General features: G+C 47.4%; 5 protein-coding genes across 14 annotated transcripts; 1 reads left to right on the top strand and 4 right to left on the bottom strand.

The window, feature by feature from the left end:
* Positions 1–10766: 10766 nt before the first annotated feature.
* Positions 10767–11702, bottom strand: AHSP (alpha hemoglobin stabilizing protein). Of its 2 annotated transcripts, none has more exons than XM_047087374.1 (3): positions 11606–11702; positions 11358–11436; positions 10767–11135 (listed from the first exon to the last, which is right to left on the bottom strand). In XM_047087374.1, exons 2-3 carry the CDS (start codon positions 11430–11432, stop codon positions 10932–10934), a joined length of 279 nt encoding a protein of 92 aa, XP_046943330.1. In that variant the 5' UTR covers positions 11433–11436; positions 11606–11702; the 3' UTR covers positions 10767–10931. The 2 variants fall into 2 exon arrangements, with proteins under 2 accessions (XP_046943330.1, XP_046943331.1); XM_047087375.1 differs by having other exon boundaries at positions 11358–11432; positions 11606–11678.
* Positions 11703–19571: 7869 nt separating this feature from the next.
* Positions 19572–34618, top strand: RUSF1 (RUS family member 1). 4 transcript variants are annotated; one of them, XM_047087521.1, is made up of 13 exons: positions 19579–19981; positions 20200–20314; positions 24384–24429; positions 26054–26086; positions 26177–26282; positions 28741–28842; positions 30800–30870; positions 30950–31134; positions 31220–31277; positions 31644–31714; positions 32349–32492; positions 32600–32677; positions 33172–34618. In XM_047087521.1, the coding sequence occupies exons 1-13, from the start codon at positions 19682–19684 to the stop codon at positions 33267–33269; spliced, it is 1407 nt and encodes a 468-aa protein (XP_046943477.1). In that variant the 5' UTR covers positions 19579–19681; the 3' UTR covers positions 33270–34618. The 4 variants fall into 4 exon arrangements, with proteins under 4 accessions (XP_046943480.1, XP_046943479.1, XP_046943477.1 ...); XM_047087525.1 differs by having other exon boundaries at positions 19875–19981; positions 26001–26086; XM_047087524.1 differs by lacking the exon at positions 32349–32492 and having other exon boundaries at positions 19572–19981.
* SLC5A2 (solute carrier family 5 member 2) lies at positions 33578–39509 on the bottom strand. Its single transcript, XM_047087520.1, has 14 exons — positions 39384–39509; positions 38768–38839; positions 38587–38691; positions 37576–37740; positions 37169–37274; positions 36847–36927; positions 36465–36694; positions 36011–36146; positions 35659–35766; positions 35393–35543; positions 35099–35267; positions 34805–35020; positions 33890–34019; positions 33578–33804 (listed from the first exon to the last, which is right to left on the bottom strand). The coding sequence occupies exons 1-14, from the start codon at positions 39507–39509 to the stop codon at positions 33578–33580; spliced, it is 2022 nt and encodes a 673-aa protein (XP_046943476.1).
* A 3285-nt stretch (positions 39510–42794) lies between these two features.
* TGFB1I1 (transforming growth factor beta 1 induced transcript 1) lies at positions 42795–48338 on the bottom strand. Of its 6 annotated transcripts, none has more exons than XM_047087341.1 (11): positions 48229–48338; positions 46812–46927; positions 46634–46686; positions 46389–46531; positions 46137–46224; positions 45915–46020; positions 45609–45803; positions 44512–44685; positions 44157–44238; positions 43728–43876; positions 42795–43497 (listed from the first exon to the last, which is right to left on the bottom strand). In XM_047087341.1, exons 1-11 carry the CDS (start codon positions 48239–48241, stop codon positions 43231–43233), a joined length of 1386 nt encoding a protein of 461 aa, XP_046943297.1. In that variant the 5' UTR covers positions 48242–48338; the 3' UTR covers positions 42795–43230. The 6 variants fall into 6 exon arrangements, with proteins under 6 accessions (XP_046943297.1, XP_046943296.1, XP_046943294.1 ...); XM_047087340.1 differs by having other exon boundaries at positions 45906–46020; positions 48229–48330; XM_047087338.1 differs by lacking the exon at positions 48229–48338 and adding an exon at positions 47759–47960.
* Positions 48339–50078: 1740 nt separating this feature from the next.
* ARMC5 (armadillo repeat containing 5) lies at positions 50079–56596 on the bottom strand. Its single transcript, XM_047087753.1, has 6 exons — positions 56099–56596; positions 54118–54225; positions 53232–54018; positions 51985–52490; positions 51247–51379; positions 50079–51144 (listed from the first exon to the last, which is right to left on the bottom strand). Exons 1-6 carry the CDS (start codon positions 56574–56576, stop codon positions 50325–50327), a joined length of 2832 nt encoding a protein of 943 aa, XP_046943709.1. The 5' UTR covers positions 56577–56596; the 3' UTR covers positions 50079–50324.
* Between the last annotated feature and the right edge of the window lie 12061 nt (positions 56597–68657).

Below are 68657 nucleotides of genomic sequence, written 5' to 3' on the forward strand. Positions count from 1 at the left end.
TGTCCTCTCAATTCCCACCCCAACACTGAGAAACCAAATTCCAACCATCTGTTCACTTCATTGTTTAATTACAGTGTGCATGTATAACAGTATCAGAATTATTAACTTGCACTTCTGTGGGAAATAATTTTATCAATTAGAGTACAGTGTGTATGTGCAATTACTTCTGCCTTAGTCTTTTAGACTCCATCATTTCCAAAGTCACTTAGGTTAACACATTTCATTCTTCTATCCCCTTCAGAGAGGCTATTTTGTACATTTATAATACAATTGGATTATCTTATCACATTCTGCATTCTTTCCTGAAACCTTTAGACTTAACTAAATAATTTTTCTTTAACTTTTCATACATTAAAGTTCACTCGTGTTGTAAAGTTCTATGGATTTTGAAAAATGAATAATGCCACATATCCATCACAACAGTATCATACAGAATAGTTTCACCACCCAAAGAAATCTTTTATGCTTCATCTAGTTAACTTCTCTGCCTCCTGCTTCCTCCCTGACACCCACTGGGTTTTTTTTTTTAACTGTCTCTATCGTTTTACCATTTCCAGAATGTCACGTAAGTAAAATCATGCAGTATGTAGCATTTTCATATTGGCCTTGTTCACTTAGCCATATATTTGAGGTTCTGCCATGTATTTTTACAGCTTAACAGCTCATTTCTTTTCATTGCCAGATTATATTCCATTGTAAAGGTGTAAATGAGTTTATCCAGTCACCTATTGAAAGACATCATGGTTGCTTCCAGTTTTGGGTGATTATAAATGGTATGCATGTGCCTATTGTTTTTACTTTTTGGTCCTCTCAGCTGACAGAACAAGGAAATCTATGTTTGTATACAACCTATGTATATACACATATCTATAAATCTTTCTTTTTTAATTTTTAATGTTTATTTATTATTGACAGAGAGACAGAGCATGAGCAGGGGAGGGGCAGAGAGAGAGGGAGACACAGAATCCAAAGCAGGCTCCAGGCTCTGAGCTGTCACAGAGATCATGACCTGACCAGTTGGACACTTAACCAACTGAGCCACCCAGGTGTCCCTGAATATTTCTATATGTATCCATTTGTATGCAATGCTGAGAATTTCTGTTGTTCCACTTCCTCATCAGCATTTGGTCTAGTCACTGTTTTGTATTTTAGCCATTCTAATAGGTGTATAGTGGTATTACATTGTTGTTTTAATTTGCACTTGCCTAATGATAGATAATGGGGAGCATCTTTTTATATCCTTGCTTGCCATATGTATATCTTCCTCATGAATGGTCTTTTCATGTCTCTGCCCATTTTTAAAAATTGAGTTGGCTTCTGGGGTGCCTGGGTGGCTCAGTTGGTCAAAAGACCAACTTCAGCTCAGGTCATGATCTTACAGTTCGTGAGTTTGAGCCCCACATGTGGCTGTCTGCTGTCGGTGCAGAGCCCACTTCGGATCCTCTGTCCTCCTTTCTCTCTACCCCTCCCTGGCTCTCACACTCTCTCTGTCTTTCAAAAATAAATAAATATTCTTCTAAAAATAAAATAAAAATAAAATTGAGTTGTTTTCTTGTTGAATTCTAAGAATTATTTGTATATTTTGGGTACACTTCATTTATCAGATATGTGTTTTACAAATATTTTATCCCATTAATTATAATAAAATCCAACTTCTCATATTTTTCTTTTGTGGATTCTTCTTTTTGTGTTATATCTAGAAATTCACCACCAAACCTGAGGTCACCCAGATTTTCTCCTATATTTGCTCATAAAGTTTTATACTTTTGTGCTTTACATTTAATTTTTTTTTCAACGTTTATTTATTTTGGGGACAGAGAGAGACAGAGCATGAACGGGGGAGGAGCAGAGAGAGAGGGAGACACAGAATCGGAAACAGGCTCCAGGCTCTGAGCCATCAGCCCAGAGCCCGACGCGGGGCTCGAACTCCTGGACCGCGAGATCGTGACCTGGCTGAAGTCGGACGCTTAACCGACTGCGCCACCCAGGCGCCCCTGTGCTTTACATTTAGGTATATGATACATTTTGAATTAGCTTTTGTTAGAAGTATAAGATCTTCAAGAGAATGCAAACACAACTGACAGACTCAGAGAAAGTATTTGTATGAACCTTTCATGAACTATTCATAAAGAGATATGGATCAAGTCTAAGATATGTATAGGTTTAATATTCAGTGAATGGTTTGGGTAAAAGTGTCAAGGAGAGGATCAGGGTCATGGTCAAGTTAAGGGTCATAGTCAGTAGCATAGTGAATATGAGAGTCAGGGTCAGAGTTGTATGAGCAAGAGAAGTAAGGGTCAGGGTGAGAATGAGTTTCAGTGTCTGTTTCAGGGTCACAATGACGATCAGGGTCAAGAAGAGTGGGTACATGAAGTTTCAGCAAGGTTCAGGGAAAGGCTGGGGCAAGTATCAGGGTCTTGATGAGGATCAGGATCTGAGTAATGTTAGGTTAATGGTGAGCGTAAGGTTGACAGTTGAGTTTAGGGTGATTTTGAGTGTCAGGGTCAGAGTAAGCATTAAGTAAAGGTCAAGATAAAGATTCATCTTCAGAGTAAGGGTTTGGGTCAGAGTCAGGGTGATCATCACAGTCAGGATCAGGTTGATTAGCTTCATAGAGGGGACGAGGAATAGTGTGATGGTCACAGACAGAGTCAGGGATCAGCTCAGGGTCATGTTGAGGGTGAGAATCAGAGTCAGTGTTTGTACAAAAATCGGGGTCAGAGTCAGGTTAAATATCAGGAACATAGTCATAGTCAGTGTTGGGTGTGGTTCAGGGTCATATCCTGTGTAAAGGTCAGGGTCAGTTTTTAGGCCAGAGTCAGGATAGGAGTTAAAGTGAGAGTCATTTGACAGAATTAGGTCTGTATCATGTTTGGTGGCAGAGTGAAGGTCAGTCAAAAGTAATCCTAACGAGACAGGAAAGCTAAAGGGACCCCATGAAAAACTGAATTTTTTTGCTCCTATTTTTGCTTCTATTCTTGCTAGGACCTACACTCCCACCTTATGCATGCTTTATAGAACAGATAATGTGTGCCCTCCTTGTAAAGATCAAGGATTTAATGATTTCTTTGGAGTCTTCCAGCACAATAGATGACATCTAAGGAGTGACCTGTGGGATCATCATGAATGTTTTCCAAGACCACTGCCTCATCAGGACCCCTAGCTCTAGGGCATAAGTGACTTATGGAGAACACCTAAACACTCATCTTTGTTCCTAGGTTGCTAAAAAGACACAGGCACCAAATAACCATCCTCAATAAAAACCTCAGAAACCAAGCAAAGAGACTCACTCTTTCTAAGTCTCCCAGATGCTCTGTCCATATCTACACCCCCTTTATAATAAACTCTACTCTCACTTCCTCTCAGCTCACATTAAATTTCTATCATGTATGAAGCCAAGGACCCTTTTGACTAGTCCTATGGGCTCCTCCCTGGGTCCTTGGACCCAGCCAGCCTGCATCACTAGGGTCAGTTTCAACATGATGGTAACCAAGTCAAATTTAATGTCAGAGTGAGTGTCAAGATGAGGGTTAGGGTTAGGGTCAATGTAAAGTTCAAGGTCAGGATAATTGTCAAGTTCAGAGTCCACCTCAGAGTGAGGGTCGTATCAAGGATTAGGTAAGACTGAGGACAGGGTGAGGACCACAGTCAGGTAAGTGTGAGAGTATCAAGCTCATGGTAAAAGTAATGGCTAGCTTTGGATTCAGGTCAGGGTGAGGGTCAGTAAAGATTCAGTTAATACTGATTCTAGGTCAGTGTTAGCTTCAGAATCAGAGTTAAGGTCAGGGTTTTTTTTTAATGTTTATTTTTGAGAGAGAGAGAGAGACAGAGCATGAGCAGGGGAGAGGTGGAGAGAAAAGGAGACACAGAATCCAAAGCAGGCTCCAGGCTCCGAGCTGTCAGCACAGAGCCTGATGCAAGGCTTGAACCCATGAACCATGAGATCATGACCTAAGCCAAAGTTGGAAGCTCAACTGACTGAGCCATCCAGGCTCCCCAAGGTCAGATTGTTTTTAATGTAGGGTGATTATCAGAGTCAGGTTCAGGGTAAAGTTCAGGGTCAGGGTCAAGTTGGTCAGGTTCAGTATGAGGTTCAGAATAATGATCAGCTTGAGGATCAGTATTAGGGTGAATGTGAAAGTCTCAGAGTAAATTTGAGTATTGGTATTATTTTAGATTTAGGTTGAAGGTCAAATAAAAATAGGGTGTATGGTGAAATTGAGTAATATGGGTCAGATGTATAGTGAAGTTGAAGATGAGGGTCTGGGATAGGTAGGCTTTAGGCTTGAAGTCAGGGTTTGGGTGAAGGTCAGTATAAACATCAGATTCTTGGTGATAGGATCAGGCTGAGAATGAAAGTTATGGTCAGGATTAGTCATAATGCGGAATATATTGGGGTTCAGAGTCTGTTTCATGTTCATAGTGTTGCATCCACACGACTCCTGAAACAGAATGCTATGGACACCAGTGACAGTCATGACAAAGTTTATTGCAATGAGAGGCAAGGCCAACCGATCAGGACCAACACTCTTGATCAGAGTGCAGCCCTGAACAGCCGGGGTATAGAGTTTTTAAAGCCGATCACATAGTTTTATCATTACCTGGGAACAGAACAGAGAAAGAGTTCCCAGATGAGTTAGAAACAGTTGCTGAGGGGCGCCTGGGTGGCGCAGTCGGTTAAGCGTCCGACTTCAGCCAGGTCACGATCTCGCGGTCCGGGAGTTCGAGCCCCGCGTCAGGCTCTGGGCTGATGGCTCAGAGCCTGGAGCCTGTTTCCGATTCTGTGTCTCCCTCTCTCTCTGCCCCTCCCCCGTTCATGCTCTGTCTCTCTCTGTCCCAAAAATAAATAAACATTGAAAAAAAATTAAAAAAAAAAAAAAAAAAGAAACAGTTGCTGAATGAGGTGATTATTTTACACTTTCTGCCGCTAAGTTGCAACCAGTGGATCTCCTTGACCTTGCCTCTGATGCTCTTTTCTTTGAGCTTTTGTTTCCTTCATTGGTAAAGCCTGATTTACAAGAGTATGAAGCGTAATTTACAAGAGTAAAGCAAAGCTGTTATCTCTTGACCTTCAGTGTCAGAACAAAGCTGTTATTTTTCAAGCTACCCATTAGCCCTACACTACAATTTTACTCTGAAAATAGTCAGGGTCTTGGTGAGAGGAAGGTTCAGGTAAGAATAAGGATCAAGTTGAGGGACAGGGTCAGTGTCAGGATGAAAGTCATCATCAGGAAAGCTTGCTAGCTTAGGTCAGTATCAGGGTCTTGGTAGTAGTAGTGTCAGGATCAGCTTCAGGATCAAAGTCAGGGTGTTAGTGTCAGGTTGGTGATCAAGGTCAGTGTGAGGGGTCAGGTGAAGTGTTAGGTTCAGAATCAGAGTCAGCCTGAATGCCAGGGCTTTAGTAAGTTTCTTGGCCAGGGTTCATATGAAGGTGAAGGTAAAGGTCATGATCACAGGGTGAGCCACATGCTGAGAGTTAGAGTCCCTGTCACGGTTATAGTAAGGTCATAGTGAGGGTCAATTTCAGGGTAAAGATCAAAACAAGTTTCGGGTTGAGAGTCAGGGTCAGAATCAGGGTGAAAGTTAGAGTCAGGTAAGGTTCAGGGTCTAGTTCAGCATCAGGATCAGTATGTGGGTGAAAATGAGAGATATTAGCATGAGGGTCAGGGACATTTGGGAGAGTAAAAGTGTCTGTAGGGGCGCCTCTGTGGCTCAGTCGGTTAAGCGTCCAACTGCGGCTCAGGTCATGATCTCACAGTTTGTGAGTTCCAGCCCTGCATCAGGCTCTGTGCTGACAGCTCAGAGCCTGGAGCCTGCTTCGAGTTCTGTGTCTCCCTCTCTCTCCCCCTCCCCACCCCTGCTCACACTCTGCTTTCTCTCTCTCTCTCTCTCTCAAAAATAAACATTAAAAAAAAAAAGAGTGTCTGTAATTGTCAGGATCAAGGTCAAGTGGGACTTGGTAAGTGTCAGTGATGAAGTTTTGGGGTAATGGGGGGTTTGTGGGGTCCAGAGCTGATGGCCAAGAAATAATTCTTAAAGACATCTTTGGTGCAAAAAGGTGATTTTATTAAAGCATAGGGAGAGGACCCAGGGGCAGGAAGACCTGCACTGTATGTGTGGGGGGTGACCATTTTATGCAGATGGGGGAGAGAGAGTCTCCAAAGAGACTGTCACATGCTAAAGACTTACTGGAGGTCTAGATATTGTCAAGCTAAGGTTGGTTTCCCCTTTAGCAAAGCATTAACATTAAGATAGTAGGGAGTTCCTGGACTTTAGACTATAATGGGATTGCCTTTTCCTGGTAGACTGGTGGAGACTCTTATCAGTTTAACCATTTGTTTTTTTTTTTTTTTTCTGTTCTTCCCTGGTTTTGCCAGGAGTGTCCAAGGAATATCATACATGTCCCACAGTGGTGGGGGTGGGAGGAGGGGGTGCTGTTAGCCTGCACTTTGCCCTCAGCTTGCCCCATGCTCCCTCTTCATCAGGGTCAGGGTAAGGTTAAATGCGAAGTTAAAATTCAAAGTCAGCCCATGGGTCCAGGTGAGATTAAAAGTGAGGTTAAAGTTCAGAGTCAGCCCAAGTGTTGCAGGATTTTTTTTTACCTCAATACAGGGGTTCATTGTCTTTCTGCTTTGAAGAATGAAGAGGTGGACACAATAAAATAAGCAGCAGGCAAAAGCTTATTAGAGTATGAGAAAGTAAGAATAGTTTGAAAGCTCTCTTTACAGAGAGGGGGCATTTGAAGGTGAATAACTATGACTATAAGCAAGGGTCCTTGTTTTATAAGGTTTTGGTACCCACCTCCTAACTGCCTACTTCCTTGTTTCTTCTCAGGTCCTACCGTTATTGGCTAGGTAACTCGAAATGCCTAGTCATTCTGGGGCACCTGGGTGGCTCAGTCGGTTGAGCGTCTGACTTTGACTCAGGTCATGATCTCACGATTTGTGAGTTCGAGCCCCGCGTCAGTCTCTGTGCTGACAGCTCAAGCCTGGAGCCTGCTTCGGATTCTGCGTCTCCTCTCTCTGCCCCTCCCCAACTTGTGCTCTGTCTCTCTTGTCTCTCAAAAAAATAAATAAATGTAAAAAAAATTAAATGCCTAGTCATTCCGATAAGGGACAAAAAGGCAAGCTAAGGGCCAAGCACAAGCTAGCACAACCCTTCACCCCAGGGTGGGATATGTGTGATATTCCCTAGGCACTCCTGGCTGCCCAAGAACAAAGGGAAGGACAGAAAACAAATGGTTAAACTGATAGTCTCCATCAGCTTACAAGTATCTCATCAATAGCCTAATCAGTAGCTCCCTACTATCTTAATGATAATGCTTTGCTAGAGGGGAAAACAACCTTACCCTGACAAGAGCTAGGTCTCCAGTAATCTATAAATCCTCTTTAGCATATGGAAATCCCTTTAAGAAACTTCCTCTTGAATTTACATCCCCCAAAATTCCACAGTGTATAAGCAGTCACTCTGTACAACCCCAGTGCAGCTCTTCCCGCCCCTGGGTCCTATCCCCATGCTTTGATAAAATCACCTTTTTGCACCAAAGATGTCTTCAAGAATTCTTTCTTGGCCATCAGCTCTGAACCCCACCATCATCCCAAGACTCCATCAATTCCTTTTTGATTGGCTCGTTTCTATTGTATGAGAGATGGTCTGTGACCATACTGTTCCTTGTGGGTCATACATTTTATGGTCTACTACTTATTTTTAGTTACCTCTTTTGTGAAATTCCTAAGGGAAACCTGAGGGACAGTAGGTGGTGTCCATTACTTTCTTAAGAGGAAACTGAAGCCCTGGGGGCTTTGCTGTGGTCAGCCACTCCCAGCATTGTTCCAAAATATGTGTTTTTTCCCCACCCAGGGACCTCAAGTCCTGATCTTTCCCTCTGTGCCTGTTTTATCCTATCTTTCCTATCATACTGGGATCAAGGTCAATGTTAGGGTCAGGATCAGAGCAGGGTTATTGCTGTAATATTTCATTCTTTTGTTTATAATCTTGCTTCTAGCATTAATTCAGGTACTGCTATCAAAACAAAAGAAACATTATTCTTTCTGCTAATTTTGGTTTTATTTTTCTGCAGGAATGGTAATGGATTTGGAGTACTCATTGTGTTACAGAACCAGGCTGGAACGGTGGCGGAAAAAACAAGCAGCACTCAGAGATCTTGGAGGATTGGAGACTTATTTATTTAACACCAGCGGGCTCAGAGGAGACCGTTTCTCCAAAGATCTGAGCCCCGAATGCAAGTGGAGAGGGTAATTTATAGTTGTCAGATTCCATATCTGTGGGGATTTTCACGCGGCAGCAAACAGGGCAAGAAGAAACCTCCCCCCACCCCCCCAAGAGGGGTCTCTAAGCTAGAGACCAGAGCTGGTTTTAGTCCCATCAGCCATCTTTGGCGCAGTACTTTATTCATTTCTCCAACAATTGGCCCAGTAATTTTAATTGTATTATTAGGGACCATCAGATCCTGATAATTCATACCTCTGAAAAATCAAAATATTCTAAGTTTTACTCCTTTGTAGATTTATAGCCAGATGCCTGGGTGATAGAAGTGCAAGAACATGCAGTATAGTTTTAATAGATTTCTGTCCTTAAAAAAAATGTTTTGCAAATTCTAAATTTCATAGTTTACAGAATAATTGAAATAAAATTTAGATGTTGAATTTCCCACTACAATTTACCTGATAATTGGTCATCTTCCTTTCAGCATTTGAGAAATGGTTAGGCGCTCCCAAGGCTAGATAGTTCCAAATTTATGGAAAGTTTGTCTTCATTAATTGAGCCAAAATAGCTTTTGACCATTCTTTTCAGCTTCATACAGCAACAGAGTAAATCTAGTCTTTCTTTCATATGGCTTTTCAGTCTCTCTCTTCCTCCTATGCACAGTAGTGCAAGTCTTTTTGCAAAGGTGAGGCAATTAACAACTATCCTGTAAGGGTTAAATTGTAGTGTAGGGCTAACCTGTAGCCTTAAGAAATAACAGCTTTGTTTTCACCCTATAGGTTAGGAGATAACAGTCTTATCCTATCAATCAAGGGATGGATTGTGTTTGATTGGATTGGGGCAAGGGTATGTCTAAACTGTTTCAACCCCCATCTGGGAACTATTCCTTTGTTCTGTTCCTAGGTGATGATAAGACGATGTGGTCCGCTATAAAAACTCTGTACCCTGGCTGTTCGAGACCGCACTCTGCTCAAGAGTGTTGGTCCTGATCGGTTGGCCTTGCCTCTCATTGCAATCAACTTTGTTGTGACTGTCACTGGTGCCCATAGCATTCTGTTTCAGGAGTCGTGTGGATGCAACAATCCCATCTGAGCAGGCCCTAGGTTCCCATTAATGGGCTGAAATTTCCTGAGGGGCACAGTAGGAAGACAGTGGCCTCCACCTGGGCCATGATCCACACTTGAAAGTATTCACTGCCTGATTCTCTGGGAGGCTGTCACTCTCTTGATGAGTCCTGACATCCTCACACCCTAAGTTTGGAAGGATGGCTGGGGGTTCTGAGTGCCTTCCCTTTGGACCCTGAACTAGACTACCAAGGCTCCAAAACCAAAAGCCAGAGGTTTGAGTGCATAGAACCAAAGCTAAGACTTGCTGAAGGCCGGAATGAGATAACAATCTCACCCCCAAACCTTCCTGGCTGAAGAGAAAACAGCCCCCCCACCCCCCCGTGTCCACCTCTGATTGGTGTGTCCTGCCCCTTAGGCCTGTGCTTCCTGCCCCTCCCCCACCTACATCCTCCATCCTGGGATCACTCCTGTTGAGCCCATCAGAGATTTTCCTGGTTATTGGGTACTGAAAGTTTTGCAGAACACTCCTTGCTAACATTTTCATTTCGATTTTTAAACCCAGTGAACCTGGCCCTGCCATGATTCCACCCTAGAACCCTAAAATGATGATGCTTATAGGGTTTAAAGGCTGAAGAGAAAGGAGACTAGTCCGGGGAATGACAGGAGAAGGTTGGCACAGCAGAGGCAGGCAAGATCTCTGCTTCCCAATCCTGGGATTTGAGTCTGAGGAATTATGGAGCCAACGGTTTTCCTATCTGAAAAATAAGGGATGTGTTGAATGTTTCCCATGATCCCCTTGAACTCTAAATACTACAGGGAGGTATTCTGTGGTATTAGAGTCATGAGATCCTAGAACTTTTTCAAGCTAAGGCGCTATGGGCAAGGAATTGGAAAATTAAGATGGGTGGCCTCTTGATTCCACTGAGCCTGAGATGAATAAGTCATGGAGCACCTGGGTGGCTCAGTTAGTTAAGCTTCCCACTTCAGGTCATGATCTTGCTGTTTGTGAGTTTGAGCCCTGTTTCAGGCTCTGTGCTGATAGCTCAGAGCCTGGAGCCTGCTTTGGATTCTGTCTCCCTCTCTCTCTGCCCCTCCCCCTGCTCATGCTCTCTCTCTCTCACAAAAATAAATATTTAAAACAATTTTTTAAATGAATAAATTGTCTTCCAACAACGTGTCTTTCAACAAGAATGCCACAGGACCACATTTCTGGAGAGCTTTTTCTTTACTTTTTCTTTTCTTTTTTTTTTTTTTGACGACCCTTTCCCCCTGCAACTTTTTCTTTAGTCTCTGCCTGCCTGGCCTTTCTTCAGGCTATTTTAGTACTACCCAGTGGTTACTTAAGGCTACTATCCTCTGCTCTAAGGAATTAAGTATCCAGGATCATATCTAGAAAGCAGAGCTAAAGGAAAAGGAACCAACTGCTTACACAAATCAGGGACGGACAACTGAAAAGAACAGAATAGCCAGGAAGACCAGCAAACCAATTTAGTCTTTATTAAAGTGTCAGGGTAGGGTAACACCATGAAATGTCAGAGCCTGAGCACTTGAAGAACACAGAGGAAGGATTTAAGGGCTTCTTATGGATGTAGGCCTGGGTTTCCAGGCTAGAGAGAAGGCAGTGGGTGATTCAGATGTTCACAAGGACTTCAGGAAGGCCCTATATTTGGCCAGGAAAGGGGCAGACAGAGTATTTAGCTCTTGCCGAAGTTCCTGTAGAGCCCTTTCCTGCTCTTGCTGCTCCCCCACCACCTGTGTTCTGTAATAGTTGATGTAGAAGTTCACCCAGTCATCCACTATAGTCACCATGGCTTCTTCAGGGATAGAAGGATTAGGAAAGATCTGCAGGATGAGGGGGTGGCAAGGGAGACTGTGTTCAGCAGTGCAATTCAGGAATAACTCACAAACTCTGACATCTTCCTGTCTCTGAATTGCATCCCCTGTTTCTAATTGTTCCCATTAACTGCACCATTACTCTCCCAGCTCCAAATTATCCTCCTTTGTCTGCCCACACCCACCCACAAAGAGTCAGGCCTGTTCTTTTGAAACAGTACCTGGGCTTACCTGCTGATCCAGCAGAATATTAAATTCCTTCATTCCTTTGGAAATGAGATCCTTATTGGCTTGAAGAAGGGCCATCTGCCTGGGTTAGAGAAAGAGACTGAATTCAAGTATGCTTTTTCCTCATTCCTGGGTATTTCCCCGAATTCTCTCATCCCCCTTAAAGATATCTGGTGCCTTGCAGGACCACTTCTCCAACACTTTTCAAGTCTGCCCTGCTCTGAGATCACATTTGTCCCAGGTTGGCTCACCTTCAGGTCCAACAGTGCTATGTACGTCTCACCCACACTTTCCAGGGTATGTATGTCCCTCTCTAAGCTAAATGTAGACAAGGAGTCAAGTGTCAGCCTAAGAGGGAAACGCCCTGCATCTAGGTTCTGAAGGAGGGTGATAGGTCAATCAGGAGATGGGAAGGTGGGGAGAGGTTTCCCTGAAGTTAAAAGATAGCAAGGCCAAGAAAAGCAGATAAGTGAAGAGACCTAGAAAACCAAATGAGGACAGGTCCTTGTCATCTGCCCCACATCTTGGTATGCATGCTCCAAAATTAAAATTTAGGCCAACAAAACTAATATTAATTGACTCCCTGTTAACATGACAGACACCTTTTTTTCATTTTATTTTAATTCCAGTATAGTTAACATACAGTGTTATATTGGTTTCAGACCTATGATACAGTGATTCAACAATTCCATACATCACCCTGTGCTCATCATGACAAATGCATTCCTTAATCCCTATCACCCATTTTACCCATGTCCCCATCCACTTCCCCTCTGGTAACTTTTCTCTCTGTCTCTCTCTCTCTCTCTTCCTTGCTTGTTTGTTTTGTTTCTTAAATTCCTCTTATAAGCAAAATCATGCAGTGTTTGTCTTTCTCTGCCTGACTTACTTTGCTTAGTTCCACTTATATTCTCAAGCTCCATCCATGTTGTCACAAATGGGAAGATTGTATTCTTTTCTATAGCTGAATAAGATTCTAATATTTATATACTGTGTATATATATATATATATATATATACATATACATAGGTATATACATATATATACATAAGCATATACATATATGTGTGTGTGTGTGTGTGTGTGTATATATATATATATATATGCCACATCCATCTATCGATGGACACTTGGGCTGCTTCCATAATTTGGCAATTATAAATAATGCTGCTATAAAAATAGGGGTGCATGTATCCCTTTGAATTAGTGTTTTTCTATTTTGGGGATAATGAGATACTTTTAAATCATCACAACAATGTGATGGTAATTATTCTCCAATTCATTGATGATATATTAATAGCAGCTACATTAATCATTTGTGTCAGAAATGGTTTCAAGCATGTATTGAGGTATTTCTCCTTATAAAACATCCTATTAGACAGGGACTAATAGTAGTCACATTTTGCAGATGAACCACCTGTAAGATGTGGGGAATTGTACTCTACAGGGCCGTGCTCCATAAGAATGGAGACACATCTGTCTTGTTCTCAACCATATCATCAAGTATTCAACAAAGCAGAAATGCTTTTCTTCTTTTTTAAATATTTTCCTGGGGCGCCTGGGTGGCGCAGTCGGTTAAGCGTCCGACTTCAGCCAGGTCACGATCTCGCGGTCCGTGAGTTCGAGCCCCGCGTCGGGCTCTGGGCTGATGGCTCGGAGCCTGGAGCCTGTTTCCGATTCTGTGTCTCCCTCTCTCTCTGCCCCTCCCCCGTTCATGCTCTGTCTCTCTCTGTCCCAAAAATAAATAAACGTTGAAAAAAAAAATTTAAAAAAAAAAAAAATAAATAAATAAATATTTTCCTAATGTTTTCCATTTTCAGTAGATGTTTTTCAAATTTCAAAATCAGCACATGCTAATTGAAGTATTTTGAAACAATACAAAAATGTACACTGAAAAAGTTGGTAGTTTTGTTTCCTCCCCCCAACAAAGTAACCAGCATTAAAGATGTATTTATTTCCTGTCACATCTTTCTTCATTCAAAAACCAACATTTATAGGTACATATATATTCATAAAGGCTTTGTTGATTTACTTTTTTGTTTATAGTATGTTCTTAATTAACAGACAGCAAAATTGATTTCCCTTTGGTGTACAATTTATGACTTTTATTACATAGATTCATACTCTCACAATCAGGACACAGAACATTTCCATCACCACATAAAGCTCCTTCATGCTACCCCTTTGTAGTCACCCCCACTCCCCTCCCTAAACCTTGCTGACCACCGATCTGTTCTCCATCCCAACAATTTGGTGTTTGTGAGGATGTCTTATAATGGAATTCCACAGTATGTAACCTTTGAGTGTGGCTTCTTTCACCCAGAATAATGCCTTTAGCATTCAGGCAAATTGTTGCAAGTAGCAATAAGTTGTTCCTACTCATTGCTGGGTATGCATCACATGGATGCACTATAGTTTGTTTATTCATTTACCCACTGAAGGACATGTGGATTATTTGCATTTGGGGCAAGTATGAATAGAGCTGCTATAAATATTTTTATACGGATTTTTGTGTGAACATGTTTTCATTTATCTAGGGTAAAAAAATATTTGTTACCACTGAGGGAAATGATTGCAATACAACCTGGCAAGGAACACGTATACAGAATTTATGACAAACTCTTATAGTTTGATAATGAACCAGTCTGGTTTTTTAAGTTGCCAAAATACTAGAACAGATATTTCACAAAGAAGATACACAAATAGCCAATAAGCACATGAAAGGACATTCAACATTATTACTCAGCAGGGAAATACAAATTAGTGCTACAAAGTGATACCACTGCATGCCCACTACAATGACTAAAAATTTAAAAGCCAGATTAAGTGTTGGTGAGGATATGGGATGACTAGAATTGTCATACATTGCTAGTGGGAGTATAAATGTTACAACCACTTTGGAAAACAATTTGGCAATTTCTTATAAAGTTCAACATACACTTACCACATGACCCAGCAATTTCACTCCTAGGTGGAGTTCATGAGAAATGAACATACATGTCTACAAAAACACTTCCATGCAAATGCAAATGTTCACAGCAGCTTTAGTCATGAAAAAAAAAAAAAGGAAACAACCCATAAGTCCAATAACCACTGAACAGATATACAAATTGTGGTATATTCACACAATTAAATACTACTCAGCAATGAAAAGTAACAGATTAATGGTACTCATGACAACATGGATGAATCTGAGAATAATTCTGCTGAGCTAAAGAAGCCAGACATAAAAGATTATATACAGTATAATTCCATATCTATGAAATTCTCGAATAGGTAAAAATGATCTATAGTGAAAAAAGCAGATCAGAACACAAGAGTAGAGGGGCACCTGGGTGGCTCAACTGCTTAAGTGTCCAACTTCATTCAGCTCAGGTCATGGTCTTGCGGTTTGTGAGTTTGAACCCCACATTGGACTCTCTGCTGTGAGCACAGAGCCTGCTTCAGAGCCTCTGTTCCCCTCTCTTTTCCCCTTTCCTGCTCACTCTCTCTCTCTCTGTCTCTCTCTCTCAAAATAAATAAATAAATATATTTTTTTAATTAAAAAAAGAACACAAGAGTGGAGATTAAAATGCAAAGCTGCCCAAGGGAAATTTTTTGGACAATAGAAATATATATAGATTGATTATGACAAGCATTTTCATGCACTGTTAGTAGGAATATAAATTGATAAAGCTTTTTAAAGGGATAACTTGACAAAACTTGTTTCAGTTAAAATACACATACTATTCAACCCAATGATTCTGCCTTGAACTCTATTTTAAAGAAAAGAATGAAATTATTTGTAATAATGAAAAGGTAGACAAACCCAAATGCCCATTACTATGAGGAATTATTAAAGAAATTATGGCACATTCATAGTATGGAATGACATGCAGCTATTAAAATAAATGAAGTAGATATATATGTGCTGATATGAAAAGATCTCTATTATAATGTTAAATGAATCATAATTAGAGCAGGCTACCCCAGGCTGCAAGTATGGGAGTATGGGAGTAAGGATTAAATGTAAAACTATATATTTCTGTGTGTGTGTGTGTGTGTGGTGTGTGTGTGTGTGTGTGGTAAACATTGTGTACTATTCTACACAAATGCGTGCATTCATGCGTGTTTGTGTAGAATAGTACACAATGTTTACTTCTGGGGATTGACTAATATTTGTTGGGAAATGGGAAAAGAGATAAATGTCGAGGGAGAACTGGATCTTATCTATTTATATTATTGTTTGAATTATTTCACAGAAAGAATGCATCCTTCTATTATTTTTTTAATTCTCACAAAAAATACAAAATTAAAAAGATGGTGTATTTCTAAAATCATTAGCCTCAAATATGAGTCCTGCCTCAGTGCCTAGAAGAGTAGCAGCTGCTCACTAAATATTTGTTAAATGAATAAATGAATGATTTTGTCACTTTTCAGCTCTGTAACCTCAGTGAAGTCACTCCACATATATCTTAGTTTCCTTGTTTGTGAAGAAGGAATAAAATAATAACTACTTTACAAGGGCTACTGAGAGAATAAATTTATTCATTCTACTATTTGGTATTTGGCACCCACCCACCTTGTGCCAGGCACTGGATATATATCAGTGCCAAAGACAAAGTTCCTGTCCTCCTGGAGTTTATGTTCTAGTGGCATGAATAGAGGATGAATTAATTATAAGGAAAACATTTGAGAAATAGGGCAGGACCCAATCTACAGAGCTTTGTGGGTCAAGACAAGAAGTTTGTGTTTTTATTTCCAAGTGTGAAGAAAAACCACTGAAAGATTTGAAGGAGAGTGTTTCTTCCATAAAAGTAATTGGAAGTCACTAAGGTTTTAAGCAGAGGAACTTTAAACTTCGTGGACAGTGGACTGTAAGGAGGCAGCAGTGGAAGTGTGGGGATCAATGAGGGTAAAGTCAAGGAGATAAGCAGTTTGTAATATTCTGCTCAGTGTTTGGTATACTGTTGAATGCAGGCTGCCAAGAGGTTTCATGGGGTAGGAAAAGGGGAACAATCACTCATCTCTTTGTTAAGTCACTGATCGGGACACTTCTCAAAGAAGTGTATGATGAGTCCTTGTCTTCAGACACTTACAGTCCATTTGGAAAGACAAGACATAGATACCTAACAAATGCAAACACAAACTGGCTCCAGAAAGCACATGCTGAGAGTTAAATAAGTGCTACAGTTAAATAAGGGCTGCCATGGTATCTGAGCAGGGGGAGGTTAATGTGGACAATAGTGGTCAGTAAAGCTGAGAGGCCCATAATTACTGTGATACTATATAGCAATTTGCCCAGAACAACTCTGGTCTGTTTTCCCAATTAATAAATGCAATTATTAATAGTGCCTCCTTTAATGACACTCTCAAAAATTCTGATTTGGATAATGAATTATATGGTGATGCTAATCATGAGGGCCATTTGAACTGCCTCATATGGAGGAAAAAGCCCTACATTTGAATAGTTGACATTAACTCCAAATAATGGTCAACATGTAAATAGCATATTCTGTGTGCCAAACGTAGTTTGAAAAGCTTTACATATATAACGCATTTGATATTCATCCCAACCCTATTGTCTTATTAGTAGTATTCCCATTTTACAGATGAAGAAACTGAAAAACAGTAAGTTAAGAAACTTGCCCAAGATCTCATAGATACTAAGTTACAGAACCTAGACTCAAACTAAGGCCCTCTGAGGGAATTCACTCATAGCAGTTGGCTTCAGAGTTCAGTGCACTGACAGAGGCTAACACTTAAAATATTACACATTTGTCAGTGTGGAGGTTCCTCAAAAAGTTAAAAATAGAACTACCCTATGATCCAGCAATTGCACTACTAGGTATTTACCCAAAGAATACAAAAATACTAATTCAAAGGGATGCGTGCACCCCAATGTTTATAGCAGCAATATATATAGTAGTTTATAACATCCACACTGTGGAAACAGCCCAAGTGTCCATTGACTGATGAATGGATAAAGACGATATTACACACACACACACACACACACACACACACACACACACACACTGGAATATTACTCAACCATTAAAAGGAATGAAATTTTGCCATCTGCAATGACACGAATGGAGCTAGAGAGGATTAGGCTAAGCAAAATAAATCAGTCAGAGAAAGACAAATACCATACGATGTCACTCGTGGAATTTCAGAAACAAAACAAATGAGCATAGAGGAAAAAAGAGAGAGAAAGGCAAACCAACAAAATGGACCCAACTATAGAGAACAAACTGATGGTTACCAGAGTGGAGGTGGGTGGAGAGATGGGTTAAATAGGTGATGGGCATTAAGCAGAACACTTGTGATGAGCACCGGGTATTGTATGGAAATGTTGAATCACCAAATTGTACACCTGAAACCAATATGACACTTTGTTAACTAACTGGAATTAAAATAAAAACATAAATACATACATACATACATACATATGTAAAATATTATATGTTTGTAACCCTTCAATTTTTCACTCTACCAAGAAACTAAAATTTAAAAAAAATAATGATAATAATGAAGTGCCCCAGGTCTATCTTAGCAGCAAGGAGACTCTGTGTAGGTCTCAGATAAGGTGAAGCAGGGTAGAAGGGCTTCCAGGTTGAGGTCCAAGAGGATAGTCTGATGTGGTTTTGGAGTGGTGGTGGGTCCAAACTAATGGCCAAGAAAGAATTCTTGAGACATCTTTGGTGCAAAAAGGTGATTTTATTAAAGCACAGGGACAGGACCTGTGAGCAGAAAGAGCTGCACTAGGGCTGTGATGAGTGACCAATTATATACTATGGATTTGGGGGAGGTAAAGGCAAAAGGGAGACCTCCAAAAGACTTTCATATGCTAAAGAGGACTCCTACCATACTGGAGGCATTGCTATTGTCAAGTTAAAGTTGTTTTCCCTCTAGTAAGATATTAACATTATGACAAGACAGTTGGGAGTTTATTGGAGGAATGTTTTACTCTGCCTATCTCAAATATTTGTCAATGGGCTGCAGGTTATAAATTTAATTTTATTTGTATTTTCATCTTGCCTTTATTCTCCACATCACCATGGAGGGGAGGGTAGTGTTAGGGCTCCAGGAAATTGAGTCTATGGGTTTCTGGAGGTTAGGCTATTGATAAGATGGCCTTTTTCTTATAATTTACTAAGACATTTATAAACTTATGGAGACTCATGTCCTGAATGACTGTGCTCTGTATCAATTATCCATTGGTTTTCCCCTTTTCTTTGTTCTTGGGCAACTGTGAGTGCCTGAGGAAGGTCACATATATCCCACCTGGGGTGAGGTAGGGGGTTGCTGGCTTGTGCTTTGCCCTCACTTGCCTTATGCTTCCTTATCAGTTCGGAAAAATCAGAAGTTTCAGCCAGGGAGTCAGACTATGGGAGTCCAAGAATGCCAGACTAAGAAACCCAGATGTTTTATTTTCTGCTTTCAAAAAAAAAAGAGACAGAGGGGGCACTTTTAGCAAATTTCAACTTTGGAATCAGTACATTGCACTAGATGGAAGGAGAAAGGGAGAGAGGGAAAGAGAAAAAGGGGTGAGTTGGGAGACAGAAACACTGTCTTTAGACTCTCCCCTCAATTTCATGGATAAGCACAATAAACACACAATAAACACCCCAGTAAACACACAAGAACTTCTTGCCTATTTCTCATTTTCTGAGACTATTAATTAGAACCCCTTGATTTTCTCATTCCTCGGATGTCCTAAAGATCCTTTCAGAAATAATACTCTTCCAGTCATGAGTAAGGCCCAGGATCTCAGGGATCATTTGCTCCAACTTCTCATGCATTAGTTCATTCTTTCATCCATGCATGCATTCATAGTATCTTTTAAGCACCTACTGTGTGTTAGGTTCTGGGGATAAAATAAGGAGTAATATATAGTCCCTGCCTTCACAACAACAAAAACAACAAAAGTACCTGAAGCCCAGAGAGGGACACTGACTTTCCCCAAATCACACAACTAAAAATTCTGTGGCCGCACTGGTTCTCAAACACAACGGTTCCCCAGGGATGCCCTCTTTCCTTCTCCCCAAAACTGAGAGTTGGGGGTTACAGGAAAGCAGGTATCTCCAGGACTTGGCAGGCTAAACCGTTCCCACTGTTCGGGCGGCCCAGCTACAAAAGGGCGGGGACCAGCCCTGGGGTGTCCTCAGAGAAGCCAGGAGGTAAGAGAGGAAATGTGGGTTCCCACGCTGCACAAAGCAGGACGCGAATGCCCGCGACCTTTTGGCGAGGAAAGATTGCACCTCTACAGCCGCCGTAGCCAAGCCGGAAATGTAGTCCCGCCACGTTTCCTGTCTAGCGGGCCTGAAGGAAGAGCTGCGAGATGGCTGACGCCTCGAATCTTAATCGCCCACTGTGCTGTGAACAGTTCGGTTCCGGGGCGGCGCGGGGCTGTTTCGCCGCCGCCGACGGGAGTCTGCAGTGGGAAGCTTGGGGGTGGCGCTGGTGGGATTTCTCCGGGGCCTTTACAGTGAAACCCCAAAGACTGGCTGGCGGCGCAGGGGGTGCTCTCGGCACTGCTTCACCACCTCTCTCCAGCCTCATAGCCGTGTTCCTGCCGCAGGGCTTCCCCGATAGCGTCAGCCCGGACTATCTGCCCTACCAGTTATGGGATTCCGTGCAGGTCAGCCCGGCCGACTGGGGTCGGGGGGAGCGTATATCCACGGGTGAGGGAGGCAATGCGGGCCACCTCTGTCTCCCCATTTAGAGATTGGAGACTGAGGCCGAGAGCGGGACTGTGACAAGTTCCAGTTCACACATCTGGAAGAGCTGATGATAAATAGAATTTAGGCCATCGTGCTCCTGCGCACACTCCTCACCGCACCTTTTTTTCTTCTCCAGGCCTTTGCTTCCAGCCTCTCAGGCTCCCTCGCCACCCACGCAGTCTTGCTGGGCATAGGGGTGGGGAACGCAAAAGCTTCTGTTTCAGCTGCCACTGCCACCTGGTTGGTGAAAGGTGAGCTGGGCCCCTGGGGCCTCGCCTGTCACTGCTGTCAGCCTTGCCACCTCTCTGGCCTCTTTTTGCCCTGACTGGGAATCCCAGCCCCTCCCTTCCCCTATCCCAGTGGTCTGGCCTCTAGTGCTGGGCTGTGATGTGTATGTTTCCGGACTCGTGCCTGATTGGATCTGGGAGCCAACTCTCCCCGGTTCCTAGAACAGTGCCTTGTGCCCTGTTAAAAAACAAAATTCAGCTGGGTTAATTATAAATATTTTTATTGCTTTATTCAACGATAATTAGTCACCCACCACCAGAATGCTCTCATCCTGAGCACCAGCTTTGCAGCCACACTCAGTTCCCTATACATACTGTTCAGAGTCCGTAAATCACCTGGAGCTTGAATCGCTAAATTAATTTTTCCCCTCCTTTACCCCTAGTCTTTGTGTAGAGCTGCATAAGACTATGGTTATTGAATAAAACCAACAGCTCCCAGAAGTGTGGGAAATTTGTTCTAGAAAAAAAACCAATTTTGTAATAGTCCTGAGTAGGAAAGAGGAGGTTATGGGAAGAATGAAAGGCATTTTGGAAACTCCTGGAATACTAGATGATGGTATAATTATTATAACTATCTGTTGGATGTGTACAGCATTTTTAAAAACCATTAATGAAAAGTAAAGCATATGGTTTGGTACCATGCCACCTAGAGAGTGAAGTAGAGAAGAAAAGGATTTGTGGCTGTCTCCACTGTCCCTTGTCTTTTATTACTATTCCCAGTGGGAACTTAAATCAGACCCAAGGGAAGGCCCTTTTTCAGCATGAGCCTGGCCACATCTCTGGTGAGCCTCCATGGATCTTTTAGAGGATCAGGAAGCCCATGCTTGCATCCTTACCATTAAGACTGAGCAAACTGGCCAAATGTGAGTCACCTCTTGAAAGAAGCCCTTTCTCTGATAGTGGAGAAGTGGTGATCTGTGGCTTGTTGTAGCTACCTCTTCTTTTAATAATAATAGTTGACACAGTGTTTATTATTTGCCAGTCATTAAGTGTACTGACTTTGCAGTAGCTCTGAGATAGGTATTGTCATTATCCCCATTTTACAGATAAACTAAGGCACGAAAAAAGTAACTTGGCTAGGGTCACAGCCAGTAACTTATAGGACGTGGATTTGAACCAGAGTGTGTCCTTAATTTGGACCTTTTCTGTTGCTCTGCTATAGGCTGGGTGTTTGGAATTCAGTAGTTGATGTTTTCATGTCATTTCTAAGTACCCTACTCTTTTCGCCAACATGTTGCCTATGTATGTCTTAAAGTTACTAAAAAAAAAAAAAAAAATGAGATCACTTTAAGATATGCAGAAATATCCACTTTTTAAAGCCTGCTGTTGGTATCAAAACAAGCTTTCATTAAACTGAAGCACAGAGAGGTTTAGCCACTTGGCCTAAGTTAATGTAGGGCCAGGATTTGGACCCACACCAATGGACTCCTGTGTCCCACTCTTAACTACCACTGACTTTTGCCAGTGGGATTGAGAGTGGAGCCTTGTACAATTTGTAGACAGCTGATCCCTTACTGCTGCTCAAAAATTTCTAGATCATACAGCTCAACTAATTGTAACTGAGGCAAGTAGGAATTAAGTTTCCTAGTCTAGTGGACAGTGTTGACTTTGAGATAATAGGAAGGTATGTGTCATTATTACATCCTAGTGCCAACTTCCAGATTCTGACAAGGGCCTTGCAGACTGTTGATGAAAGGTAGAATACGCCCCCTTTCTACCTAGTGGCCCTTGTATGCAGGACATACACCTTATTGGGATGTGAGTATGCAGTCAGAAGGAAGAAAAAGAGAGTCTGGCCCAGTGAGCTCCCTCAACAAGTAAAAATAATCTGAGCATGTTCAAAGTCACTAAGTTGATCCAATACAAGAATCTTAAGTAGAACAATAAAAATTTTGTGGAGAATAAAATATACTTGAAAGGAAGAGGGTAAGATAAGTGATAGAGGGAGGAAGCCTGTAAAGCCACCTGGTGGGTATTATTTCCAGGGACACACAGGGGACAGAAATGTAGGAGCAGAGCAGGCCTGATGAGAAATGTGTTGTACACATGCCTCCTCTGAGGTAGCCACTGCTTAGCCCCAGCCAGTTGCAGTAGTAAGGGAAGGCAGGCTCAGTACTGCCATGTCTTCAGGTTCTTCCAAAAAAAGCAGGAAATGCAGATTTTCTTGTAAAATGTCCCGTTTTTATTGACTATCTTCCTGGAGCTTCAGTTGCTTCATCTGTGAAAGGGAGTGCTCTCTTGGAAGCTCATAGGATTGTTGTGAAGGTTGAAAGCAGTAGGGATTTCAGGTGCCCACCAGAGTGTTTAGTGGTGTTCCTCAAGCCCAGGGTTGGATAAAGATGTCTAGATAGAAGGCCTCACTGCCGAAGGATAGAGGTTGTGGCAAGAGGTGAGTACGTCTTTTCCAGTGGAGAATGGGGAAGGCCACTTTATGGTCCCCACCTTTATATGTTGTAGGAGACTTCCAACCCTCCTTACAGCTTAGTTTCTCTTCTCCTTGCATTTGCCACTTAAGGGTCCATGCCTTCAATTTCAAACAAGGTAAGAGTCCTCTGTCCACTGTATGAGGCCTTCCCAATTGTTTGGTTCTAAAATAGTCCTTTGTGATCCCCCTCCTGAACTTACTGAGTGCTACTCTCAGTATAAAGGGTGTAAATCAGGGGTTGGCAAACGCTGTAAAGGATGCGATGATAAATATTTTACACATTGTAAGCTCTATAGTTTCAGTCACAGCAAATAATTCTGCTACATGTCACAAAAACAGCCATAGACGGTCTGTAAATGAGTGGTCACAGCTATGTTCCAATAAAACTTTATTTATAAAACAGGGAGTAGAAGACTACAGACCACAGTTAACTGATCCTTGGTCTAAATCAATGTTTTTCATACCGATTGTTTTCCTTTTACACTGGATTTTGAGTCCAGAACCATGACCTTCTGAGTCACTGGTATTCCCCTTACCTCACATAGTGTCTGGCAGCAAGTAAGTAGCCAGTAAGCATTTATTGTTCAAATGAAGGTCTGGCTGATTCTAGAGACTTCTCTGACTCTCTTTAGCCTGAGGAAGCCTCTCCTTCTACCCCATGCCCCCAGCTCTTTGTCATCAACCTGCAGTTCAAGTCCCTTTTTTAAAATTTATACTCTAATGAGTATCAATTAAAATTTAAATTAAAACTCACCTGTGAACCTATTGTCCAACCTAAGAACTAGAATATCAACAATAACCTCTCAACTTTCCACACAGGATTTCTTGCTTTTCCTTTTTTTTTTTTAATAGGTGTTCCATATAGATATATATACCAAAATACTGTATTGCTCAGTTTTAAAGCCTTATGAAAAGTGTATTTTGTTCTATGTAGTTTTCTTTTTTTTTTTTTTAATTTTTTTTTTCAACGTTTATTTATTTTGGGGACAGAGAGAGACAGAGCATGAACGGGGGAGGAGCAGAGAGAGAGGGAGACACAGAATCGGAAACAGGCTCCAGGCTCTGAGCCATCAGCCCAGAGCCCGACGCGGGGCTCGAACTCCTGGACCGCGAGATCGTGACCTGGCTGAAGTCGGACGCTTAACCGACTGCGCCACCCAGGCGCCCCTGTTCTATGTAGTTTTCATGGCTTACTTTTTCATTCAAGATTATATTACTAGGATTCCTCCATTTTGATATGAGTAGTTGTGCATTAGATTTTCCCTGCTGTCTACTGTGCCACTGAGGGAATGTACTAGAATCTGTGTATTCTGCTGTCAGTGAGCATTTGTGTTATTCCCAGTTTTTTGCCATTTATGCAAAGAATGTTTCTGGTCCGTGTCTTGGCATGCATGGGTGCATAGTTCTCTTGGGTACATACTCAGGAACTACTAAGTCTAGACACTTCTGACCCCATCATACAGCTCTGTCTATCCAATATTTATTGTACCAAACTGAGCTCCTAGAGCAGTGACCCAAGGTGAATCATCTGTTTCAGTGCCAGGGTCTGCCAGGCTCAACAGCCCCCAAGGCTCTCCCTTGTTCCTTACCAGTGCTTCTCTCCCCCAGATTCAACTGGCATGTTGGGCCGCATCATCTTTGCCTGGTGGAAAGGGTGAGTTTGTCTTCCTGGTCTGGCCACTCTCCCCAGGCAGGGGTCATGTCTGTCTCATCCCTGGCTGTATTTTCAGCTCCGCCTTTCTCCTGCCAGTCTCAAGGGGAGGGGAGATTTAGGAATTACTTTATCAGAGCAAAGGAGTCCTTCATGAGTATCCAGTCCAGGGGAATCACCCTAGCAGTGAAGCCACAGAGCCGTTGCTATGATCAGATCTGCCTTCATGAGCACTGATATGCCACTCTGCTGCCCATCATGGAAAAATACAGCCACAAGGCTCTAAATGTCCTCTGCTTGTTGAAAGAGAAGCCTGAACAGGATAGTGCTTAATTCAAAAGGAATGATTTTACTCCAGAAGCTACTTTGGTGGCTCAGATACCTGATTGGATTTTGTTGAGCCTGGTAGGGAGTGGACTTGGGCAAGTAATCAAGATCCTTGTCCCACATCGAGTCAGACTTCCCATTTATCTAGAAGAGTTTAAGGATCTTATGCTGCCTGCTTCCTCCTCAAGCCAGTATTGGGCAACCTTAGGAGTGATTTATTATCTGCCAATAATCATAGGCAGACAATACCTACAATTTATTCAGTGAGATAACTTATGCAAAGTGCGTACCATATTGTGGCACATAGTAAGTGCTCAGAAAACACTAGCTGCTGTTAACAGCTCCATGCCTCACAAGCTCTGTATATATCATCTCTAGTCCTTAGAACAGCTTTGTAGAGAGGATTGAATATGTACATTTTACAGATGCAAAGCAGACCTAAAAAGGGAAGTCACTTGCCCAAGTCGCACAGCTTATAACTAATAGCATCAAGCTGCTTTGTTGGGCAGAGCCATAGACCAGGCCCACGGTTTTAGTCCTGCCTTTGCCATTTATTCCGTCAGGAGTTCCTCTTGTGTGTCCCATACCCCACCTAGGAGTGTTCCCTTTCCTTCCAGATTTCAAAGTAAGAACAGGGCTAAATTCTGAGCTGGTCTGAGGGCTGCAACATCCCCTGCCACTGGACTCTTGGAGAAGAGTGTTTGTGCACGGGCCAGGAGTCCCTCTGCCTGGCAGAAGAGGTATCCATCCTCTCATGTGATAGAAATGTCCTAGGCCTGGATGTCAGAGCCTGCCTCTTTCTCTTGGCCTTTTTCTTTTTTTTCTCTTGGATCCCGCTTTCCATGTGATCTGAGGGAAGTCATGTCCCTTCTCTGAGCAGGATTTACACTAAATGTAGTTGTTTACCAGTCCAAACTATGTGGACTTCTTGCTGGGTACCCTTGACCATGTGGGAAGAAGATGGGGCAGGGTGGAGTGGGGGGCGGGGAGATGGAAGAGGGACCCAGGGATGACCTCTTACAGGAGGGGCAGAGGGTGAGGAGCAACCACAAGACAAATCAGTTTTTTTCCTAGATGTATCATGTGTTAGTAAAGGGGCAACACTAAGTGACCACTGAAGGTCGTCCCAGCTAATGGTATTTCAGGCAGCAGTGATAGGGTGTTGGGATAGATGTCTGCCTGGGGTATGGATTTTGCTGAGCCTTCAGACCTTACCTCAGACTAAGGATGGCCTGCATTGCCCACAGGATGTGTTTTCTCCTTATATCCAAATTGCAAACCAACCTCTCCTCCCCAACAGGAGTAAACTGGACTGCAATGCCAAGCAATGGAGGTAAGGAGGGGCTGAGACCAAAGGGAGGGAAGTCTTCTATTGTGAAGGTCTCTTACCTCTGATCTCTAACCTCTGATCCCTTCCCCCCAGGCTTTTTGCTGATATCCTCAACGATGTAGCTATGTTCCTCGAGATTATGGCTCCCATTTATCCAATCTTTTTCACCATTACCATCTGTACCAGCAACCTGGCCAAGGTACCCACCTCTGGGGCACCCGTATACCTCCCTTGGTGGTGATGTGTGGGCTTACTGTGGGCCCACAGGTGAGCCCAGCCTGGGCCCTGTGTTCAAAACACTTGTGGAAAAGTGGAAAAGTTCAGAGTTTTCTACTCGGACTCAACCACATTTTCTGATACTCCAGCCAGGTAGTTTCTAGTGCCTCACATATTCTAAGACAGTGTCTGAAGTCACAGGATTGGTGAGGGAGCTCTGAGCTGAAAGATAGAAAGTGTGGTCCAGTGTCAACATCTTGGGATCAGCTCCCAGGCTCTTTCATTCTTTCAGTAAAATATTTATTGAGTATGTACTGCATGTTTGGCATGGAATATAGGACCTCCCCCCCCCCTTTTTTTTTTAATTTTTATTTATTTTTGAGAGAGACAGCCCGAACAGGGGAGGGGAAGCAGACTCCAGGCTCCGCGCTGTCAGCACAGAGCCCAACCTGGGGCTTGAACTCACAAACTGCAAGATCATGACCTGAGCCGAAGTCAGACGCTTAACTGACTGAGCCACCCTGGCGCCCCAGGGCCCTCCCATATCTTCTTTGAAGAAAGCTGCACATAATTAAACAACTATTTATAGAATTATAGCTACAGGTATTCCAGATGAGAAGTGTAGGGGGCTGCAAGAGGGTTGAGCAGAAGTTCTGGCCTAGTCAAGAGATGCAGGAAGACCTTTCCTGGGCCTGGGTCCTGAAGAATGGGTTTAAGGTAAACAGTGGATGTTTTTGAGCAGAAGGAATAGTGTGGGTCATGGTTCAGTGGCAAGACAAAACACAAAATGAATGGTAAGGCTGGAGGGTGACATGGGGTGAATGTGAGCTCTTCCTCTGCCAAGCTGCTCACCCTTACAATTCCTTCAGGTTGTCTGCATCCAAATGAGAAAACTGGAGCATAGCAAAGTTCAGTAAGAGCTTAGCCTGTCTTCACCAAAGGTTAAGTACCTGGCACAGAGCAGTGACTCAAGAAGACATGTTAAGATCCATCTCAAAGGCGTACCTATCTGTTCACAATCACTTTAGAGCAGTGCTTCTCCGTGGTGACATTTCAGATACAACAGTTCTTTGTGTGGAGTACATTTAGCCCAGGTACCAGTAACTGGCCTAGGCATGCTGCCCTGAGCACCCCCTCCAACCCCAGAACAGGAAACACCAGAGAAAACCATTGCTTGCAGCTGTGAACCAACGATTGCAAGCTCTGCCATCTGTTTCAAGTTAGGTATTATATTCTGCCCATAGGGCCTCAGTCTCTTCATCTGTCAAATAAAGGAGTAGAATAGGGCCATGAACTTTCCCTGACCACCCCCACCCTTTCTAGAGTTCTGGTCTCCGTGACTTAATACCTCTGTCCCCCAGGTACACCATCCAGAAGGCTGGTTGTCATCCATGCCTGTCTTCCTGGCCCACTATCCCCCTCAGCTAAACCTCTATTTAGTTGTTTTTCCTTCCTAAATCTCTCTAACCCATTCACTCCACCTGTGCATCACCTGGTGGTTCCTTATTGCTGGAAAAGCATGGTTGCTTCCTAGGTAGTCTCCCTGCTTCCATTCTGCCTCTCTTCAGTTACTTCTCAGAGCAGCCCATAATCCTTTTAAGAATGGAAATCCAATAAGTTCACTTCCCTGACTGGTGGGTCCTAGGATAAAGACTTTAACAAGGTTTGCAAGATTCCACGTGATCAGGTCACTCCAGCCTTAATTTGTACCACATTCCTCTTACCTTTGAACATTTCTTCTGCCTGCACGACAACTTGTTTATTTATTGTCTATTGATTTGTAGATTTCATGAGAACAAGGGTTATATCTAAGTTATGTCACAGCACTAAATCTGTGTCTGGCATCTAAAAGAGATTTGATAAATAATGAGATGGATGACAGTGATCAGTGACCCTCATTGATGAGTTCTACCATCTTAGATCTCAGGGATTGAGGTCCAGGTACACTGGGAGGTCAGGACCATCATTGTGGGTTTTGAACTGGCCTGGAAGACTTGACTAGTCCTCCTCTGGGACAGGAGGAGAGGGATTTGTTGTAGGCAGAATGTAAGCACAAAGTTGGAAACCAGACTGGGCCTGGGAGCTTAGCAGAGGGGTGGGTGCAGCCAAAGTAGGAGTTGCAGGCTGAGGAAGTTCTGAGCTAAGAAGAGTCTGTGGGCCTCCACCTTGGGAACGAAATGGAGTTCCTTGGGACTGGGTCATAGGGAGATATGGCAGGCAGAGCTTTAGTTTTCTCCAGGAATAAGAGGGGAGGGGGACCTAGTGGAAGTATGGGATGAGAACAAGACATTAAGGACAGCATTCAGAATTTTGCTGTTTGGTCACCTGGTGCCTGGTTTTCTCAAACTGGTTTGGGTCATTTACTCAGCTCAGCCATAGAGGTGCCTATGTTGCCATAACACATGGCCATTCTGACCTTCACTCTCCCTTTTCCCACCTAGTGCATTGTGAGTGTGGCTGGTGGGGCCACTCGGGCTGCCCTGACCATGCACCAGGCCCGGAGAAACAACATGGCTGATGTGTCAGCCAAGGATAGCAGTCAGGTGAGCAGCTGGAATTGGGGTTGGGGGGAGTTGGAGCGGGGAGGCAGGTTAGGCCATTATTTGGGAATATGGAGAGATGTACCTAAGCGCTCCTGAGGGTAGATAGGGGAGACACAGGAAGAAGTCCCTGCTCTTGACTCAAATTGATGGCATGAGTTCTAGTGGCAAAAAGCCCAAGCTGATCATCTCAGCCCCTCCTTTCTCCCTGTGTGGCCAAGAGTGGGCCCTTGCCCTGACCTTCACCCTCTCTAGGCCATAGTCCCAAACTGAGAGGAGGATGTCTGGTCATGTGTCCCATATGTTAAAGCACTTGGCAAGTCAAAAAGTGCTCAGCATATGAGATGGCTGGGGTCATTGGCCAGGGGTCTCCACTTGACAGTATTGTAGGCCTTTCTGGTCCAGCCCCTCATCAGACCAGAGCACCCTCAAGGAGAGGTGGGGACACCCCTAAGGCTGAATTCAACAGGTATTGGATCCCCCCAAACCCCTGTGCTAAGTGCTTATGTGCATTGCACTGTTTAATTCTCACACAACCCCATGAGGCAGATACTATTATTATCTCTGTTTTACAGAAGAGGAAAGTGAGGCCCAGGTTAGAAGTGTGACACAGTTTTCTTTGACAGTGAAGCAATTTAGAAATCTCTGTTCTGTCCAGTACTACTTTCTGTCCTTCTCTTAAATTGTTTTGCTCAGTTTCTAAATAGAAAATTTTTAAATTTAAAACTAACTTTCAATAATATTAACACAACTAAAAATATTAACACAAGCTAATATTTATTAAGCACTAACCATGTGCCAAGTATGTCATTTATATGAACTCATTAAATACTTACGGTGGCCTCATACAGGAGGTACTCATTGGCTTCTAAAGAGGAAATAAGTCAGAGGTTCAGTGACCCTGGGTACCTTTGGGCACATCCCTTCTCTCAGGAAATGGTTGAACCAATTCTTCCCTGCTGTCTCTTCCATAGGTTGTTAGGAAGAGAGAAATAAGTATAACCCGTGTCCTGCACTTTAGGATCTCCCAGCTTCATGTCTGCTGTCTCTTACCTGCTCTCTTTCTAACCCCCAGCTCTCCCCATGTCCCCAAGCTGTATTTTCCAAGTCCCAGGGCTTCCTCAGTCTGCAGAGGCAGGAACACATCTCAGGGGCAACTCAGGACATGTGCTCAGCCCTGTAGCAGGCCCCTGCTTTCTGCTGATGTTGCTTTATTGCCACTTGATGTGGCCACTGGAAATGACTGTTCCCACCTGATGGAGAAGAGGTCTTCCTGCTCCTGTGCAACCAAGGTCTCATCTCTTATTTACCATGACAACCACTGCCTTATTTCCACAGCCTGCCCCCTTGCCAGGAGACCTGGGTAAGAAGAGCTCTCCCAGCTTCAAGACCAACTCTCCCTTGGACCCCACTAGTCAGGGCCACCAAACCAGACTCTTCCTCCCTCATGATGACTTAAGGGCAGATGTTTGTCACCCTTGGGTGAGCTCAGTCAGACTATCTCAAGCCAGCAGAGGGTTCTAGTAATATTGATTCTCAAGAGAAGAGGTTTGGATCTTGAGCCTTCCTGGATGGTTCCTTGACCCTTTTGCAGATGTGCCTCCCAGTTTTTGCATACCAAGGGTCTGAGGGGGATCAATCTTTTTAAGCCACCAAATAAAAGTACTTCCCTATTCTGTGGACATTCAGTTGCCTAAGCGTAGGACTACTCTGGTGACTCTTGCAAAACAAAGAAGACATGTTCCAAGGATATTGTATGTACCTGGACAGAGAAGCATCTCGTATCTCAAATGACAACCCACTCAACAAAAACATTAAAAACTTACTAAGGCACCCTGATCAGTGTAGGGAGCCCTGGGATGTTCTGGAGCAGGGAGGAATGTGATGAAAGGCACTCAAGGATATGCAGCCTGGCCTGGAAGGAAGACCTCTAATTTCCAACCCCTCTGCCTTTTTCTAGGAGACACTGGTAAACCTGGCAGGGCTCCTGGTCAGTCTCTTGATGCTTCCCCTCGTGTCAGATTGCCCTGGGTAAGCCGGGATCAAGGGCAGGGAAGAGGTGCCCAGCTGGGTCTCTGCCCCTGTTGACCACCTCACTCTCTCACCCCAGCTTCAGCCTTGGTTGTTTCTTCTTCCTCACTGCCCTTCACATCTACGCCAATTACCGGGCAGTCCGAGCCCTTGTCATAGAGACCTTGAATGAAGGCCGACTCCGGCTGGTCCTGAAGCACTTCCTTCAGAGGGGAGAGGTACTTGGCCCCACTTCAGCTAATCAGATGGAGCCACTGTGGACAGGTGATCCACCCCCTTAGTCTCAAGTACTGTCTCCCAGTCTCTCCCCGTCTGGGCATCCTGACTCCTGACATCCAGCTTCCCACAGGTTTTTGGCCATCTCAGTCTCTATCCCTGGGGGTCCCCCTACACCGCTTGACCTCCAGGTAAGTGGCTCAGTGTCTCCCACCCATCAGTACTGCCCTCCCACCCTCCCCGCACATGCTCTTTATTACAGTTACACTCTGGCCTCCCCTGATTGGGCCTCACCTCTCTATTCTAGTTTCTTTATTTCTACTGAGCAGACTTGGGGTCAGCATGGATGCTTGAGAGGAGCAGGGTTGTAACAGCAAATACAAGGGATATATTTGTTAGATGCAGGAAGAAAAAGATAGATATGGGGTACGTGGGTAACGGCTGAGAGATGGGAAGTAGGTGAAGGACGGATGAGGTAAGGACAGTTCAGTTGACTGGATGGTTACTCCTGCTTTTCTTTCTCCTCCTCCCACCCTTCACTCTCTTCTTTCCCTCAGTGTTTTTGACCTGCAACAGCTGGTTGAGGGACACCAAGAGCCCTACCTCCTTCGCTGGGACCTGTCACAAAGTAAGTGTGCCGTGCTCTTCCAGAATTAGATTCACCCTTCTGAGGTCAACTTCTCATTCCACCAGCTCCAGAGCCTCAAGCCCTGAACAGTTTAGAGGCTGCCTGGTATCCTGGAGGGAGCTCTAGACTAAAACTTAGTGAATTCAAACTATAGCTGCAAGCCTCAATGAAATGCACTTTGTCCCTGTGTACTTGCCTTACTTGCCTGTGTGTTTTTATGAGAAAGGCAATTAAGTAAAGCACTTTGTAGATTGCAACATACTCAAATAAGATTATGACCTTTGGTTACCCCTGGAGAACTATTCTCTCCCATCCGGAGTCACCTGTTGAGGAAACAAGTATTGGAGTTTACTGGTCAGCTGGTTGTGTGCTAAAAGATGCTTCTTCTTGTTGGACATGCAAAATAAACCCACCTCGTGAGCTGCTATAAAGTTGTATTTGGAAATTGGGCATTTCAGTTTGGCCAGACATTGGGAACAACAGGAGAGAAGTTGGAAGAGAAAAGGGTGAAAGATAGCCTCCATCCATGCAGGCCAAGGCCTCAGGGCAGACAAGGATGAAGCAAGGTGGTTAGTTTGAGAATGTTTTGGGAGGTGGCCCTTCCCTAGCACCAGTCTGTCTTGGGTTTCTCCAGACCAGGTGCAAGTCGTTTTGAGCCAGATGGCAGGCCCTGAAACCATCCTAAGGGCTGCTACACACGGGCTGGTGCTTGAAGCCCTGCAGGGAGATGGGCCCCTCCCAAGAGGGCTGGAGGAACTGAGGAACCAAGTACGGGCAGGTAAGCACCTCACAGTGTAGACTGTTGATGGCTCAAAGAGGCATAGAGAGAGGAAGGACTCTTCCACTTGGAGACCTGAGAACTTCTGGGTCTGCACCCCCCTCCAGGTCCTGAGAAAGACAACTGGGTCATCGTCAGGGACACACACCAAGTGTTGGACAAGCTATTCCCAAAGTTCTTGAAAGGTAACATTTTTAAGCCCCATGACTCCTTGGCTTCTGAGGCCTCCTCCCCAGAGGCTCTGCCTAACGCTATCCCCACACCTCTAGCTTTGAGGTGGAGGACCTGGATTCTCTCTGTGATCTTAAGTCTGGACCTCATTTCCCCGTCAATAGGATAGGGAGGTAGAATGGTCCCAGAGGCTGTGTCATGTTAGCAATTTGTGTAATCCCAATTGGCATTGAAGAACTGGGGGGAGGCTCACAAATGATGATGATCTTTCATTTAGCACCTACTCCATTCCAGCATTTTTCCATATACTAACTCAGTGACTTCATGCTGCAGCCAGATGAGGTTTTAGCCCCGTTTTGTGCGAGAAACTACCCTGCAGAGGCTGGGAGAGCCTGAGCAGTGCACAGAGCATGTACCTGGCTTGTGCCACTCCTTACCACTCTCCCCCGGGTCAGCCTGGAGTCTTCTCTCCAGCAGTCCCAGCAGCACCCTTATGACCTCTCCCCAGGACTGCAGGATGCAGGCTGGAAGACTGAGAAGCACCAGCTAGAGGTGGATGAGTGGAGAGCCACATGGCTTCTGTCTCCAGAAAAGAAGGTCTTGTGAGGTGGAGGCCCACCCAGGTCTCAGGACAGGAGCCTGAAGCAAGCACACTTTGGCCACAGCACAATGTGGGAACAGCAGCTTTATTTTTGCTTAGGGGAACTGCTGTGGCAGTTTGGCCAAGGCCTCATGAGCTATGACTGCCAGTCAGGTAGACTGGGCCCCTGGCAGTGGAGAGAAAGGGAACCAGGGCCTTCCCCCTCCCTCTCCCTGCCCTACTCCCTTCTCACCACTGCAGGCTCCCCACTCCCATTCATTGTGAAGCTGAGCCCTGCCCTGGCAGTGGCTCATGGTGTCCAACACGGTTGGCCTCAGGCATAAAAGCCCCAGAGGAACGTGGCCACGGCCATCATTAGCAGGGCATTGAAGTTGACCACACGGGCCCAACTCGAGTCCTCACTGATGTCCTCCAGCCGCCTGGCTGCTGCAGCCACTTCCTCCTGGGTAGGGGCTGGGGGACTACCTGCCCCACTCCTGCTCATTCCACAGAACCAGAGCAGGGACCGGCGGAACATGCCCGGTGTTGGGGACTGGGGCTCTAGGGAAAATTGACACCCTACAGTTAGTTTGAGGAAACCTGGCTCCCCTAGTCCTTAGCCCCGCCTCCTGAAGCAGTGCCTTACCCTCCATCTCCACTGCATGTTCAGGACACCCATTCTGTACAGGGGGTGAAGTTGAACCTTCTAGCTCATCGGCATCCAGGTCCTCCCGCTGCTCCTTGCTGTGCCGTAGACTGAAAACCAGGCGGTGGAGCTGGGGAAGGGAGTGGGGACCAAGTGAAAGTGCTGTTCCCCCACCCCAGACCCTGAAGTCTCCTGTCCACCTGGTACCCCCCTTAGCACCCTCGGTCCAGCCTGTATACTTAATCTAGACTCCGTTCACTCAAACCCAACTTTCCATGGCTGCCCTTTGCCCTCATACTAAACCTAGGCCTTTCAACTGTGTGTTTAAAGTTCTTGGCCCTGCTCACCCCCTGCTTCATCAACCCAGGTCCCTCTCTACATTCAAATTGTAGTACTTTAGACCCTGGTCTTCTAGTCCTGCTAACAGTGTACCTTCCTGTGGATATTTGTCCACATAGTTTCCTCCTGCTGCCTTTCCCCCTTCTCTACTGGCCTATCCTTCTGCCCAGCTCTTTTGTCCTGGCCCCCAATCAACCCTACCCTGGGGCATCTGCCCTGCAACAGCATAAGACCAAACTCTTTGTGGGCCTTCAAAATGGTACCCTGCCCCTCTCAGCCACCAGTCAGATCCTGTGTTTTGAGTTCCACAGGCCATGCCAGGGACTTTGTGGGACAGTCTTCAAGCCACCTCCCCCCAGACCACCTCAAATAAATGTCATTTAAATAAAACATTGTTCTTGCTTTACAAATGCAACTTCCAACTGGACTCCCAGCCTACCCTTAATGAACCCTCAGCATAGAAATTCAGGTCTTCCCCACTGGGCATTCCTGGAAGTGGACTGGCAGACTAGGGGTAGAGAGGGCTACACTCACACACGGTGCATGTTTGGTACCCATCCAGAAGCTGGCACTTACATGCTTGCGTGGGATAGGTGCTGTGCACAGTGATACTACAAGGATGAGGAGGCCAGAGCAGACGAAGAGCACAATGGCAAAGTAGAGGTAGTGCACACGGCAGAAGAGTGCTGGGCATGTGGAGGGTCGTACACAGCTGCCCGAGCCAAAGGAGAACTCAGGAATAAGGCGTGCCAGACCCATAAACAGGCCCCCAATCAGTCCCCAGAAGGCACCCTGCCAGGGGAGAGAATGTCAGCCTCTTCCAGGTGTCCCCAGTTCTGACCCAAGCTAACAACCTACACATAGGCTTACCTTCTCATTGACACGGGGCACAAAGAGCGCCAGCACAAAGACAGCAGACACAGGTGGCGCCAGGTAGCTGGACACTGCCTGGATGTAATCAAAGAGCTGCCCTCCCTGCGCTGCCTGCACCACGGGTAGCCAGGCCACTGACACAGCCACAATAAACACCACCCAGAGCCTGCAGTGGGTGGCCATCAGCAGATTACACCCAGGACCCCCATCTCCCCCAATCCTCCGAGTGTTCTCTGCCCCCACCCCAAGGCTGATTTGTGGGGCAGGACCTGGGGGAAACCCAGGCCGCACCGTCCTACTAGCAGCAGCTCACGGTCCCCTGCCTGGGGCCGCAGGCGCATGTAGATATCCATGGTGAAAAGCGTGCTGCTGCTGTTAAAGATGGAGGCCAGTGAGGACATGAGCGCAGCCAGCATGACCGCCAGCATGAGTCCACGCAAACCTGCAGGCCGATTGTAACTGTGAGTCCAGGGCCACCAACGTGTCCCCAGGAGGGTGCAGGCTTGGCAAGGGGTCACTCCTCCCAGTGGCAATCTCCGCAGTGCGCCTGCCCTCACCATTGGGCATGAGTTTCACGACCAGCCGCGGGTAGGCAATGTTGGAGCAGCCCACCTCAGTACCGCACACACGCTTACACACCTCGGGCACCACGCACGCCACCTCATCTGCAGGCAAGAGAGCGTGACATGGCTAGAACGGGACCTTGTCTGGGAACTCGGATCCCTGAAGTGGGGATGGGAGATCCTAGTGGAAGAGAGATGGGACCCCTCGTGGGAGGTGGGACTGGGTGACTGGATTCCCAAATCAAAGGACAGTAACAAATGGAAAACAGGCACTTGAATGCATGCAACAAGAAAGGGGCTGGATGGGGCACAGGACACTTGATGGGGGTGGGGTTGCAGACGTTACCCGGATAAAGAATGCGGCTGATCATGCCTGGCATGACCATGAGGAACATGGGCATCAGCTTCAAGTAGCCGCACAGTATGCAGCCCGCCTTGATGTGAGTCAGGTTCTTCCCGGCCAGACAGCGCTGCACAATGACCTGGGGCAAGGTCCGTTCAACAATCTGTGACCAGTCCTGGATTCCCTGCCCCTCAGGCTTTGCCTTAACTGGTTGCCCTAATTCAGGCCTGCCTCTGGCTCAGCAATTCACTTGCTGGCAATTCGCTTTCACTTACAGACCCAAATTCTTTGGATCCCAGTGGCACTGGTTTAACTCCATCCTGGCCAAGTTCCCGACCCCTCAGACCATGCAGTGGGGCTCCCACAGATGTGTTCTGGCTCCACCCATCTCAGCCCTGCTCATAGCGGTTCTGGTTCTGCCCCGGCCTAGCTCCCGGCTAAAGCCCTGACCCCGCACCTGGTCGCTGCACCAGTACCAGCCTGAGACGATGGTAAGACCCAGGAGCAGTGCAGGCCACGGCAAGTCCCCTGTCACAGCGTCCCGGAGCAGGTGGTAGGAGTCGGGCCGGGGTCGATAGCAGGAACTTGAGATGTTGCCCACAGCCGGATCCTCAGAAACCGTCAGCGACGTCATTGCCCCCAAGTATTTGTCGAAAAGCCCCGAATACCCGCCCACCTCGTGGAAGGCTGTGAGGGCAAGGCTGTCAGGGGATCTGGGGCCCACGCCAAGGCCCTCCCTAGGACCCACATGCTGGAGACATGGGCTGCCTCTGCTCCCAGGTGGAGAACTCTGCAACTTGCAACCTCCGTGCCCCTCCCCCACTGGTTGAGCTCCGTACCGTAACCCATGAGGACGAAGGCCCCGCCAAGAATGACGAAAGTCTGCAGAGTATCGGTGTACATCAGCGCTGCCAGCCCTCCTGCAAAGGGTCTGGGTTAGTGGAGACAGCCCAAATAGGCTACCCCGTGTACGTATGGTGTCTTTGTGCAAATTTGAAAACTGTGCCCCTTCCTGGAGAGCAAATTTCAAAGAAACAGCCATTCTTCAGGCTCATGTACCCGGGCATCAGGAGGCAGGGCTTAGTGAGCCGAATGTGCTTCAGTGACGCTCCCAGCACATCTCCCCAGCCCATTCCTTCCCTAAGCCCCTGCCACAGCAACCTGTCACAGTGTAGATCATGGTGATGCCCAGAAGGGCAATGACGGAGGCATAGATGTTCCAGCCCAGAGCCTGTTGAATGAATACTGCCCCGGAGAACATGTCCACCTTGGGGGAAGGAATGATTGCACAGGTCAGGACCCGGGAGCCAGGGCAAGGGACCCAGGTCTATCTCCTTTCCAGACCATGACCCTATGTGGCCACGCTTCAGAGGTTCTCTCATTTTTCGAAGGTCTGGCCTCCCAGGTCCCACCTATTGTGGCCCCAGCCCCAAAGCCTACTCCTTCCAGACCCTACCTCCATCATGGTTCTTACAGCGATTTTTCCTTGGTCCCGCCCCTTCCAGGGCTTTCTAGAGACCTCCACTCCGTGAATCCCGCCCTTCCAGGGCCCCTCCATGAGTGCGCACCGAAATCTTGGTGAAGATGTACAGAAAAAGCGAGAGCACTGACAGGTAGAGGCGAATACGATGGCCTCCGAAGCGCTTGCGCAGGTACTGTGGCATGGTAATAACACCCGCAGTCAGGTACACGGGCGCGAAGAGCCAGCCGAGCAATAGCACCACGAACAGCGCCTGCGGACACAGCATGACAGCTGAGAATGACTGAGATCCTTCCTTGAGTTAGCCCTCCCCTTAGAGTCTAAGAGACCTCTTCCTGAATGTGCTACACCAAGGAAAGGTCCAAATGGGGGCTCAGAGGATACAACTGCAGAGGATGTCCCTGGGCCCTGGGCCCTGGACATTAAGGGACAGGGTCTTGACACCTTCTTGGGCCTTTAACTAGAGCTCTGCCAATCCTCCCAGGCCGGTTCTTCCTAAGATGGGTCCTATCCCCCCACCCCCCAGCACATGAATCCAACCATAGACTCCTCAGCCTGATCTCAGCCTCTGCCAGGAAGGGCGACTTCCCCTCTTCTCTTCACCCACCCAAACTTTCTGTCCCTCAAGACTCTGCTTAGAGGCCTCCTCCTCCAGGAAGCCCTGGTCTCCCCAACCCTCAAAGACAAGCCTCAGTCCCAGAGCTTTGTCTCCTTCCCACTTCTGCAGGGGGCTTTAATTTGGTCCAGAGATCCTCACAGGCCACAGATTCAAGAGAGCATCAGAGTAAGGACTTCACTATCTTTAAGGCTCTTCACCCCACTTCAGAGAGGAGTAACTCAAGGCCACAGAGGGTAGTAGCTGGTCGAGGCTTAGACAGCAAGTCAGGAGCAAGACCTACCCCTGCCTTGAAAGTGGTCATCTCCAACGTTCCCCTGCCTCCAAGCAAGATGTGCGACCCTCACTCAAAGCCCAACCACACCCCACTACTGGGAAGTCCCACATCCAGTCTTATATGCCCCCTGCTTGGAGCAGATGTGACAGTTCCAGGGGCTCCCACTGGGGTGGGGGTTATTGGCAAAAAAAAGGGGGGGGTCTCACATTCCACTCAAATCCAGCCACAGCCAAGCCGCTTGCAGCACCGGTCCCTGCGAGGCCCACAAAGTGGCCACTGCCAATGTTGCTGGCAAAGAGAGAGGCCCCGACCTAGATGGCCAGAGGTGGGGGTGAACTAGGCTGCTTCTCTAGGCCTCCTCCCACTCCATGGCACAGCCTCTCTCACCGGCCACCACACCATGCTTCGTCCCGCGAGGAAGTAGCCGCCAACGGTGCCTCTGTTGGTTCTGCACATGGACTGAGGGACAGGAGTGGGAGGAGACTTGGGTTCAGGGCACATCTTTGGACCTCATTAGCCTTCTCAACACATTCCTCAGCCTTGTTTCAGGCTGAAGATTAACCAGTCCTGGGCTCTTTTGATGGTTCCCACCCAACCCCCTGCCCCAACCTCCTCCAAGGCACCCAGAGTAACCCAGGCCCCAACCTAGTGCCCAAACACCCACATTTAAGTGTGGCTGGATTTGACCTGACTTTTCCTGAGACCTTGAGTCATGAATAGGCTTCTGGTCAGATATGTAGACAGGGGAACAGAGACCTCATTTAGAATGCTGTCCCTGATGGAAATCCACTGACCCCTTCAAATAGCCCAATCCAAAGGTGGGAAGACAAGGAATGAGTGCTGGCTGTGCCTTCCTGAGGCTATCAAAAGACTTGCTTGCCCCTCAGCCCCAGGTGTCTCCCTCAAAGATCCAGGCATCCTGCCCCTGCTGAACATAGGGTCTGCCTGAGACTTTTCCCCCAGGCCCAGAATCCTGACCCCCAGAAGCACCCTAATTTCTCACCCACAAGCCGACACCAATGACCAGCAGGAAATAAGCAGCAATGACCAGGATGTCAGCAAGGTTGTTAATTAGGACCCTCTGGTTTCCCAGTCCTGGTGCGGAGCCTGCCTCCATGTGTTCCTCCATTCTGCCTAGGATCTGTCCCTCTAGGGACCAGCCCCTGGATTTCCCCAGGAGAGGGATTAATGGTTACCTCAGGAGCAGTGAGCCGACAACTCCCCCAGGTCTTTTCTCCCCTCCCCAGCTTCATTTAGCTGAGTCAGGTCACATCAAGGCCGAAAGCTCATCTAGTGGAGTTGGTCACTTTCAAGTTCAGGGGCACTCTTTCCTGGGCCTTAGCTCCCATCCCTGCCCCAGTGCCCCAGACTCAAAATCTCTCCTTTCATCCCCTAAAATTGCTCACCCTTCAGCCTTGATCTAGGGAGTAGGGCTGAGCCAATCTCCTGATTCTGACTAATCCAGAGGGATCACTTTCAAACCCAAATCTGACAGTGTCACTCCCTTGCTTAGAAACCCTTCCCAGTTCCCCATCATACTAGGAAGGAAGTAGGAACTCTTTAGCCTGATGTTCAAGGCCTGCCACACCCTGACTCCTGCCCACCCCTCCCCTTGGTCCTCTATACCAAACATAGAGTGAAATCATATTTCCCTCCACCTCTCTTGCCCTGCCCAGCCCATGTATTTTCACATACCCAAACTTTTGCCTAAGCTGTGCTTTTGCTTAGAGTGCCTTCTTGCCTCCCAAATGGCTCACTCCTAACTCTCAAGTGGTAGCCTTCAGTACCCAGCCCATGTCAACTCTTCAGGAAAGAATTCTCTGACTTTTCTGATACAGTTCTGAGCACATTGTGTTGTCCTCATATGGGTCCAGGTCTGTCTTCCCAGCAGACTAGAGACTACTCACAAGCAGGAAATGATCAGATTCATCCCTAGAGTCCCATTGCTCAGCACAGGGCTGACTATAAGAAGGGAGGATGTTGATAAATATCAGTATCTCTACCTTTCTAGAAGAATTGACCAGATTTGGATGTCTGATTATGACAGTTGGGTTCATGCCTGAGATAGAGAACAGAAAACAATATTTTAGGGGGATATGAGTTATATTTAAGGAATGCTTTAGGTGCCTTCAAAAGCAGACCCTAAGATGAGAATTTAGGGCAAGGGTTTTCCTGAGGAGGTGACCCCAGGAAGGACTATGAAGGAGTAGGGAAGTGAGACAAAGAAAAAGAAAAACCAATAAAGGGAATGATGACTAAAAGGCTACCACTGTGAACAATCCCAATGAGGACTCTTTGAGATACTGTGGAGAACACACCTCAGAACTGACTCCTCAGAGCCAGGGAGCTAGAGTATTTATCAATTCCTGTCTCTAAGTTTACAGAACCTCCCCCTCCTACTTCAGGCCTGCTGGGTGCAGGAGCACACTTGTTATCCCAGAGAGCACCCTCAGAGAGAAACTCAGGGAGCAGCTGGGGAGACTAGGTGTCTGGGAACTGTGTACATAGTGGTCCAAGTGGATATGGGCAGGGCATCCACAGTGTCTGCCTCAAGGGGTGATGAATTTGAAGTGCCTGAGAGAAATCCAGGTGCAAGTGTTGGGCATATTGGGATTATAGGCACTTAAAATCTATCTGCTGTCCTGTGGCCCACAAGACCCTTCATGATATGGTTCCTATTTCCTATTTGATCTCACCTTCTACTACTCTCCCCCTTCCTCTCTCTAATCCAGCCATATGGCCTTCTTTCCTTTCTTTCAATATGCCAAACTCTTTCCTATCTCCTGGTCTTACTGTTTCCTCTGCCCTAAATGCTCTCCTTAAGCTCTTTGCCTGACCGTTTTCTTTTGTCAACCTTCCAAGTCTCAACTTACACATTACATATTCACAGGGACTATCTGGTTAAAGTAATCCCTTCCCCAACTTAGTTCTGTTTTTTCCCCCTTTTCACCTTCCCTCCTTTCCTTTCTTCCTCATTCTTTCCTTCATTAACAAACATTTATTAAGCACCTACCACATGCTAGATAGCATTCTAGAAACTGGAGAGACAATGGTAAGCAAAACAAATGTGTAATCTGACAGATAGCTCTCAGGAGCTTGTATTCAAGTTTCAGAAACAGACATAAACAAGCAACAAATAAACACCTATTTGCATTAGATAAGCGCTATGAGGGACTAGGGAGGTGCTGCGGATGGAAACAAGGGGGAAGAGTGAACTTTACTTAAACCATCAGGAAAGTCTCCATTAGTTCATTACACATGTCACTTGTGTACTTGTTTGTTATCTGTCTCCTCTACTAGACTTCAGCTCCAAGAGGTCAAGAAGCATGTTTGCTTGGTTCCCTATGGTCTCCTTGCACTTGGTATAGAACCTGCCACAGTACGTACTCAAAGAACACTTGATGAATGAATGAATTGAGACAAGAGCTGGCCAATTTGAGCATTCTCAAGACAGAGAGGTAGTTAGCATCCAGGAAATAGACAGCATTCCCCAGGGAGAATATATGGAAAGAGAAGAGCAGGAGGCCTGGGAAGACCTAGGAAAGGATATGGGGGTGGTGAGCTCGAAGCAAGGACAGAGAACATCTCACCTTTGTCTCTTACCCACACATGCTCTCCTTGGCTACCAGGTCTTCCTTAAGTAGGAAGGACCTCTGAGAATCAATCCATCATTTTCAGCCTCAAAGGCTATTGTTTAGATCTAGATTTATAGTTTAGATCCAGGAATCCAGGCCCCCTCACTAGGGAATTGCAGAGTTCAAAGTGAAGGTTCAGGGGCTCAGAAAGGGATTTGGGGAATCAGAGCCTAAACTCCACACCTAAAAATCCCTGGCCCCACCCCTTTCTGCTGTGGCTTAGCTCCTTGACCCCTGATCTGAGTTAAAAGCCTTCTTCTGGCTCCTACAGCCCCTAGTGCTTCCTTCAGTCACTGTCCTGACCATCCCACATGTCATTCTCTGCCTAGGGGAGATGTAATGAGTCAATATAAATAAGAGGGAAGCTGTGCCTTAGTGCCCAGATCCAAAGGGTGGGCATAAACTGGCACTTCTGGATGGAACCCCTCTCTGAGGGTCTTAAAAATCTTGAAATTAGACAAGGTGGTGAGGGTGGAGACAGATTAATTGCTTATTTCAAGAATACATGGAGCTAAAGAAGTGGGGAATGAGGGTGGGAAGGTTCCACGGGGCCCAGCTTGAGCTCCTGTCCTGGCTTGCCACTATCTGTACAATCCTGCGCAGGCTCATTTGATATGTGAAGGACAACATGCAACGGCTGAGGCTGTAGGTCCACTGCGGCCACAGGGTGATGACCTAGAACCTGCTGCAGCCAGAGACACCAGAGGCAGGGCTTCACCATGCAAGGCTTCCCCACTTCGCGCCCCCACCCCAGGGCAGTCAGAGACACAGCACCAGTGTGATGTGGAACATGTTTTTATGCAGGTAGAAAAAAAAGTGCTCAGAATAGTGAGGGAGCAGGGAGCAGGGATGTCTTGTCCTGTCCTCTGATTATTAGGAATTGCCCCATAAGGGGGCTCCCTCAAGGTTGGGGATAAAGTGAAGAGTTCACGCAGGGTGGCTCTACTTGTGAGACCCACTTTGGGGCAGTGTGGCTTTGAAACTGGCCAGATCTTTTCTGAATTGACCACAGAGAACTTAAGAGTACAGCACCTTGGGGGTGGGAGGGTCTCTCTAGCGGGTGGGGCCTCACAGGATGGGGTGGGGAGAGCCTCAAGCTCAAAGAGCAAGGCCTTTGGGTCAGGAGAGCACGTCTTTTGGGGAAGAGTGGGGGTCTCTGGGGCCTTGGTCTCCTGGGTGGGGGCATCAGGGGTGGGTGGAGAGCCCCACAAGCCATTAGCCGAAGAGCTTGATGAAGCAGGGCTGGCAGTAGGGCTTGCCTGCACGCTCTTGAAAGGAGCCCTTGGTGAGAGGGCGCAGGCAGAAGGTGCAGGTGAAGTGGTCTGGGTGGAAGCGGCGGCCCAGGGCTGACACACAGCGGCCGGTCACTGGGAGGCCACACGTAGCGCACAATGAACCACGCCGCGCGTGGAAGTGGTTCTCACACAGAGGGCGTCCCTCGTGCTCGAAAAAGCTGCCTCCCGAGAAGGGCGCGAAGCATTCCTGGGGGAGGGTGGCCGTGAAAGGATGGGTCAGCCAACAATCCCCTGACCAGATAACTCACTTTAGGAGCTTAATAACCCACTGTGACAACCCCACCCTCCACAGCCCCACCCCAGATGTGACACACCCTGTCTTGGGCCTAGGCTCCTAGTTGGGCTCCCCTTTTGGCCCAGCTCCCCATCCACCACTCCCCACCACCCCCCCCAACACCTCCCCCCCTAGGAGCCCACCCTGCAGACGAAACAGTCCGGGTGCCAGAGGGCGCTGAGCGCGGATATGTAGTTATCCAGAATGGGGCCTTGACAGCCCTGGCAGCGCGGGGCGAACAGCTGCAGGAAGTCCCGGCGACAGTAGGGGCGGCCCTCACGCTCATGAAAACCTAGAGGCAGGAGCAGGGCGGAAAGAAAAGGGTGCAGGCTGCACCCAAGACTTGCAAGATCTGAGACTGGAAGGCCAGATGAGGGGTGGTCAGATTGAGCAGCAGAGAGGGAGGGATGGGGTCTAGAGTGGGGGCCTAGTGGGAGGAGATAGGATGGGGACTCGCAAGTGGGAGAGGGTGGGGCCAGAAGACTTGGAAGGTCTTAGCAGGCTGGACCAAAGTGGGTTAGGCGGGATGTTGAGCAGACCGGTGGCTTTCAAGACTGGAGCCAAGCTCTCACCCTCATCTCCGAAGGGCTCCCCACAACTGACGCAGCAGAAATGCTCTGGGTGCCAATGGGTGCCCAAGGCAGTGACCATCTTCTGTGGGGCATGAACAAGGACACTCAGTATGGCCTTCCATCCCTTCTTCCCTTCCTCTCCCACCCTGAACCTATGCAATTGGGTTTAAGTAGCAGTTTGAGGCACAAGAGACCTAACAAGGAACTTGGAAGTCAAAGAGAGTGGGTGGAGTCCAAAGGGCCTTGGACACGGCCAAGGGGCTTAGCATGGGTGGGCGGGGGGCTGTGATTTGAATGGGGCCCACCCCACAGGGACCCTGGGTGAGGTGGGGTTTGTGGGACAGGTGCAGCTCACATGTCGGATGGGTTGATTGCAGAGGCCACAACGTGGGGAGAAGCGCTCAAAGTAGCACTCAGGGCAGAAGGGGGCTCCATCCTTCTCGAAGAAGCTGCTGCCTCCCAGGGACATGGAACAGCCACCGCAAATGAAGTGCTCAGGGTGCCAAGTACGGCCCAGCGCAGTCACCACCTGTGAGTTGAGGGTGAGGCCTGGATCAGAGTGGTCCTTGAGCTGCCACGCACCCAATGAGCTAAGATTTACATGGCACATTTCAAGTTTTCTTTTCTTTTTTTTTTTCTTTTTACCATTTGACTCCCTTCACTCATTTCTCTCCACTCACCCTAAAAGATTAGGATGAAGAACCTAATGTTCAAGTCAGTCTGTAAGTGACAGAGATTCAACCCAGGTCTTCCAGCACAGTACTTAGGACTGTGAAGCTCATGAAAATGTTGTAATTACTTTAAAAATCAGAAGAAAAAAATGAGCTGGAAGAAAATGATTTAATATATAATATTAAGAAATTCTTCTTCATACCAACGCAGTCATAAAACACAATTTTAATTTTTAATTTAATGGAGGGAGGGACCCATGAAGGTGAAAGTGACTAGGGCCCAAAAAAGTCACAATGCCACCCTGCTTTGCTAAGATTGAAAATTCTGGGATGGAAGCAGGGCACTAAATCTAGCAAGAGGATCTAGGTCAACCACTGGGCACAGCTGTTGTCAACAACATTTAGTCAGTCAATTAGCCAAGAACCAGAGTTCACACACCGGATGCTGGTGGAGCAGAAACATCTTTTGTGGATGACTGAGAAATGGTAGGTGGCTCCAATAAGACTTTTGTGAAGACTAAGAGATGGAGGTTTGTAAGAGAGCTAGAATAGTGCCTGCACAAAGTAGAACCACAATAAATGGTAACTGAGTTGGAATTCTCATTCTCATCCTACCACTTACGTGCAATGTGACTCGGAGCTTTAGTTTCCTCATCTGTAAAATATGAACAACAGTAATACCCACTTCCCAGAGTCATTTACTAAAAGAAAACAACACAAAATCTGGCTCTCAGGATGGGTCCATGGGGCTCTATCTCCCTACTCACAGTTCTCCACTTACCTGCCCAGCAATAGGTTTATTGCAGGAGCCACAGAGACCCTTGGTCTGGGTGGGAACACCACGGCGGCTGAGATCAGACTGCAGCAGTCCCAACATGGTGTCTAGGCTGCCCTTGCTAGTTGGCCCTGGTGAGGATGGGGAGCCCTCATTCACAGAGCTTGGCACTGGTGGCTGAGTTGACCCAGAGGTTGGAAGCTGCAGCAAGAAGGACATCAGAGTTGAGTCAACAAGGCAGAAGAAGTGGATGGTTCTAAAAGGGGTTGGGGAGCCACAAATCCACACTGGCCCACCTCCTACCTGACTCACGTGGTTCTGGACACGGAAGTCAGACAGTGAAGCCATCAGCCTATCCAATTCCAGGGTGGCCGAGGTTGCTGAAGGCTTTGGGAGAACAGGGGATGGGCTGGGAGGGCTGTGAAGAACACAACTTGTGTTAGCTCAGAGCCCCCCAGAATAATGAATGCTATCCTCCAGTAATTTAGGCATCTATCACCTCTCTCCCAGCTCTACCAGCCATGTCAAACTCACAGGCTGGGCCTTTTCTTGTCCTCAGATTGGTCCTCCTTCTGTTCCCCTGCAGTCTCCTTGCTAGATGGGAACTGAGACATTATTTCATCTGCAGAGAGGAGAGAAGGGCACTGGATATGGAGTCATACTCTATCCCCTTCCAGTTAAGACTTGTGTCCCGTTAGCTGCTACTCTGAAAGAGTATACCCCTCAGTCTTTTCCCTTCTCCACCGTGTCCCCATCCCATCAAGGCCTATCTCTGTGACCTGGTACCTGTGATGTTGAACTGGGTAGCATTAAGTTCCTGAAGCAATCGGTCTAGTTCACAGAGGCCTGTGCCCAAGACACCGCTGGAAGAGGAGAATGGAGGGGCCGCAGGAGCTGCAGGTTTTGGGGACCGAGGCTTGCACACCGTACTGGAAAACAGGGTGGAAGCCTGGGTTCAGGGGTGGGGAATCCAAGCCTCTTCACCTGAGTCTTAATTGGCTTCCACCTCCTGCAGTTCCCAGAACCCTCACCTGTACAGATGGTCCTTGTCCCCAGAAGCTCCTGAAGACTCCCCAGATCCTGTCTACAGAGAGAAAGATGCATGTGTGGGATGATAGATCTATACTTTGCCCCACTCAAGCTCAGATTCTCCTAGCCCTGGCCAAACTTGGCCCTAGTGTCACCCCAGTCCCCCACATTTGATCTCACCTGTGACTGGTGGCCATAGGGCAGGGGAGATGTGAAAGGCTCCGGAGACCTCTCTTTTGGAGCCCCTGACCTTGGCATGTGTGAGGTGGTGGTCTCCAGGTCAGACAGCAGGGCATCTGCAGGGGAGAGTCCGTCAGGATGAGAAGTTGAGAGGTTAAGGTTAGAGCAGAGACAGGGACTTAAGAGATTAGAAGATAAGAGTTCAAAGTAGGCAGTAGTTGAGGACAGAAGCCAGTATTAAGAGCAAAAGTTAAGAATCAGATGGAAACACAGACCAGACCAAGGCAGAGAAGTAGAAGTGCAGCAGGGAATATTTATGACCAAAAACATCCCAAATGGCTCATCTTGGGAGTCATGCACAAAAACCACCTGATTCTTTTATTTTCTGCATCTTCCCTGATGCAGTCAAAATTGACGATTTACGCAAGCCAAATTTGGCTTCACCCCAAATTGCTCAGTTGGCTGTATGCCTGGCACCCAGTTTTCTGGTTGGATGCTCTTTCTGCCCAGTAATTCCTGCTCCCCTCCCCCACCTAAACAGACTCGCCCAGCTGTGGCACAACTCCAGGTACTGGGTCCCACCCTATGCTCCTCATTGGCAGGTCTCCTGGGACCTGCTTTCTGATTGGCTTATTTTCCATACAAGCCGGTTGCCCCTACTGAGCAGCACCCCCTACTGAAGGGTGCCTGAACCCCTTCTCTCCCATGGAGAGTACAGCCTTTCCAACAGACCAGGAGGAGGAGATGCCGGTCCTCCTTCTTCCTCCAAGACAACCCCCCACCCCCACCCATCCTCAGATCTAGATCCTTTGAATCCTTTCCTTTCCAGAACCTAGAAGTCCCTACTCCTTTATTCATCTCTGAGTACCACAGTGGAACCCTTAACCTCTTCCTGGCATCTTGGCACTCATCTGTTCTCTTTCTAGGCGGAAAGACCCGACCCCTACCATACTTAGGGTCCCTTAACTCTTTTCTTCTCCTAAACTCTGAGGCAGGCCCATTTTCTTCTCGAGAATTCGATTTCATATTCTCCCTTCCCATCTACTTTCCCAGGCCTGGACCCCAAGACCCCTTTAACCCTTCCCTTCCCAGAGCCCCTGAGCCCAGGCGCCCACTGGCAGGCGCTGCACCTCCCTGCCCATCCGTCAGCAGCCTGTGATGGAGGGAGCTGAGCGAGGGAAGAAGGGAGGGAGCTGAGCGAGGAAGAAGGGAGGGAGCGGCCAGTCCGGGAAAGGCAGGAAGGGAGAGGCAGGAAGGGGGACGTGGTGTCGGAAAGGAGGCGCGGGCAAAGACCAGAATCAAGAAGACAGAAGGCAGGGATGGGGCGATTTGGGGAGTGCAAGGGGGCTCCAGGATGAGGAAGCGGGTCTAGATGGTGGTGAGGAGCTGGGGATAAGGGGACCCAAGCCCCACTCACCCAGGTCCTCCATGGCGGGGCACGGGCGCACCGCGCGGGGCGAGCAGGGCAGGGCGGGGGCTGTGTCCGGTGGGGGCGGGGGGTGGGGGACGTCCGGGAGTTGGAGGCCCGGCCGTGACCATGTAAGGAAGCCGGGACCCGCTGGGATGGAGCTGGTGGGGGGCGGGGGGGCGGGGGGGGGTTTGGGTAGCGAGGGTGCAAAGAACGGGAGAACCCAGGATGGGGGCGTGTAAAGGAAGGAGGGCCGAGGCCCACCCAGGCCCAGCCCGCCTGTCTGCCGCGGAGGCAGCCACACCCCAGCCTTGGCCTCAGCTACAGGGAGCCCCAGGCTGCCTGAGCCAAAGTCAGAGAAGAGGCTCTCCCAGACCAAGCTGGAGATCCTCTGCTCAATGAGACTCTTAGACCAGACTGAGGCCCCCAAGCAGACACCCCCCACCAAGGCTAGCACCCTGAGTCCTTGATAGAGCCCCTGTCCACTCAGGCCATTCCAGAGAGACTTGCCCCAGACAGAATTGTTGGGTTGGGGGCAGAAGTGATCGTTCTAAGGATCAGTTAGACAGCAGGTTCAGGGACATTCCCTTAGAGACCCTGATAGCAATGACATGAACAGATCCCAAATGGCACATATACTAGACACAAATCTCTCAGAAATGGAGACAGATAGACACAACGAACTCTCCCATCCTCTAAGCCAGGACCTTCTCTCCAAAAATTGGAACCAAACATATAGACACAGGTAAACTGAACCCAGGCCCAAGCCCCATGCAGACTCAGGGAAAACACTTTCAGGCAACCAGACCATAGCCAGCCTTCAAGACAAAGCCTTTCCCCAACACTGAGGCGACCCTTGGGAAAGAGCCCTTTCCCAAGATACTGGTGAACACAGAGAAGACACAGACCCCATCCACAAAGGAACAAGGGGCCTTCCCTGGACTGAGACCCCCGGTAATCAAGGTGGAAGTGAACACTTAGAGCGGAGTTTGGACAGACACGACAGTGTTGCAGTCCCTGGACTGTGAGTCTCAACCCAGCAGCAAATTAAAACAACCTGGGAAGCTTTTTAAAAATACTGATGCCCAGAGCATCCTCCCCTCAGTCCAATTCAATGAGAAAGAGCCTAGGCATCAGTATTTTTAAAAAGCTCTCTGAGTAGTTCTAATGCACAGCCCAAGAACAGAGACCTGGACACTCACAGAAGCACAGAGATAGCAAGTGTCAACCTTAGCTCCCCAGAAGCTAACTGGCAGCCAGTCCGGGCACCCTCTTTGAAGTCAGGCTGCCACCTGAGTGGTTTAGTGATCTGGGATCCTGGTGATGTAGATCCTGCCTTGAGAGATCATACACAGCGCAACATAAGCTGAATACAACCTGGAGCTCTGGCCCTCTCTGAGCAAAACTAAGACAGGGCTTTGGGGACTCTAGGAACATAGAGGTCTTCCTTCAGGCTAATAGCAGAAGGACACTTCGTCCAAGAGATGAAGACAGACACAGAGACTGAAGACCCAAGATGAGCAAAGGTCACTCGGGAAACGGTAATGCCAAGGCCTTGGACATACATCCCCACACTCACATTTCCTCAGCCCAGCCCCTTCAAAAGACACTAACCAAAGTCTGTGTGTCTAGCTGGATACCTGAGCAATGAAGTTGCATAAGCAGAAAGCAGGCGTCTCCCAGTACTCTACTCTATCCCAGGACTCCAGGAACCACTGCATAATTACTTACTAAACTCCTACATGCCAAGGGTGGCCTGTGTTGAGACACATCAACTTGGACAAGACCCTGTTTGATGGGTGAAGGGAGTGGGGGGACTCCCACTGGAAAGTAAGCAGAGACACCACACAATAGGGGTATCCAATTCCAAAGTTTTTAATCTCAACTCTGGAAGGCTGGCCCAGGCCAGGTGCCTGGAGCCCTGGGCTGTTCTTCATCTGTGGGTCCCACACTCGGACCCTGGCGTCTTCAGACCATCATCCTGGGGTACAGTTCCATTCTCTCATCGGTCCTCAATGGTGACTTCTGCTCAGCTTCCTCTTCTGCTGCTCTGAGGGAGTCCTCCTTCATAGCCAACTCATCCTTGGATCCCCTCCCAGGGGACATCAACAGTCTAAGCTGGAACCCTTGCCCCCGAATTCAACCCCCATTACCACAGCCAGTAAAGCCTCAGTCAGGGGCCCTGTCTCCTCGCCTGCTGCCTCCACAAGCCCCACTAAGGCCAAGGCCCGTTTCCGAGGGCACTGCCCTGGCCCCAGAGCCCAGCGGGCACAATGCGCAACCAGTCGGGGCCGGCCCAGGCGGAATACTTCACCCACTGACTCTGGGCCACCATGGGGTCCCAGGTGGATGTGGCTCACAGCCTCTTCCAGCTCCTCTTCCAGCCCAGGGAGCAAAAAACGGCCAGCAGCCTCCAGTGCCTCCTCAGCCTCTGAGCCCAGCAGGGGCTGGCCTGGTGGGGGAACAGGCCCCAGTGCAGCGCCACAGCCCCGGCAGCCATGCAAGTGATGCAGGATAGGCCAGGCTGCACTGGGTGACAGGCCTCGAAGTGGCACCAGGTCCATCTGGGCTTCGGCAAAGCTGCCGGCTAGCAGGGCCCGGAAGAAAGGGGAGGCAGTAGCTGAGGCAGCTCGCTGGGCAGGGAGCCGTAGGCCTGAGTCCAGTAGGAAATGCAGGTCAGGGGCTGGGATGGGGGCTGGGCCCAGCAGACGTTCATAAAGGCAAGGGGAGGGGGCATCTAGATCCAAAGGGATTGTAGGTGGGAGGGCTGGGCTCACAGTGGGAGACACCAGGCCTTGGAGGCAGGAAAGGGAGTCCGCAGCAAAGAAGAGGAAGAGTGGATGTGGAGCTGGCCGAGTTAGTGCTGAGAGGAGGAGCCGGAGGCCGCCCTGGTCCAGAAGTAGCCGGCGCCACAGAGAGGGCTTCCTTTGGGAAGAAAGGGAATCTTTCAGAAGGTGAAAAACGGTGGCATTAGGGAATAGCAACCTTGCTCCCCTGATCCCTGTGAGGTACCCACATCCCCCTCACCGACAGATGAAGGGCAGGGTCAGTGCACAGGCCACGCGGTCCTCAGGGCTTCCAGAGAGCAGCAGATGAGTGAGGGCGCCCACTCCAAAGGGTGATTCAGCCTGCACAGTCAGGTTCTGCAGCAGCATCTCACCTGCAGAGATGGGCAGAGCAAGTCAGGTTGGGAGTTGATGTCCCAACTCTGGGTCCTTCAAAGGAATGAGGCTAAAATCTCACGGCATGGAAGGGGGTAGGACTGCAGGCCCTAGAGGGAAAGGGTCCAGATGCTAGGAACTGAAGATCAAGGGTAAGAACAAAGTGTGATAGTCAGGGCATACATCTGGGTTCTAAAGGACTCAGAACCTGCAGTCAGGACACAGAAGACAGGGAAGTCCCTGGCAGTGTTGGGATTGGTGGGGGGCCTAGGAGGATATGGTGCCTGAGCCAGAGTTTTCTAACTCAGTGTGCCCAGTGGGAAGGCAATCAGGATAGTGCAGAACCAAGAGCATATTGGGTAATGAAATACAGACAAACATGATTCCAAGTTGTTAGGACCAAGCCTGGTGTTGGGGTACACAGGCCCCAAGACTTGGGCAGAGGATGGAGCGGAACTTTGCATGCTGGGAGTCCCTCCCTCTTCCCACCTGGTGACTGAGGTTGGATGGTGGGTTGGGCAGGGCAGTGAGAAAGGTATGAACAGCAGAGTGAGGTTCTCAGTCCAGAACCAGAGGGGGATGGGGCCGCTTATGGGGGACACACCCAGCTCCCTGTGCTGGCGTCGAACTGGGCGGGCACGCAGTGTGGGCCAATCTTCCGGGGCAACACCTAACACAAGCCAGGCACGCAGCAGTGCAGCACCATAGCTGCGCACAAAGGCCTCGAGACAGGCAGGGTTGCAGGTAAGGCGTGCCAGGATGCGCAGTGCACGTGGGCTCGGTGGACCCGGTGAGCCCGTCACATAGGCCAGCAGGCCACATAGGGCTGGACTGGTCACCAATGCCCCACTTGGGTCGGGAGCCTGGGAGAAGCGCGACAGCAGCAGCAGCGCTGGCCCCTCACGGCCCCAAGGCTCCTCAGAGGTGGCGGCAGGGCTGCGGCCAGGTGTGCGCAGTGTGCGAGGCGTCCGCAGTGAAGTTGGGCCCAGGGTGGGGCTGGTTGGCTCAGCTGGCTCTGGCGGCGGTGGAGGTGGGGGACATCGCTCAGGGGACCAGTCAGGAGAGATGTCTCCCGGGCCTGCGGCGTAGCCTTCAGAGATCAGCCATGACCTGTAGAGGGGAAAATGGGGAGACTGAACCCAGAACCACAACAAAGGAGCAGAGCCAAAGAGCTGTCATGTAAAACTAAGTGACTGAAGCCAGGGAGAGGAAATGAGGCCAGGGGGGATAGGAGAGAAAGGGAAATGGGGAAAAATACCCCAACTCAGTCAGCAATTACTGATACCTATTATGTACGAAGTCCAGTATTAGGTACCGGGCATGAACAGTAAGAAAACTAAAGTCCCCATCCTACCAGAGTTTATATTCTATTAAGGGGTGAACAGACAACAAAGTAAAAATGGTCCAGTGAACCTGTCTGGGTCCCAAAGTTCAGAGGTGCTGGCGTAGAGCCAAGGCCAAAGATGGACTCAGGAAAAAGAATTTTTTTTTTTTTTCAACGTTTATTTATTTTTGGGACAGAGAGAGACAGAGCATGAACGGGGGAGGGTCAGAGACAGAGGGAGACACAGAATCGGAAATAGGCTCCAGGCTCCGAGCTGTCAGCCCAGAGCCCGACGCGGGGCTCGAACTCACTGACCGCGAGATCGTGACCTGGCTGAAGTCGGACGCTTAACCGACTGCACCACCCAGGCGCCCCAGGAAAAAGAATGTTTAATGATGACTAGAAAGTGGTCATGTCCGGGGAGAATGAGGAATCAGGAATCAGAGTCAACAAGAGTTGACTGAGATAGAATGGGGTAGTGAAGACAGCCAGAGTCCTCAACCCACAGCAATCAGGTGGGGATTCACCTTAGGCTTCGGAAGCTTCCAGCTTCTGCCCGCTCAGGGGTCCGCTCCTCAGGAAAGTCCCAGGAAGCAGCTTCTCTTCCCTCTTCTTCCTCATCACCAGCATCACCACACAGCTGCCCAGCCAAGAGAGGTACAAGTCCCAGAGCCTGTAGCCGGCCCAGGGCTCCAGTATCATACAGGAAGCCCACGAGGGCAGCCACGACACGAAGGTGCCAGGCACTGGCACGAGGGTCCCGTAGCAGGCCCATCAACAGCTCCAAACCACCAGCATCCCGCAGCCGGGCCCGGTTGATGGCCTCCCGGCACAGCAGGCACACGGCTCGTACCAGGGGCTGCTGAGAGGCTGGGCCAGCCCCATTAGGTCCCCTGCGCCGCCGGAGTTCACCCAGTAGTACTTCCACACCACCAGCATTGCCCAGTGCAGGCCGTACAAGGCCCTGGGCACACAGGTTGGCAAGGATCAAGATAGTTGCCTCCCGTACTGCCTTTTTGGGGTGGGAGGCCAAACTGACCAGTGGGCCTAATCCTCCACCCAGACTTAGCTGCTCAGCACAGGCCCGGGAGCAGCCTCGACTCAGCTCTAAGAGGGCACGGACTAGGGCCAAGGTCAGTGCAGGGTCTGGGGCAGCGGCCAGAAGCTCAGCCAGAGGGCGTACTGCTCCCTGCTGTGCCAGGGCCAGGCGGTGCTGGGGTGAGTCGGCCAGGTTGCGGAGGGCACGCACCACACTCTGCAGGCACTGGGAGTCCTGGCAGGCTGTCAGGCTCTCAACCAGCAAGGGAACAGCACCTGGAGAGGGAAAAGGAGTACAAAGAGTGAGCAAGGAGATACCTACGCTCCTTCTCCCACGCCAAGCCCTAGCTAACTCCACACTAATAGCTTTCTCACCAGCAGAATGGATGTCCCCACAGCTCTCAGGTTCCATGGCTAAATTCCCCAGAGCACGGGCTGTTCTGTTCTGGATGCTGTCTGTCTTCACACACTGAAGAATAGTCACTGCAAGATAATTTGGTCTCTTGAGGGTCCTGCCCCTTCTCGTCTCTCTCATTAATGACCTTAAGAATGTGGCCTGAGAGGGTCAGGGAAGGCCTCCAGAAGAGGCTGACACTTACTGGATCTGAAAGGTTAAACAGGTAGGTATTTGTTAGAAAGATAGTGGATGGGGGTGCTACAGGGCATTTCAAGTTTGGAAGCAGCCTTTGCAAAGGCCCAGAAGTGAGATCCAATGTCTGTGCTATGCCCTCATGAAGGGCCTCAAATGCCAGCCCAAGGGATCAGGCAGGACTTGAATATGAGGGCACTGGGAACCACAAAGGGTTTTAACAATAGAAGTGAAGTGATACAATCTGGTAGCCATGGGGAGAATGGATTATAGGGAAAAAGAGTAAGGCAGGGAGAGAGGCAAGGAGACTCTTGTTAAGGTGAGAAAGGCAGTGGCTTAAAGCAAGTCAGCTACTACCACAGCCCAGCACATGGGCACCAGTCTCTGGGCACATGAAAGAAGAAGGAATAAATGTGGACGGACATAGGAGTTATTTAAAATGCAGAAAAGGGGCGCCTGGGTGGCTCAGTCGGTTAAGCGTCTGACCTTGGCTCAGGTCATGATCTCACAGTTCATGGGTTCGAGCCCTGCGTCGGGCTCTGTGCTGACAGCTCAGAGCCTGGAGCCTGCTTCAGATTCTGTGTCTCCCTCTCTCTCTGCTCTCTCCCCACTCATACTCTGTGTCTCAAAAATAGACAAATGTTAAAAAAAAATTTTTAATACAGAATAGTGATTGAATGATGAGAGTTATATGCTAATAACAAGATCTATAATTTATTGAGGACTTATTAATGTGGCAGGCCTCTTGTCAAACACGTTATGGTCCAGATGCATTTTATACAATTTAAAAATATGTTAAATTTTCGTTTTGTACAAAAAAATTAAGATTTCATCAAAACTGGCATAATTTCAGGGGCGCCTGGGTGGCTCAGTCGGTTGGGTGTCTGACTTCAGCTCAGGTCATGATCTCACGGTCCATGAGTTCAAGCCCTGTGTCAGGTTCTGTGCTGACAGCTCAGAGCCTGGAACTTGCTTTGGATTCTGTGTCTCCCTCTCTCTGCTCCTCCCCCACTCATGCTCTGTCTCTCTCTCTCTCTCTCTCTCTCTCTCTGTCAAAAATAAATAAACATTAAAAAAAAAAAGCTGGCATAATTTCATAACCGGTAGGCACTCTGTAAACTGTGTTCACATTGCCACAAGGTGGCGCCAACTTAGCTAGTAAACAAACGCTTGCGATCTTTTGTTAGTATTTGTTCTTATTGTGCTGGTTTTTAATACCTGAAAGTACCCGGTCTTAGAATATCTGCGTTCAATGTTTGTACTCGGCTTCTCACTACTTCAATTTTGTAAGGTAGCTATTATTATTCAATTTTACAACAAGGAATTCTAGCCTCGGTTCTCTCGGTCTAGCTCACTGCAGAAAACCACAACTTCTGACCTAAAGTTCACCAAATGGGAGCTCTGCACAGGGCCACTCAGTAGGCATGTAGTGTCTGCTATAAACCTCATAAATGGAGGGTAAGAATTACCCAAAAGTCACCAAATAATCCTTTGGTCTCCAGTAGCTCGGATTCGAGGGATGTGCCCAACAACCAACACGCAGGTAATGGCTGTAATTATCTGATCTGGTCAGGATTGGGTATCATCTATAAGGAAGGCTTGAAGGTTTGAGAGCGGGGGGGGGGGGGGGGGGGGGGAGGGAGGTTACACGGTCTAAAGGCGTGTTCTTCCAGGATACAACACAAAGAACTCAAGACTCCGCCCAAGCCCAGAGAAGGAAGGATTTGTGAGTGGAATCCTTCTAGGAAATGAGGGCGGAGCACTTACCCAAAGAGAGAATGCCTCCGAGCCTGCGCACTTCAGCCCGGCACGCCCCTTCCGTACAGCAGTTGGCTAGGATGCTGAGAGCCAAGTCCAGGGTCTTGCGCAGGCGCGCTGGCGGCGAGGGCGACGACGACGACGCAGAGGAGGGGGCAGGGCCCGACGAGGGGGCGGGGCCATCATAAATCGCTGACTCGACCGACGAGGGGGCGGAGCCTGAGCCAGCCTGGGACGGGGCGGGACCCGCTGCCGCCGCTCGCCGCAGCAGCGCGAGAAGGGGGCGGAGCCCGCCCCGCGCCCGGAAGCGCTCGATTCCCCCTGCTGCCTTGACGTGGCGTGTGCGGAGGGCTAAGAGCGCACGGCCCAAGGGTGTCTCGTTGGTAGCTGTGTCCTTTCCCCCACCTAGACCCTCCCCGGCCGCCGCTGTGAGCTGCGCGAGGCAGAACGAGAGCGAGTCCGTGAGAGTCGGTTTCGCAGCCGCCATCTTGGCTCAGGCCTAAGGCTCCGCCCCCCGCCTCGCCGTCCGTCCAAGGGAGCGGAACTGGAGGAGGGGCGTGGCCACGCACCTCCTCTCTGACGCTTTTTAAGTAGCGCCGCCGCAGTTATTTTGCAAGTTGGAAGTTGTAGTTCTCGATCCCGGCCCTCTGGACAGTCGCTGAAGGCACGTAGAGTAATGGTTATCTAATCGTGCGAACCCAAGAATCGTGTGCGGTGCATGTTGGGATATGTAGTCCGCGCCTTGCTTAGCACGCTTAGGTTATAGGACGGAGAGGAAACTCTCAGGCGGCTCGCAGTGGGCTGGTTCTTTTGGAGAACCCAGACATCCGACCATGGAGTCTCAGTACCGTGCTGCCCCAAGTGACGTGGCTATTCCGTCCCCCGCGTGTCCACCACAGCGACCCTCCCTTTTCCTTCCGGCTCGCTTCGCTGCCCACAGTGATGGCCAGGGCACCGAAGTCCGTGCTGACGGACTCAGGACCGCGAGCAAGGCCAAAAGGGTCAAGTTGCTGTTAGTGGCCGCAGATTGGGAGCTCTTGCTCAGTCAAGTGAATGAGAGGGTTAAACCTACCGAGACCGTTCCCTGCCACTTCCTAGAGCGGCACGGGCTATTGGGCATTTCCGCTTCCGGTGCTGGATTCCCTGGGTCCCGAATGTCTTGCCGCTGTGCTTGTGAACTGAATGGGTGGTTTTTAGGAAACGGGGCTTTATTCACGGCGATGCAGTCAACGTCGCCAGAAGTGGCAAGGGAGAACTAAGACGGGGCGGAGCGGCAGGGAACTGGACATCAGGATCCCAAGGAAACCCCGAGATTCACCCTCTTTGGCGGAGTTGTTCCACCAGAGCTGCCCTCCCTGGTGTGGCTGCGATAGCCGGCCGCCTGGGAAATGCTGCTGGACTTGGAATGCCTATGTAGGTCGAGCTCTGGCCCAGGGAAGAAGCTTCTGACAGGACAAACTGTCCTGCACTCCCCAAAGCCTTCGGGTGCCGGGCGTGTGGACTGATCGCAGCGTACCTCCCTGACCTTCTTCACCACCAAAGCAGCCATGTGGGTGGCAATCCCTGTGCTGTTGTTCGGAGTGTGTCAAAAGCTTCCAACGTGGCTTAGATTTAGTTAAGCACTACCAGATACACACTGGCGAGAAACCATGCCTCTGCCATGCGTGTGGCTGTTGCTTCAGTCTAGCTCCAATCTCTTGCCACACCGTAGTTTCCCACTCAGGGTTCTGGCCCCACAGATTCCCAGAGTGTGGGGAGGCTTTTGGCCGCAGATCTGACTTGGTTAAACACCAACGGCAGCATACCAGTGAGAAGTCCTGAAAATGCTGAATGTACTAAGACTCAGCGTTAGTTCCAATCTAATCCAGCGCCAGAGCGCCCACACAGGCAAGAAACCCTACTGTTGTGGGGACTGCAGGAAGAGCTTCAGCTTTAGCTCCAACCTGTTACAGTACCAGCGCTTACACGGGTGTGAAGCTCTTACTGCTTTGCCTGGTGCAGTGACAGCTTTGGGCACAGCTCTTATCTGCTCAAGCCCCAATGTTCACACACTGGGGAGAAGCCTTATAATTGCTGTGAGTGTGGCAAGAACTTCACAGACAGTTTGGACTGTCTATGACACAAACATACACACATAATGAAGAATGATCCTTCAAGTGTTCTGAGTGTGGCTGTGGCTTTAGTGAGTGCATCCAATGCACTGAACACCAGCACATCCGCTTGGGTGAATGACCCTTTGCCTGTTCAGAATGTGACAAAATCTTCTCCCACAGCCCCAAGCTCCTTAAACACCAATGCTACCATATAGGCAAGAAGCCCTATAAGTACTCCAGTTGCAGCAAGAGTTTTGTAGACAGTTCAAGTTTGCTGCAGCACCAACATACTCAGGTCAGAAGCCTTACACTTGCAAGTGAGTGTGGCAACAGCTTCACCCAGAGCTCCTACCTGCTCATCCATCAGGTGGCCCAGAGGGTGAAAAGCCCTATGTCTGCCTGTAGTGTGGCAAGGCATTTGCCCACAGCTCCAACCTAGGCCAACACCAACAGATGCACCAGGGTGGCAGCCCCTGCCAATATCCCTGGGTTCAGTTTCAGCCCAAACTTCAGTTCTAACTTTGCTCCAGTCCTCAAGGAGCCTGAGCGGACCAGCATCTCTAACCAAACCTCCTTTCTGCTCCTCTAGGGCTGTTGATTCATGGACTCAATCAGAGAACCCCAGGCTGGAAGAATTATAACCAGTAGAGCTGGGATTACTGTTTTCAAAGAGCCTTCCAAGAAAAGAAAGCTTAGCCCTGTTTTTTGAGACCTCAGAGACAAAATGCCAGCTGGAGGGAGAGTTTTTGGCTGGTAGGAGCTATCCAGTACTGGCGCAGCTACTTCTAGATGTAGGACATCCTTGGCAGCTGCTGATCCCTTCATGGGCCTAGGGAATGATGGGATTAATCATTTCAAGAGCAACAACTGCCTCATCCCAGAGGAATGGGACAAGATTCCAGGCACCCCTTGAGGAACATAATTGGTGGGGGGGACTTAACCTCCAAAGGGGACCATAAGGAGGGCTGTATTCTAACAGAAAGACCAGAAAAATTGTACTTGGGACCATTATGTGAGCTCTGGGATATATGACCCCTGTGAAAGATAATTGTCTTTACAGAGTGAAGCTAGGGCTGGTGGGGCCCAGGGCCAAAGCAAAGGACCAGGAGCCCTATCTGTTGAGTTTGTGCTTTGTGACATTTCTAGGCAGGAGCAAAAGGCCCAAGGTTTGTCATAGGCCCCTTTCCCTTCTTTCACCCCTTCCCTTGCAGGTTCCCCAAATCCTTTGTCCGATCCATCAACAGAGGAAAAAATGGTAAAGATTCACTTGTGCCTGGACACTGAGGACTGAACATGGCCCTTTTGCCTAGGCATGGGACAGAGCTGCCCAAATAAATGCACTTCTATTACAGAAGTTAGAAGGAGGCTTCCCAAAGCCCTACATAATCTGTGCCCAAGCCCTTCCCATAGCTGTCTGTGTTCCTCGGAGAGACACAGGCTAGTCTTTTTGAGGTCAGAGGAGATTTAATGCCCACATCTGTGGGACCATCTTTCCATCATTAGCCCCATGCATGTAACACCCTGTCCCCAAATTTTGCCTTCTTTTATCAGGCTTGCTATGTATAGAGTTGTACTCATAGAGAATAGGGGTAAAAGGAAGGAATGTGAAGAAATCACTGTCTCAGTTTCTAGCAGCATGTCCAGGCCTATCTCCTCCTAGCTATGTGATCTTGGACAGGCCTACCTCTTCTGATCCTCAGTTTCTTTATCTGTAAAACAGAAATGATGATGGCTACCTCACTAAGTACTATTGAGGATTCCATGGGATCACCTACATGAAACACCTGGGTCAAGGGACTGACTCTAAACCTCAGTTCTCCTATCTCCTTAAAAGTCTAGAGCCCTTTCTCTGGTGGTGTCATTCAATAAGTATTATGCCAGCTGATGTGCTAGCTCCTCCCTAAAGTTACAGAAATGAGCAAGACAGCCTCTGTCCTGGGGTAGCTTGGTGTCATGAAGGAGATGGACTCAGGACCAGTAACAGCACAGAGTGCAAAATCCTGGTGGTGGAGAAAGAGCCTAACCTGAACCAAGTCTGAGAGGCTTCAATGAGGTGACATCTGATTAATACTACTTCACTTCTCAAACCGGGAGCAACAAATGCTCCTGGCCTGGGGTTAGTGATGAAGGGAAGGATTCTTGCCATGTTTCCCATCAGTGGCACTTCAAAGAGCACAAGCTAGGGTCTGAATTGGAGGCCTGAACCCAGTGTGCACATGGTTGGCACTCAGTAAATAGTTGTTATGATCAGGTCCTGTTTATACTGCTTACCTGTGTTGGGATTCACCTTCCTCAGAGCCATTTTGTAATCTATAAAATCTATAACTTTATATGAATATTAGGTATGTGGTAGAGTTGGGCATGGGACAAGACTGATTTGCAAAATCCCTTCAGAGAACTGCAGGTTAATTTCTCAGATTAAGGCAAGTATCCACGGCCTCCATCTTCTCTAAAATTGTTATGTGCTGCTCATAAATATCTTCTTCTCTCCTTTAGGTAATATTTAATTTTTCAAAGTGTTCCCTGTAGTGTAAGGACTTTTTCCCCCTTGCTGCTTCCAGGATTCTTTCATTGTCTGTGTATTTTGTGAATTTGACTGATATGCCTTGGTGATGGTTAATTTTGTTTAATTTAATGGGAGTTCTCTGTGCTTTTTGGATTTTGATGTCTGTGTCCATCCCCAGATTAGGAAAGTTTTCAGCTATAATTTGCTCACATAAGCCTTCTGTCTGTTTTTCTCTCTCTTCATCTTCTGGAACTCCTATGACTCAGATGTTATTCCTCTTTAATAAATCACTGAGTTCTCTAAGTGTTGTATCCCTCTTCTTATCAGCTTCATTATTTTCCATAATTTTATCTTCTATATTTCTGATTTGCTGCTCTGCTTCATTCATCGTTGCATTCATGGCATCCATTCGAGATTGCATCTTGGTTATAGCATTTTTAATTTTGGCCTGACTAGATTTTAGCTTTTATTTTTTATCTCAGCAATATGGATTCTCTAATGTCTTCTATGCTTTTTCAAGCCCAGCTAGATAGAGTACTTATAATTGTTTTTTTAAATTCTAATTCAGACATCTTACTTATATCTGTATTGATTAAATCCCTGGCCATCATGTTTTCCTGGTCTTTCTTTTGGGGTGAATTCCTCCATCTTGTCATTTGGGGGGAAATAATAATAATAAAATTTAAAAATTTTAAATCAAATAAATGAAGCTAGATTCTAGGTGTCTTTTTGTCTGCTTGTTAAGAGAAACTTTACAGGAAAAAGAAAAAAAGAGAAGAAAAAACATAAAAATTAAAAAATAATAAAACACAAAATAAAATAAAAATTGGCTTTCTGTATCCAAGGGGGAAAAAAAAATAGAAGCAACACAAACAAACAAACAAACAACCTAAATGAAGCTAGATCTAGTTTCCTGTGGAGCTGAAACCTTGCAGAGCTCTATGATCAGTAGACTTAGTGCATAGAAGGGATTTGTGCTGGTCTTCTGGGGGAGGATCCTGCTGTTCTGATTCTCAGGGTGATTGCCCTAGGGGAGATGTGCCTGGAAGGCACAGAGGGCAGGGCTTGGTATAATGGCTCCATTCTCCACTTGGTGGCACTGTTTAGCTCACTGAGGTTGATCAGTGCTGGTGGGCTGTGAAAGTGGCTTCACCATGCTCTCTAATCTCCAGAATGGAAAGTTCAATCACCCCTTTTGTGCGCCTGGTTCTGTAAGCTCCTTGCCTTCACCCTGTCTGTTTCTGAGCTGTCTGCAGGCGGCACTACCCTCCTATGTTTTTTCTCAGAACACCACGTGGCTGGGACCTGTGCTGAACCTTTGGGGGAGGGTCTTGCCATGCTGTGGCCAGTACTGGCTTGTTCCAGAAAATGGTCGAGTGACTGCATAGTGGCAGTGGCTTGGAGTCTATGGTAAACAGCAACACACAGCTGGCACTAGGTTTTGCTGCTCTCAGCAGGAGTTCCTATACCTGTGAACGGGGTAGTTTTGTGACACCTATGGTGGTTTTTGTTTGTTTGTTTTTTGTTTTTTGTTTTTTTGTTATTTTGTTTTTTGTTTTTTGTTTTCTTTCTTGCCTGCGGAGAGGCCTTATCCCGCTCCAAGCAGGGAAACTGCTTCTCCCCATGCAACCCAGGGGATCCTCAGATCCTGCTGCTAGCTCCAAGGGTTTTGTCCTGCTTCCTCACTGGAGCACCTCCAGGCGCTGAGCTCATAAACTTCAGACTCAGAACTTCACTGCTTATAAAAAACTGGCAGTTGGGGCACCTGGGTGGCTCAGTCGGATAAGTAGTCAAATTTGGCTTAGGTTATGATCTCTTGGCTTGTGAGTTGGAGCCCTATGTTGGGGTCCATGCTGACAGCATGGAGCCTGCTTGGGATTCTCTTTCTCTCTCTCCCTTTCTCTCTCCCTCTCTTTCTCTGCCTCTCCCCGACTTGTGTGCTTGCTCTCTCTCTCTCTCTCCAAAATAAATAAACTTAAAAAAAAAAAAAACTGGCAGTGTTGAAACTCTCCTTTGTGCCCATCAATTGTTTAGGGGACCAGTTTTTTTGTGCAGTCCCTGCACCTGTTTTTACTCTTTCTCTATGTCTCTAGCTACTTTCAGAGGGAGTGCTTTTTTTGCAGGAACCAGATGTGCTGGTATCTCTCCCCTTCTATCTTTGTCCTCTCCATGAAAAGGGCTCCCTCCCCTCTGTGGCACCATGGCTCTCCTCTCCCCCAGTTCACCTCTCCACACCATGTACCTGCTATATTCTCTCCCTCAAAATATGCAGATTGTTACCTTAATGCTCACATTGATTTCCTAGTGTTCGAAATGATTTGATGTTGGTCTAGCTGTGTTGGAAGCATGAGACAGGCCCAGGGTCCCCTTACTACCCCAACCAACTTATCTCTACCCAGGAATTTTTAAAATTTAGTTTTCTAGTTTTTATTTTTAATGGTTTTTACAACAAGAAGAATAAAACTATCATAGCTCAGTTGTGTGAACACACACACAGTGAAGTTCAAAACACACAGTGACGTTTACTATCTCTGGCATAAGCACTGTGTGTGTGTGTTTACACAATTGAAACAACATTGAAATCAGGACATTTCACACCACAATATAGATTTCCAATTTGCTGTTTGGAGGAGAGGAGTGGAGGGGAAGGAGGATCAGAAAATACCCCAGTTCAGCTGCAGGATTGAAGTGGCTAGGGATGTTAACTTCAGGGCATGCGGGTGGGTGAACCCTTGGGCAGGGGCAGAGACTAGGGGATCATTTGGAAGAAAGTTGGAGGGAGTAGCTAGCCAGATCCAAGACCTGCAAAAGGAGAGGCTCAGGGATTCCCTGATCCCAGTTATTCATGGAGGGTGGGAGAGGGAGAAGGGACAAAGAAGTACAGGAATATGACAGCTCCCTCTCTAGGACACTCCCATCTCCACCTTACTCCTGTCTGATTTTATCTCAGTGGTGTGAAGATCTCTGGGAATGTCTGAGTAGTTCCTGGTTAAGGGCTAAGAGCTCATGGCTTAAGAATCTGATTCCTGGGGCATGCCCTTAGAGCCTACCTTCCCCCACAAACTGTTACAGGTCATGGACATGCTGTGTCTCACCTCCTCTGAACTCAGATCTACTTGAGCCCTTGTGCTGCAGTTGTGCTGAGTTGGAAGGGAGGAGGGGAGAGACCAAACCTCCATCTGGGGCCATGACTGTGAAGGACTTGGGGATGGAGAAGTTTCATGAGCTATGCAAGAGAAGTAACCCCTACTCCTGTTACCATCTCTGAGCAAAGCTCTGACCCAGAGGGACCCAGAGGGCTCACAGTTTATCCCCAGGATCAACTGGAAGAAGCCAGGATTTGAATTCTATCATCTGTGTCTCAGGACACCTGCCACCAGAGTATCCCACATTTCTCCTCTTCTGGACCTCAGGGGTCCCACTCACACAACTCTTCTACCTCTCTCCACCAGTGTCAGCTCTCTGAGCCAACCACAGACTCTAAGATCCTAGGTGTTCCCTAAGTGATACAGAGCACATCCATGTGTGACCTCTCCCAGGTCTGCCAACCTCCCCTATGCAGAATCCAGCTGAAGTCCAGGAGTGAAGCCAAGGGGGCCTCTGGAAGTTCAAATGTCTCCAAGTCCATGTCTCCAAGCTCAAGCAGTCAACCCCCAGGAAAGACCACACTCAGAACCTAGGGCCTCTCAGTTTATGCAGTATAAAAAAATTGTACAAAGAAAGAGTGAGTGAATGAATTAGTGAATCTGGTTTCTAACCCAGTGACTTACTTGAAATAGCAAATTAGAAAAAGAAAAGAATGTTAGAGTTAGGCAGATGAAAGGACACACAAAAAGAAAAAGAGGAAAGAAAAGAAAAAGAAAAATTCTTCAAAAGAGATCTGCTCTTCCTCCTTCTGCCTCCCCCTTCCCTTCCCTGCCTTTCCTGAAAAATTGGGCCTTAAATCCTTTAAAGGGCAGAGAAAGACAGTCACCTACTGAGGGTGGGGTGAGACACAGTGGGCCAGTACTGTGTGTAAGCCCTGGCAGGGTAAAGAGAGTGTCCACAAGAGACAGTGGCCTAGCATGGGGTGTCAGAGCCTGACAGGGTTAGGAGGGCATCATGGAAGATAAAGAAATGGTAGGGGAGACAGAAGTCTGGTTAAATTGGGTATTGATCAAATAATTACATATATTAGTGTCAGAAAAGGAAGACACAAATAGGGAAAGGGAGAAAACTCAGGCAGCCCTTCTGGTTCTAGGTTGGACCTGGAGGCATCAGTGGCTTTGATTTTCAGCAAGCGTATAGATACAGAAATAAATATAGATATAAATGTATATGCATGTATATACACACGTATATGTTAATATATTCCCTAGTTCTGAAGGGTCTTGGAGCAATGCCATTCCAATAACAAAAAATTTTGACATGATCAACATCAAGAGAAGGCTGAAGTGCTATTGTAGAATAATGGAAACTAAGGAGACATGACAAGTAAATGCAATATATGCTTTTGAAATCGATCTTTTTGATGTAAAGGACATTTTGGGTTAACTGATAAAACTCAAGCAGTGTCTGAGGTCCTGATAGCAATTTCCTGATTTTGATTATTGTATTGTGGTTATATAGGAGAATGGCCTTGTTTATAAGAAATACATGCTGAAGTGTTCAAAGATGATAATACATCAAGGCATCAATTTATTCTCAAATGGTTCAGGGGGAAAAGTTCCTTGTACTAGATTTGCAACTTTTCTGTAAGTTTTTTGTTTCAAAAAGAATTTTAGGAAAATAATCGAAGTACTTAGTTTGAGTGCTTAGACTTACACCAGAAAAAATACCACTGTATTAAAGGTTGAAAGAAAACTGATGTCCTTAATGGTGGCCTAGAATCATCAAAAATTTTACACTATACTAAGTAACTTCATTCATTCATTCATTCATTCATTCATTCATAATCCTTTACTGAATGCTTGCCAAGTGCTAGATTCTGTGCTGTGTTCTGAGAATACATCAGTGAACAAAGTAGATGTGGTCTCAGTTCTCAAGGCTTTTTCAGTCTGAGGAATAAGTTATCATCTCTTCCCTCAAAGAACTCACAGTCTTCTTGATTCAGGCCTTAAGAACACAGAGGATGGAGTAGCTCCAGAAGACAGGTAGGCTTCCCAGAGGAGATGGGCTTCACCAGAAAGGCCCTAGGGCTTTGTTTTTTCTGTTTTTTGTTTTCCATTTAAGAAAACAAGGAAATCAGTATTTCAAATAATGACACTGCATACAGATTTCGATCTGATAAGGGCAAACCCTTTCTGCAAACAATTCAGTTTCCCAAAACACGCCTGAGTTTTTGTTGCAGTATATTAATGTGGGATTACTCTGTATTCCCTCTTTCCACTCACTTCATCTTGAGCTATGTGGGCATACTTGGAAATGAGAGCCCCAGAGCCAGTGTAATAGTTGCAAGAGTCTAGAGTGGATTCCCCCAGTGGAAATCTGAGGGCTGGAGTTTGGAAACCCAGAACCCACTCTTCTGCACATAGTTTTTTATTGATGCTTATTGGGCAGAACAAGGGGCTAGAGTTAAGGGTCTTGGTGATGTCAGAAAGATGGTGGTGGGAAACAGGGACTGGGACTGGGTATCAAAGGGAAAGGGTAGGAGATGCATAGGAAAGGCTAGCTTCACAAGAGGAGCCCACATGCTTTTGAGAATCTCAGTTTAGTCCAACTCCAGATAGCTTGCCAACTTCAGCTTGGTGCGGCCTTAACATGGAAGGAAAACCATGGTTCAGTTACATATAAGAAAGGAATAGATTATTTTCTTCCTTTTTTGATTATCTATCACTACAACATTGCCATAGGAAATCCCCATGTCTCTATCTTACTGGCCATCAGAAAACAGTCAACAGTAGTCAGTAAATGACTCCTGTATCATTTCCCTAAGAGAGTTAAAACAACAAATCTTTATCATCTCCATTTATGTGGGTCAAGAATTTTGTCTCAGATTCACTGGGTGCCTTTGGCATCAAGGTGTCAGCCAGGACTGCAGTCATATCAAGCCTTGACAGGAGGAGTATCCACTCCTAAGATCATTCTCATAACTATTGAAGTTCTCAACAGGCCTCAGGTTCTCACAGCTATTAGCCAGAGACATAAGTTCTTTGACATGTGGGTCAATCTTTAGGGTAGCTTACAACATGGCAGCTGGCTTCCAGAGACCAAGCAACCAAGATAGAGAGGACACACAAGCAGAAGCCAATCTCTTTGTAACCTAATCTTGGAAGTGACATCCCATCATTTCTGCCACATTCTATTTGCTAAAAGGAAGTCTACTAAATCCAGTCCACATTCAAGGAGAGGGGATTATAGGAAGGCATGAGTATTAGGAGGTAGAAATAATTGGGCCTATCTTCAAGGTCGTTTTCCATACTCCTAGTTGAACTAGGAGTTCATTGACCACACACATGCCTTGTAAAATGTTTCTGTCTGTCAAATGTAACATTCTCCCTAGATCCCACCCTAATTTTGATGGTAGCAATTTTCTAGGCTAAAAACCCCGAATGGTTTGGAAGGAAGACCTTGGCAAGGGTGAGGACATGGAGGTGTAGAACAAGTCATAGAGACACAAGGGCAAAGTACAGAGAACTACTTCCATCACCTTCGTTGTGCATGACACTGCTGCTCTGTTCAGCAGTTGATCACATTTTCTAAGTAATTAGGCACAAGTCACTATATTCTCACATATAAGCAGATGTGAAAGTGTTTGCAACCTGGAGATTTTGAGCTTTGTCAGCACCCTGTGCACATTTTTCTTTTTTGGAAGTAAAAATATCATTGTACTTATTCTCCTATATGTAATTTTTCTATTGCTTCAACATTTTCCCCCTTAAAATTAGAACAACAACAAAAAATCCTAAAGCTTAGAATTGGATCACATGGACCTTTTTATTCTTATCTTCTCCCAGTTCAAAATGCTTGCATCTATTAATGACCAGCATCCCATTGGATCTGAATTAGAATCAACACATTCAATCTTTGTAAAGTCAGAAACTCTTTGGACACCTAGAAGTTTCCTGAAAATTCTTCTTTCAGTCAATCCATGCCAACCATTTTATGCCATTTTTTTTTTTAACAACCCCCCATCACTTCCTCTATCTGGGCCTCAGTTTCTTCATCTGCAAAATGAGCAACAGGATTAAATGGTCTTCAAGGCCCTTTCCAGAGCTATCCTGAAGTGAGTTAATAATTCTATTATATATAGGGTGCATGCTTGTAAGCAGGTGTTCTTAGTTGCATTAAACTTGGCTTTCCCAGGAGGAGCCAAGATGGCAGAGCAGCATTGTGTCTCACATCCATGAAATAAAGCCAGATCAACACTAACCCATCATGCAAACCTAGAAAACTGATTTGAGGACTAACACAACAATCTGCACAACCTGAACCACAGAACTCAGCAGGTATGTGGCACGGAAAGGTGAACTGTGGGAGAGAGAAGCTGCAGAGGGCAGGGAGGTGTTTTTGCTTGTGGAGAGAGGACAGAGATGGGGTGGGGGGAGAATATAAGAAAAGCACCTACCCCCAAAAGCAGCTGGAAATAAAGTGGAAAAGTGGAAACAGCCACAGGGACTGAACTAAAAAGAGAGAAAGGAGAAAAGAGAGGGTTTAAATTCCATTAAGACTCTATAAATAGGGGGAGTACAAAGTCTGAAACTCCACAGCTTGATACCCGGCAGTGCTCTGGTGGGAAGAGTGAAGCAGAGTGAAGTCTGGGGGTCTTTGGGCCACATGGGGAGAGGTGGTTCCCCTGCTAGGAGGACATCTGGTAGAGGCTGTGTGGATCCCCCAAAGATAAAGGCCCCAGTGGACCTGGGAGAACAACCACATTTGCTGCTCCTGGAACAAGGTCATTGGGAGTGAAGCCTGGTTCCAGATGCATGTTGTGATTTGCCATAATCCCTGAAACACTGCTGCCACATAGTCACATTAACTTTTTCTGTGA

Source organism: Lynx rufus, unplaced genomic scaffold (assembly GCF_022079265.1).
Source record: "Lynx rufus isolate CCGP_SWC_20201006 ecotype Redwood Valley unplaced genomic scaffold, mLynRuf1.p SCAF_23, whole genome shotgun sequence".
NCBI classification, from domain to species: domain Eukaryota; kingdom Metazoa; phylum Chordata; class Mammalia; order Carnivora; family Felidae; genus Lynx; species Lynx rufus.

Coding starts and splice junctions, on each gene's coding strand:
- AHSP (XM_047087374.1), bottom strand. CDS start 11,432: ATGGCCCTTCTTCAAGCCAATAAGGATCTCATTTCCAAAGGAATGAAG. Junction 11,136..11,357: donor ATATTCTGCTGGATCAGCAG/GTAAGCCCAGGT, acceptor CTCATCCTGCAG/ATCTTTCCTAATCCTTCTAT.
- RUSF1 (XM_047087521.1), top strand. CDS start 19,682: ATGGCTGACGCCTCGAATCTTAATCGCCCACTGTGCTGTGAACAGTTC. Junction 31,135..31,219: donor GATGGAGCCACTGTGGACAG/GTGATCCACCCC, acceptor AGCTTCCCACAG/GTTTTTGGCCATCTCAGTCT. Junction 32,493..32,599: donor GAGGAACCAAGTACGGGCAG/GTAAGCACCTCA, acceptor ACCCCCCTCCAG/GTCCTGAGAAAGACAACTGG.
- SLC5A2 (XM_047087520.1), bottom strand. CDS start 39,509: ATGGAGGAACACATGGAGGCAGGCTCCGCACCAGGACTGGGAAACCAG. Junction 38,692..38,767: donor GAAGCATGGTGTGGTGGCCG/GTGAGAGAGGCT, acceptor CTGGCCATCTAG/GTCGGGGCCTCTCTCTTTGC. Junction 35,268..35,392: donor GAGCTGCTGCTAGTAGGACG/GTGCGGCCTGGG, acceptor CACCCACTGCAG/GCTCTGGGTGGTGTTTATTG.
- TGFB1I1 (XM_047087337.1), bottom strand. CDS start 47,852: ATGGGAAGGGAGAATATGAAATCGAATTCTCGAGAAGAAAATGGGCCT. Junction 46,687..46,811: donor CCTATGGCCACCAGTCACAG/GTGAGATCAAAT, acceptor TTCTCTCTGTAG/ACAGGATCTGGGGAGTCTTC. Junction 46,532..46,633: donor GACAAGGACCATCTGTACAG/GTGAGGGTTCTG, acceptor CCTGTTTTCCAG/TACGGTGTGCAAGCCTCGGT.
- ARMC5 (XM_047087753.1), bottom strand. CDS start 56,576: ATGGCGGCTGCGAAACCGACTCTCACGGACTCGCTCTCGTTCTGCCTC. Junction 54,019..54,117: donor TGGGGACATCCATTCTGCTG/GTGAGAAAGCTA, acceptor TTCCCTCTCCAG/GTGCTGTTCCCTTGCTGGTT. Junction 52,491..53,231: donor GGAAGCTTCCGAAGCCTAAG/GTGAATCCCCAC, acceptor TCCCCTCTACAG/GTCATGGCTGATCTCTGAAG.